We start from the raw sequence: 67,783 nt of genomic DNA, 5'->3' as shown, positions 1-67,783 counted from the left end.
AATCGGAAAGCGCACGTGGCGACCAGTTCAAAAGTTGAGCATCCTTTAGTTACGCCTCCTCATTTAGAAGAATTTTTTTTACAAATACATCGTAATTGAAATTCGAACAACAAGTACCTGAATAACAAATACCATGATTAATGATAGTCGCCAATCAATCACTAAATACACTTACTATCGATAATTCTAATTTCACGTAAATAGCGATGGAATTGAAGTGTTTAGTGTCACTGGTTCCGTCACTTCGACAGATTTTTTTTTTCCGTGTTAAATTCAGATTTTTTTTATAGTTTTCTTCCTCTAGTTTTAAAATCCATTTAATCAAATAATTCATTGAAAAAATATGTTTATTTAACTGTCACAAAAAATATTGAAAAAAATAAAATCAATTTAATTATTGTTGATCCGGCGGTGAGAATAGGAGACCCCCGTTCCGGGGAGTCAATGCCACGTGGAAGTCAAAAGGTTAAATGGCCGACCGGACAAAAGTGGACCGACCGGCCGACCGGGGTCTAAACGGAAGCAAAGACACCCCAGCGGGGAGCCGGGGTTCCGACGCTCCTGTTGAACAGAGTCGTATGGCCGAGCGGGTAGCCCGCTCGGCCGAAGGCATAAAGTAGCAACACAGCGAACAGTCCACACAACATAAGACCGGTCGGACGCAAGGGGACTGCCGACCGGTCGGACGCTTTGCATAGGGTAAAAAGAGAAAAGGACAAGGGAACATCTTCTGACAGCGGGTATATTCGACGGGAAGGTCATACGCAAAATCTTATGACAGAGGGTTTCGCTGTCCCATCATAGAGGTGCTCGGACTGTAGCAGTATGGTGTCAAGTAAGCTTTTCTGACAAGCCCATACGGAGGTATGGGCTGAGGACACGTATTCGCCTCGGTATGTGTGCGTGAGCCCCTTCCCAACTCTATATAAGGAGCCTCACACTTCGCCGGAGGTACGCATTCTCGGAGATTGAGAGCCACTTCTTTGTTGTCCACTTGCCTGACTTGAGCGTCGGAGGGTCGTCGCCGGGAACCTCTTCCCGGCCCGACTTCTTTGCAGGTTCACCGGAGCGCCGTACGACCTGTCGGAGATCTACGTCAGCAACAAGGAGAGCGCCACGTGCCTAGCGTCTGTTGATTCAGCGATTCGGACAGGATCAATTTGGCGCCGTCTGTGGGAACACTCCTGCATCCGATCGGAAGCAATGGACGAAGCTGGACGACCGCACTCGGTGATGCTATCCACAGAGGAGCTCGACGCTCTGATCGAAACCAGAGCAACCAAGCTAGTGGAACAACAAAGGCAGAAGTTGCAAGCCGAGCGGATGGAGCAGCAAGCGACGCCCGCATCGGGAGGCCGAGCGGAAGCACCCGCGGCCACGGTTCCGTTTCCTCGGGCCCTATTCCGCACGCCTCCTGAAGCCGCAGTAGTTAATCGGGATCGAGGATCTTCATCAGACGAAGTGCCGGTACGAGACAGTAGAAAGGGCAAGGCCCCCCGAGCGGGCGCCTCCCCCGAGCGGGCGCCTCCCCCGAGCGGGTCAACCGTCAATTTTCGGTGGCCATCCTGCGGGACCCTCTGCCAAAGCACTACGTGCCCCCGTCGATCGGTGATTACAACGGAACCACCGACCCGGATGATCATTTGGGAAAGTTCGACAACACAGCCACCCTTCATCAATACACAGATGGAGTAAAGTGCCGGGTATTCCTTACCACTCTCGGGATCGGCGCAACGGTGGTTTCGAAGGCTGCCGGACGGATCCATCACAAGTTTCAAGGACTTCCGCACGACCTTCCTCCACCATTTTGCAAGCAGTCGGCGTTATCAGAAAACTAGCGTCAGCCTATTTGCCATCAAGCAAGAGCCCAGGGTGTAACGCCCCGGCTCGGGCGGGCCCCACCCGAACCGAACCAGGAACGTTACCTAAATTTCCCATCGGGTTGACGACTAGATCCACAGACCACCGGAGGTCCTTTCAGCGTGCTTTGTTCTCACTCGCACACACCCTGGAAAACTTCCCAGGAGGTCACCCATCCTCAGATTTCTCCAAGCCAAGCACGCTTAACTTTGGAGTTCTTTGAGTTTGGGCTTCCGAAAAGGAAGGTGCACCTTGGTGATATGGATAGTACCATCTAACCTTTTAAGTCATACTTAACCAGAATCTCAGAACCGGGGTATTACAATCACCCCCACTTAAAGACACAACGTCCTCGTTGTGTAACCACAAATCACACCACAAACAAATCCCAGAATCTCCCTTGCTAGGTGGTGCCCTGGGTGCTCCTACCACAGGCGCACTCACGGTCGTAAGGTCGCTCTGATACCATCTGTAACGTCCCGGCTCGGGCGGGCCCCACCCGAACCGAACCGGGAACGTTACCTAAATTGCCCATCGGGTTGACGACTAGCTCCACAGACCACCGGAGGTCCTTTCAGCGTGCTTTGTCCTCACTCGCACACACCCTGGAAAACTTCCCAGGAGGTCACCCATCCTCAGATTTCTCCAAGCCAAGCACGCTTAACTTTGGAGTTCTTTGAGTTTGGGCTTCCGAAAAGGAAGGTGCACCTTGGTGATATGGATAGTACCATCTAACCTTTTAAGTCATACTTAACCAGAATCTCAGAACCGGGGTATTACACAGGGAGCCGCTCAGAGCTTATATCCAACGGTTCAACCGAGTGACCATGGATATTCCAACGGCCACCTCAGAAACGATGATGAATGCGTTTACATAGGGCCTCGTGGACGGGGACTTCTTCCGCTCACTCATTCGGAAGCCGCCCCGAGACTACGATCATATGCTACACCGGGCTAATGAATATATCAATGTGGAGGAAGCCCAGGCGACCCGGAGGAAGGAAGCTCCAACCGAGCGTCCACCACCTGCCGAGCGAAAGCCGCACACTGCTCATCAGCCGCCCAGAGGACCGCGAGCTGAAGCAGCCCGTCCCCAGCAACATGCAAGAGCCCACACCATTTAAGAAGTATCTGCCGAGCGGCCCAAACCTAAGAAGAAGGTATGGACCCCAATGTTTTGCTCATTTCACCGGACAGACACCCATAATACTAGAGATTGCTGGAGCCTTCCCCTGATTGCCCACCCCGTGCCCCGGGGTGGTCACCGTCGATCGCCATCGTCCGACAGGCGACAACGCCCTCGTGAAGGCGATCGGATGCTATCCGACAGGCGGCAGAGACAGACGCCCGAGCGGCATCATACTCCGAGGTGTGAGGACAATCCCTGAAGGTCTAGGGAGCAGCCTAGGTCGTCCGCTCGGGAAGAAGAAAATAGAAGCAACACTTCCTGAGCCGAAATCAACATCATTGCTGGGGGGCCGACCGGAGGCGACTCTAACAGAGCAAGGAAGGCGAGCGTCAGACAGTTTCAGATCCATGCGGTCGGTTGCAGCCAAGAACGGGTGAGCGCCCCCGAAATCAGTTTCGGGCCCAGGGACTTGGAGGGAGTTGAAGTGCCACATGACGATGCTCTCCTCATCAAAGCGGTAATAGCCAACTACACTATTCATCGCGTTTTCATTGATACAGGAAGTTCGGTCAATATTATATTCAAAAAGGCCTTCGACCAACTACAAATTGATCGAGCCGAGCTGCTGCCCATGACAACCCCCCTCTATGGGTTTACGGGCAATGAAGTTCTTCCGGTCGGACAGGTCCGACTGGCTATTTCGCTGGGAGAGGAGCCGCTCAGAAGGACGCAGACTGCAAACTTCGTCGTGGTCGACTCTCCCTCAGCATACACGTAATCTTGGGGCGACCGGCGCTAAGCGAGTTCCGAGCGGCCGTCTCCACCTTCCACCAGAAAATCAAGTTCCCAGTGGAAGATAAAGTGGGAGAAGTACGAGGAGACCAGCTGGCAGCTCGACGATGCTACGTCGAGATGGTCCGAGCTGAAGCTAATGCCGCCCGGAAGATGTCACGGATCGAGGTGAACGCTATAACCGAAAAACCTCCCTCTTTGGTTTATGAAGAAAAAGAGGAAGTGCAGATTCACCCGACCCGATCGGAGGCCACCACATTCATTGCGGCCGATCTGGAGGCGAGCCAGAAAAAGGAAGTAATCAAATGTCTCCAGAAAAACTGTGATGTCTTCGTTTGCTCGACACATGAGCTGTCCGGGATTTCGCCAAGTATAGCGCAGCACGAGCTCCATGTCCGACCGGACGCTAGGCCGGTGAAGCAAAGGAAGAAGGACTTCAACGCCGAACAAAATGCCATAATCCGAGCAGAGGTCGAGAATCTCCTGGAGGCCGGCCATATACGCGAGGTTCAGTTCCCGAGCTGGCTGGCGAACGTAGTACTAGTCTCTAAGCCGGGCAACAAGTGGAGAGTTTGCATCGATTTCCGGGATCTCAACAAAGCATGCCCAAAGGATTTTTATCCTTTACCCCGGATCGATCAACTGGTGGACTCCACAGCCGGCTGCGAGTTGATATGCATGCTCGACGCCTATCAGGGATACCATCAAGTGCCGCTCGCCCGAGAAGATCAAGAGAAAGTTAGCTTCGTTACAGCCGATGACACGTACTGCTACAAAGTGATTCCGTTTGGACTGAAAAACGCGGGAGAAACTTACCAACGCTTGATGAACAAAGTGTTCAGGGAGCAGATCGGACGAAATTTGGAAGTATACGTGGATGATATTCTCATCAAGTCCGTCCGAGCGGCCGATCTCTTTAAAGACATGGAGGAGACTTTCCGAACGCTGAGGAAGTATGGAGTTACACTGAACCCTCAAAAGTGTCTGTTCGGAGCAAAAGGCGGGCGTTTCTTGGGCTACATAGTGACCGAGCGGGGCATTGAGGCAAATCCCAGCAAGGTGAAAGCATTACAAGATATGCCGCCCCCAAGAAATCTGAGGGAAGTCCAACGCTTGACCGGTCGGATAACAGCATTGTCCAGGTTCATCTCGAAGACCGCCGACCGGAGTCTCCCGTTTTTCAAAATCTTGCGCAAGTCTACCAAATTTCATTGGGATGAAGAGTGCGATCGGGCGTTCGAAGAACTGAAGGCATATATGAACTCTCTGCCTATACTAGCCAAGCCAGTTGTGGGGGAGCCACTCTGTATTTACTTATTTTCAACTGAGCAAGCAGTAGGCTCGACATTAGTGAGGGCGAGCGGAGAAGAACCCGTGTATTTCTTAAGTCATATTTTAAAGGACGCAAAATCTCGCTACACCGGGCTCGCAACATAAGATCGGTCGGACACAAGGGGACTGCCGACCGGTCGGACGCTTTGCATAGGGTAAAAAGAGAAAAGGACAAGGGAACATCTTCTGACAGCGGGTATGTTCGACGGGAAGGCCATACGCAAAATCTTATGACAGAGGGTTTCGCTGTCCCATCATAGAGGTGCTCGGACTGAAGCAGTATGGTGTCAGGTAAGCTTTTCTGACAAGCCCATACGGAGGTATGGGCTGAGGACACGTATTCGCCTCGGTATGTGTGCGTGAGCCCCTTCCCAGCTCTATATAAGGAGCCTCACACTTCGCCGGAGGTACGCATTCTCGGAGATTGAGAGTCACTTCTTTGTTGTCCACTTGCCTGACTTGAGCGTCGGAGGGTCGTCGCCGGGAACCCCTTCCCGGCCCGACTTCTTTGCAGGTTCGCCGGAGCCTCGTTCGACCGGTCGGAGATCTATGTCAGCAACAAAGAGAGCGCTACATGCCCAGCGTCCGTTGATTCAGCGATTCGGATAGGATCAATTGTCAAAAGGATTAAGGGTACGTTATATTAACAAATATTTTATTCTATTTTAATTATTATCAAATGAATATGTCATAACATAATAAAAGATATGCCATTCCATGTAATTTTAATTAAATTGATGAAACATATTTTAATATAATAATGTATGTGTAATAATTTTAATTAACTTAAGTCGGTTTTATGTTATAGTAGCTAGTAGCTAATAAAATAATATTGAAATAAAGATGTTTTTTAGATGAAAAGTATATTAGAATGTTGTTTTATTTTTTTTAAAAGGAAATAATCTTTTGATGAAAATATAATAATAATTTTTTTATTGCAAGGGGTTAAAAATTTTGATCAAAATTGGCATTAGTAATTTTAATCAAACCATCACATGTTATGTTTAATAATTTTGATAAAATATAGTGATCCTGTCCGAAAGCTGAATCAACGGACGCTGGGCACGTGACGCTCTCCAAGCGGCTGATGTAGATCTGCTGACTATCCGCCCGGACCTTCGGTGGACTTGCACAGAAGTCGGGCCGAGAAGGGGTTCCCGGCGACGACCCTCGGACGCTCAAGTCAGGCAAAGCTCAACAAGCAAGTGGCTCCAAGAATCGTAGAATGCATACCTCCCGCGAAGGGTGAGGGCCTTTATATAGGGCTGTGGAGGAGCGAGTGCACACATACCGAGGTATATACGTGTCCTTTCCCATACCATAGTGTGGGCTTATCAGAGGAGCTTACCTGACACCATACTGCTACAGTTTGAGCACGTCTCTGATGGGACAGCGGATCCTTCTGTCATAAGATTTGGAGTATGGCCAGATTATAGAGCATGCCCGCTGTCAGATGTCCTTTTCCACTTACTTCCTGCCGGGCGTCCGGCCGGCCAGCACACGCCTTGCGTCCGGCCGGTCACATAGCGTGGTCTACTTGGGAGATTTTCGGTAAGGTGCTATGTGGAGACCGTTAGCAGTATGCCACCTTATGTCTTCGGCCGAACGTGTCATCCGCTCGGCCTTACAATCCTATTCCATGAGCGCCGGAACCCCGACTCCTGCCGGGGCGCCTTTTGTCATCTGTTAGTCACCGGTCGGCCGGCCGGACGGTCGGCCCATCCTTCTCCGGTCGACCCATCCTTCTTCTATCGACCACCTGATCCTTTGACTTCCTCGTGGCGTTGCCTCTCCAGAACGGGGGTCTCTTGTTCTTATCGCCGGATCATATAGTTTAATAGGAGTGATTTTAAATAAATTAGAATAATTTTAATTAAGAATTTAAAAATATTTTAATATAGCAATACTTCAATGATTATTTTCACTAAATTATAATAAATTTAAGCTAAATTCCTAATTCTCAAACACGAAATAAGAATATTTAAGTAAAAAAATTATATATATATATATATATATATTATGTTTTAATTTTAGGTTTTGTGATTTTTTATTTTCTAAAATTTAAATTTTTTGTTTATAAACTATAATAGAGTTTATTTTTTTTTCAATATCCTTTTTTTTTTAAAGAATTCTTAAGTAGAGCTTTGGGCAAATTTGATAAAAAAAAGGACGAAAAAGGAAAAAATCGCAATAAAGAGGGCGTCCGTCAAGCTGGATGCAGAGGTTTGCTCTCTGCTGCGCTTCTTCCGAACGGCCTCTCCCCGCCGCCGGGATCTTCGTCTCCGATCCCAACCGAGTTCCTTCCGGCGCCTGCTCATCCTCGGCTCGCACCGGCGTTCCCCGAACTCTCTCCTGGCATCCTCTCTCCCAACCCTTAATTTGGACAACCCTACTGATCCACTACCCTTTCATTTTCGTTGCTCCGGTGAAAGAGCGGGACTTCGTCCCTTCCTTACCACACTCGCCACCACGCTAACTCCTCTTCCATCTGCCTGCATCACTTCGTTCACCTTTCCTCTCCGGTCCTGTAAAGCCGTAGGGCTTCCGTCGTCGACGCACCTTCGCGATCACTACCTGCTGCCCGTCGCCCTAACTCCACTCCCAGTTGCAAACGTAGATCCACGTTCTCCCGATCCTTAACAGGAACCCATTGTTGATTGCTCAGTTAGGTATTGCATTTTTCATCGTTATGGCGCTTTAATTTTTCTTTTCTTTTACTTATGTAGGGTCATTACGGATATGCATTTTTTTTTAAATTTATACAAGCATACAAGTGCTTTAAATTGCTAACAGAACCATAGAGTTAATATTGATTGACTTAGAATTTGCGTCTGGAGAAGCAGAGGAAGATGGCAGATGAAAGCTATTTGAAGACCTGGGTCTCAGACAAGCTAATTTCTCTGATAGGTTACTCCAAAAGTGTTGCTGTACAATATGTTATTAGATTATGTAAGTATGAAACCTCCGTTCAAACCTCCGTTCCTATTTCGTCAGAAAGGCATTATGTTTCTTCTTTCATGCGTTGGTAGCCAAGGAGTCATCTTCTCCTGCTGATCTTGTGCGTAAGCTTGTGGAGTTTGGTTTTTCTTCATCAACAGAAACCCGTTCTTTTGCCGATGATATGTATGCCAAGGTTCCACATAAGCAAGCTGGTCCTAGTGTAAGTTCTCAGAAAAATTTCCAAGCAAGTTGATGTATATTTCTTTGATGCTATATTTTCATTTGTTTGTTTGTTTGATTTTTTTTTTCTTTTTCCATTCTCCACAATCTCCTCTCAATTTTTTTATGGCATCCAATCTTTAGTGCACATCAGAAATTGATTTTACTTGGATCGATAGGTTATAAATGTTAGCCAGCATTTAACAGTGATATTCAATCAATTCCAGACTCATTGGTGTATACAATGCCACACTGGCTGGCAACCTAACGCGCAACCCCCGCCCTTTTTCATTCGGGCTTGGGACCAACATTGGTGTGGCTGAAATGCCACCAATACTTGATCCTATTTAATTTGATTGAAACTATATGAACTCATAGGGAGTCTATTTTTCAAAGTGAGTGGCAAATGGAGAAACCTTGAGTTTTGCAGCGACACCGCTTCATGATATTATCATGTAGTTTCATTGTGAATTTTCTCTTATGTTGAAGTTGCTAGATTAATTTAGATGATTATGTTTTGTGAACCTCGGGTGATCAACAACATAATTCTTGGGAGTTGAGATTACATTTGCAATGAGTTGAGATAACATGAGAAATGCCAGCCTTTTGATGAACTGAACTTGTGCTTCTAAAGAAACAATGTAGGGTTGAACACAAGACTGACTTTGCTTTTGTTTTTTTGACCTATATATATATATATATATATATATATATATTCTATTTGTTTCTTTTAACTGGTTTTGATCATTATGGGCGGGATTCATTATCATTGGGTACCATGAATAATATTACTTAGCCGACTCCACTTAGTGGGATAAAAACGTGGTTGTTCTTGTGTGAAATTAGTGGATTCATGGTCAGTTCCTCACACAAAACAAAAAAGAAAAAATGGTTAATGATACTATCAACCAATCAATCATGACTTTTTAAATTAAGATCCGGTGGTCCATGTAACTAAATCTCCAAGTTGAAATAATAATATTTCTAAATTAAAAAAATGGAATCGTTAGAACCATCTCATTATTTGTTTTTAACTGACTAGTAAAGTTTTTGTAGATCCATATGAATATATTCTTAAAAATATACAACTGCTCATTAATTTGATTGCTTATATATGTTTGTTCCAGAACTATCAGAGGGCTGAGAAAGAAGCATCTCAATATGCAAAGAAGCAAAGGGCTTACAAACTTCTGGATGATGATGATGATGGTGACACAGGGACGATAACACCAGCTACTGTATCTTCTGAGGGAAAGTTGGATTCTCGTCAAAAGCAATTTAGAAAGAAGAGGAAGATTGATGATGATGAAGATAATGAGGTATAACCTTCTTGTTTTCTTTTATCGATTTCTGTTCATGTTGTAAACTTCAAGGTTCTTGCCTCGTCCAATGGCTTCTTACTTTACATTGGACTTAATGTTGGAGTGCAGGATAGACATGAGGGACACGTCCAACATGTTCAAAACCAGACATCAAAAATCGACGAAGATGATGATGATGTAAGTTTTCTTTTGAGAAAGTAGTTAATAGTAATTTGTTTTAGAAACTTTTTATGACTTCATATCTGACAGGGGTATTCTTTTATTTAGTAAGTGGCTATCAATCTGGCACATGTATTAGATAGAAATTTTTAGGTTTTTCTTGTGTTGTTTTGCCAAATTGTTTAGGTTCAATAGTTTCATTATAGCTTTATTATATTGAAATTGATTGGTTAATCACATGTTTTATGGCTTGAACCCTTAGGAAAGTGATCATTATGTTTATATAATGCACCATCACACTTGTCCATGTGGGATGAATGAGCATGGAGCCTCCTACGTTCAACATGTCCCTTCACGCTCGTTGTGAGTTGGCTATGGGTCTGTTTTTTAAATTTGAGATCGATAGGATTTGAACCTTAGACCTCCTACTGTACGTTTAGACCTCCAGTTTTGATATCATATTTTGATAACATGTTGAAATTGATTGTTTTACATCTCATCTAGTCAAGTTGGTAGAAAAGAGATCAATATATTTATATAATGGACTGCCACACTTGTCCATCTGAACCAATGAGCATGGTGTTGGCGCAGCGGGGCTGGCAAGAGGGGAGGGGTGAATTGCCTGAAAAATAAGAAATACTCTCCTCGTTCTTTCAAATCTAAAAATGCAATAATAAAATAATAAAATGACAGAAAATAGAGAAAAGACTCAAGAGATTGACTTGGTTACAACCTAGGTGGTTGTTAATCCAAGGCGGTTGAAAAGCTCAGAAACAATCTCCTTCTCTGAAGGCGGAGAAGCCTTTTACATACTAAGAAAGCTTAAACGTTGCTAGGAATTGAATACTAGAGTTGATTGATTATTTCCCAGCTCCAGGGGCCATTATATAGCTTCTGGAAATTCTATCTCGAGTGTTGAGGGTGCCTTCAAAGGGATAAGCGGATAAAGTTTTTTCCGCTTGCCAACGGCCAATTTGGCCAGGTCGAGGGCGCCTTTAAAGGCATTGAGGGCGTCTTCAATGTTGTTGAGGGCGCCCTCAATCTGATGAGGGCGGAGGCGCCTCTAACAACTGTTGAGGGCGCCTCCAGCTGCTTTTCCAGCATTTCTTCATCTTCATTTTAGCTTCCGAAGTCCCGATTGCTTGCGTAATTGCGGCCAACTGAAATAGGGCTCACCCGAACCCAATTTTCGTCCTTCTCCTCGAGCAGGCTTTCGCCCCGGCTTCTCGTCCCTCGAACGTTGCGCATGTTCTTCTCGTCCATCGGTGTACTCTTCCGCAGCTCTTTCGTCCTTCGGACGCACCGAGCCTGTTGACGCCCATACCGTGCCGTCCTTCTCACTAGCCGCGTCTTCCGCTCGACTTCCTGCGCTCTTAAGCTCCTGCACACTTAGACACAGGGGTCAATAACAAACATGACCTAACCTAACTTGGTTGATCACATCAAAACAACCACAGAGATTAACAATCTCCTCCTTTTTGATGTGCATCAACCTAAGTTCAAGTTATGGTAAAAACAGACAAGTAATAAATGCAAATAAAACATTTAAGCATAAATTTGCAATATAAGTAATTACAACATTAAAATTGAAAAAAATCTATCAGTAAAAATAATTAACTCCCCCAAGTTTTAAAAACATTTTTCAGTTTAATTGAACATTTTTAAAACAATTTAAAAAAATGAAACTTTCTAATAATTGACAAGAATTTAAAATATTAAATTTATTTTAATGTTTTATCAGTTTGTCAATTAAATATTCAATTCGATAATCGACTTCCAGGCCGTGGTGAGGCACTAGGCCTTCTTGGTTATTGGATTATTAGCCACTTTTAGACAAAACCTTTTAAGGAATATAAACATTTAGGGGTACATAATTTTTGAAAATCTTTCTAAGTTGTCCCTGATGTTGTTTAATATACCAACTTAACTTTCCATAAACTCTAAGTTTTGATTTTTGAAAGTTGTTAGGTTTTAAGCATGGATCAGTTTTCAGATTTTGATTTTGCATTTTCAAATTATCATTTTCTGTTTGTAAATTATCTAACAGTATTTTTAAATCAGCAATTTTTTTTTTTTCTGATTTTACTAAGTCTTTTGTAAGAACTTTGATAAAATGAAAAGACTGTTTCGGGTTTAGAGTACGTACTTCACTTACCTCTATTTCTGATACTCCCCCTTCATCGCAGCTTTCTTCTGATGATTCTCCCTCTTTATCTATGCTCATCTCTGAGCTGGTTTCTTCTTCAATTTGATGGTTGGCCATCAGTACTAATCCCGAGAAGGCTTCGACTTCATATTCGGAGGACGACGAATCTGACCATATGACCTTCAGGGTATTGTACTTGGAGGATGTTGGCTTGTACTTTCCTTTCTCCTTTTCGTTGTTCTTTTTCTTTATTTTTGGGTAGTCATCTTTGATGTGCCCTTCTTCATTGCAATTATAATAACGGACCGTCCTTTTGTTGCGTTGATGCTTTCTCGACTGCGATCTAAATTTATTAGTCTTAATAAACTTATTGAACTTTCTTACTAATAGCACCGCTTTAGTTTCATCGATCGACGCTTCGGAGTCGGGATCGGCCATCGCAACTTGTAGGGCAACATTGAGATTTGACTTCTCTATTTGTTTAGGTTCTGCAATTCGAGATTCGTGAAGTTCGAAAATAGAAAATAAGTTTTCTAGCGTATTTACCTCAAAGTTCTTAGAGATGTAGTATGCATCTACTAAGGATGTCCATTCTGACATTCTCGGGAAGGCGTTGAGCGCATACCAGATCGAATCTCGGTTTGTTACTGATTCTCCGAGGTTATTCAGTTGAGTTATTAGTTCTTTGATTCTCGCTTGGAGTTGCGCTACCTTCTCTCCATTGTTCATCCGAAGATTTGTAAGCTGAGTCCGGAGGATGTCCCGCCTTGCTAACTTCGCTTCTGAAGTACCTTCGTGGAGCTCCAGGAACTTCTCTCAGAGATCTTTGGTGGAGTCGTAGCTGCCGATTCGATTGGCCTCTTGGGGTGGAAGAGCGCTGAGCAGATGGAATTTTGCTTTGCCGTTCGCCACGAAGTCGGTTCGCTCCTTCTTCATCCATTGGTACTCTTCTTTATCTTTTGGAATTACAAAATCGTATTTCATTGTTAATAAAATGTCGAAATTCGTTTTAAAAAATCTCCATTCGACGCTTCCATGTAGCGAAGTCTCCGTTGAATTTCGGGGGGTGAATACTTGCACCGGCCATCGTCTTGATCTTTGTTGCTTCAGACGGCGGTTAGTCCTTCTGAGGCTGTTGGGCTCTGATATTAGTTGGCGCACCGGCTTGCAAGGGGGGAGGGGTGAATTGCCTGAAAAATAAGAAATACCCTCCTCGTTCTTTCAACTCTAAAAATGCAACAGTAAAATAATAAAATGACAAAAAATAGAGAAAAGACTCAAGAGATTGACTTGGTTATAACTTAGGTGGTTGTTAATCCAAGGCGGTTGAAAAACTCAGAAATATTCTCCTTCTCTGAAGGCGGAGAAGCCTTTTACACACTAAGAAAGCTCAAACGTTGTTAGGAATTGAATACTAGAGTTGATTGATTATTTCTTAGCTCCAGTGGCCATTATATAGCTCTTGGAAATTCTATCTCGAGTGTTGAGGGCGCCTTCAAAGGGATTGAGGGCGCCTCCAAGGGGATAAGCGGATAAAGTTTTATCCGCTTGCCAACGACCAATTTGGCTAGGTCGAGGGCGCCCTCAAGGGCATTGAGGGTGCCCTCAATGTTTTTTAGGGCACCCTCAATGCTGTTGAGGGCACTCTCAATCTGATGAGGGCGGAGGCGCCTCTAACGACTATTGAGGGGCGCCTCCAACTACTTTTCCAGTATTTCTTCATCTTCACTTTAGCTTCCGAAGTCCTGATTGCTTGGGTGATTCGGCCAACCGAAATAGGGCTCACCCGAACCCAATTTCCGGCCTTCTCCTCGAGCAGGCTTCCGCCCCGCTTCTCGTCCCTCGAACGTCGCGCACGTTCTTCTCGTCCACCGGTGTACTCTTCCGCAGCTCTTTCGTCCTTCGAACGCACTGCGCCCGTCGGCTCCCATCTCTTGCCGTCCTTCTCGCTAGTTGCGTCTTCCGCTCGACTTTCTGTGCTCCTAAACTCCTGCACACTTAGACACAGGGATCAATAACAAACAGGACCTAACCTAACTTGGTTGATCACATCAGAACAACCATAGGGATTAACACATAGAGCCTCCTACCTTCAACAAATTATTATCAGGATTGTGTTATGATGCCAATTTGAGTCCTACAATTTTTGTAAAGACATGTATTTATAGTCTTCCTATTATTTTAACCTATCTTATCTTTCTAATTTCTTTCTATTTTCTTCCCTTTCTCTGAAAATCTTATTTTGATGTAAAGTTTTGGGACACTTTGGAACTTAATTAAGAATCACCAAAAGTGCTAGTGCATCCTTTTCAAGTCATGCTTTCATTTTGGTATGGTACTTGTATTATTATTTAATACTCAAAGGTCTGAAATGAATTCTGGCAAAAACTAACACGATAGTGGTTGATTATTTACACTACAAACTGAAATTGTTAGACGGATTCAGTTTTAGTGCAAAGTAGATACCGGTTGGTTGTCTTGGGCAAAAATCAAAAGGGCGCCCTAGATTATCACAATGTTCAAAAGGGTGCCCCTTTTATAATAAAAGTCAAAATAATGCTCTGCGATATTTCTCTTTCGAAAATACACTTATTCCAGCGTTGTTGTAGCAACTACAGAGTACTTGCTACTACATGTTAAAATAAACTGATCTAACAACAGTTTTATGTGATTTTGTCCATGTTGAAGTGATTTTGATCAAATTTAAGCAATTTTAACCAAATTGGTAAAATGTTTTTTACATAGAAGTAAGGTTTAAAATCTCGAATGGTGACAAAATTTCGGTCTTTGATTGGAACAATACTGTTTTAGAATCGTGTCGATGTTTCGACGCATGGTGTCAATAATGGATTGAAATTGAAAAAGGAAGGAGATGAAACATAAGAAGAGAACCTTGTCTTTCTTGAGCATGGTTTTAAATCTTATACCATATCAGTAAAACAATCGTAACATATCATTTCGGGAAATTACTTAAACTCTATACCACTTAGCACACATAATGTCTCATTCCTTTGTTTCATCTTCTTTAACCTCCAATCTGCCATTGATATCATTATCATGTATTGAAGCATTGTCATGATATTGGAATAACATCTTTCCGGTCAAAAACCAAAACTACAGCACAACTCGAAATTTTGACCCTTGATGCCAAGTGGTATTGAGTTTTGATGATTTACCGAATCGATTTTGACCATTTCATTTGGCATAGTCCGAGATTTCAAATCATGTATAGAAGTGCTCTATGTATAGTATTTTTGACCAATTTGGACTGAAAAGAAAAATGATTTACTTTAACACGTTTAACTGCTTGACTGTAGATATCGATGGAATAAGAGTATTTTCGGAATGAGAAATATGTTGGGGCGTTGTTTTGATTTTTTTGAAAAAGGGATGCCTTTTTTATGAAAAAAGATAATTAGGGACGTCCTTTTGATTTTTGCCCTTTTGACTCTGTAGACTGGTATTTACTACAGGGAGTTAGGATTGTGATCAAATTTAAAAGGCCTATCCATACATTAGATATCATGAAATTAGACTGGGATCCATTTCCTATTTAGGTCTTTTGGGATGCATTTCCTTTAATCAATTCGGATTCATTTTTTATATAACCCAGTCTCATGTTCTTGATAGCATTATTTTGAGTTGGCTTGAATCTAGTTGCTTCTGTATATTTTCTTGGTCTTTCTTTCTTGTTATTCTTATCTTGTTTTCATTTTGGTCTAGAAAAGAATTATTAGTATTTTTGAAGTCTGTTTCATCTGTGCTGACCAAACTGGAACGAGATATGAAACCATTATTTAATACTTTTGCTCTGCCTGTTATCTTGATAATAATTTTGAGAGTTTGTCGCATGACTTTGGTTTTGTACATCTATTCTCATTTTCTCCTTGATAATTTTATTTTGAATTGGTTGGTTCCTTTTTTTCTTGTGCTATTTCTGTTGCAGTCACTTTGGTATTTTTGAACATTGATTGTTGTTGGATTAGTTTTTTCCCTTGTCATCAATGTATATTTTTCAGATCAATTTGGCTGAGAATGCTTAGTCTAATATTATAAATTTTATTCTGAAATTATTTATCTGTTTAGCTTCACTTTCATGCAATCTTCTATTGGTTCTTTCTAATTTTTATACAAGATGGGTATTTATGTCCAAAGTGCTAACAATGATGTGTGGTTTTCTCTCACCTTTATAATTTTTCCTACAATGTGTCCTTTGTTGATTATGTAATCAGTGTGATAGCAAGATTCAATTATTTTTCTTTCTTAAATTCAACACTCTAACTGTGCAGTCAGAAGAAGAGAGGAGGCGAGATCAAGAAGAAAGAGCACAATTAGAGAGGAATATCAGAGAGCGAGATGCAGCTGGGACACGAAAGGTAAGGAAACTTATGCCATCTTTGTATTCCCCTAAGTTTGCAGATTGGAATTGAATGATTTTTTAAGCTACTCCTTTCTGTGCACTCTTATGAAGTTATAATTCATAATTCTGGGTCTTTACTTTGCCAATAAAATCAATGGCATCTCCTGATTTTCTTTGTTGCTAATCAAACATTTTTGTACTACAAGCTTCTAATGCTTTGAAAGACAAATTTCCTATCTTTGCTTTCAACTTGGGGAAAATTACGATCAAAGAGGCTGACTTGAATCTGGAGGGTAAAATGAGAACACCCCTTACATCTAAACCCTTTTTTACCATTAGTAAGAACCTTTTCAGTTGCTTATAAAAAAGTAAGTCTTGTTGAACTTCAATATCTACGAGATTATTAGATAACTGACAATTGGCACATACATTTTCTCCTGTTGCTTCTCATGGGTTTTGTTTGTCAAACTAAGGATTTGGCTCAAAATTGCCCAATTTTTGTCCTAGAATTTATCTGAATTTCGAATAACCCTATAGTAGGTTTCCATAATAAGGCTCAGTCGAATGAATTGATGAAGTCTATACCTTTTTTAGTTCTAACAAGTCCCCCCTTGGCATGAAGGTCCACTTAGAATTTTCTTTTACTTATTTTGTTTGTCTGGACCTGTTTAATTGGTTTGATAAATTTTTGTATTGGAAAAATATATTGTGTTCTCATAAGTTTGAATGTATTGGATGAATCTTGTTTCAATAAGAAATGCAGCTTTTATTTGCAGCAAGCCAATATGAATATCAACATATATGCATTCCCCGTGCCTTTTTTTTACAATGGAACTGGAAATAGTTGAATGGTTGACTTTCCCTCATTCTTTTATCAAATTATATAATTTTATAGTCTCAATATATTATATGTGGCATATACTTAAATTGGCCAGATACCGGAAAGTGTGCTTGTGTTCAGTAACTTAATTTGTTTGAGTTCCTGGAGAAAAGAACTGACTAATCTGATTTGTAAATTCTATTTTGTATCTTCTTCGAATCTACATCTATAGTTTAGTAAACTTATTTTATTATTCCATAAACACATAATGTCTCCTTCAATTATCTATCCTTACGTGTCTTGTGGTTATCCGTTTGTATTAGTAGAATTAATTTACTTAATCATTCAGTTAAATTCTAGTTCATTAATTTATTTCTCAGAGCTAGCACCTTTTATCTTCCTCCAAAATCTGCAAATTACATTTTTCATTTTAATTTCTCTTTAATGGTCTCTTTGTATTTCCTTTTAAAATAGTTAATGGAGCCAAAATTGACAAAGGAGGAGAAAGGTATGATCATTTGCCCTTCATTAGTTCAGTTTTTCTTTAAATGATTCTTACTTAACTATTACCATTTCATTACAGAGGAACAAATTCGGAGGTCAAAGGCTCTTGAGGATAATGATACTTTGGAATTAAGGTTCTTATACTTGCACTTAAAATGCATCCAGCAAAGTTTTTACATCATTACATTTTATCATTTTACTATTAATAATATGGTGGGTCTGGTTGATGCAAGAATTTTTAATTTTTTCAATCTTTAGAATTAGTTGAAAATATTTGTCCTTCCTTTCCACTAAACGAACTATACATAGCTTACAAAGATTTATCTTAGTTGACTTGTGAATGTGAAGGTAATATGAAAAGAGAAGGTAGGATTCCTAATAACGACAACCATGTGAGTTTATCAAAGTGGTTATGTACCTGCAAAACTTTGGAAAAGGCAAGAGGGAAATTATTAGTTGCAGTAATTTCCAGTGTCAGATTATATAAGTTTTAGCACTTGCTGGTGCTGATTGATCTTCACATTAAACTGTAATTTTGCTTCTCATAACAGGAAAGTTTCGAGGCAAGTATATTTACAGAAAAGGAGGGACCAGAAGCTCTTGGAACTCAAGTATGCTAGAGAAGATGCATCTTACTTGCCTTTGTCTTTCTTAAACTTCATTTTCTCTTCATTCTGACCACGGGTGCACTTTGCTTATTTATGTCTATATGACATTTGATGTGATAAGAGGATTCTGAATCTATTTGATTTGATTGCAATCCTAGGGATGAGATTGTTGATCATGAATATATATTTGAGGGTGTTAAACTGACTGAAGCAGAAGAAAGACAACACAGGTAATTATGATTAACTTTTTCTCTTTTTCCAGAGTTGAAAACTGTACATTCTCCATTAATTTCATTTACTATAGTTAACTTTTTTGTCCTTGTGCAAAATGTAGCTATGAAGAGTACCATGTGTGTCTGTCACTTTGCAGTGTTCCCAAGAATTACCAATTCTTGGAATTGCTGATTATTATTTTTCTATTGTTAGCTTCTTTATTGCCCTAGTAGGATAAGACTTGGTTGTTGTTGTAGCTTCTTAATTGCCAATTTCCAATAACTTTACTGCTTCTTGGCCCTTGATACTTGGTTTCTTCATCTTCTATGCATGTCAGACAACTTGAACTATATGAGTGCCTGATATTTGTGTCTGACTTTGACTAACATAGTTCTTAGCTTGACTGGACCTTTCAAACACTTCCTGGATTCCAATTTGTTTTTATGCGCTTGTATAACAAATGAGGAACAACATTGAACCTTTCAGTTTCAAGGACAAATAAAATATGGGCTTTCAAACCCTTCCTGGATTCCATTGTATTGGCACATGTATAACAAATGAGGAACACCATTGCATCTTTTAGTTGGGGGAGAAATAAAATGTGATGTTCATCATAATATACCATCTGAATTATGAATTTTAGATTTCCATAATTATGCATTGCAAATTTTCATTTTAGTGTAGACTACAGTTTGTTCTCATCATGTAATTCGTCATTTTTTGGGATAAGTATAAATGAACATTATATAATGCCACGAAGTGTGCTACTTATTTGATCAGTGTACATGATATTCTGCATAGCAATCTCTCAATATGAAACAACATGTTCTTGTGATAGATGGAAACATATACATCAATCGATATAGATGGATATGATATTTTTTAACTCCAGACTGAATTTATGCATTTGAGGAAAGAGAGAGATCAGTTATGATGTGCCTCATAAGGAATATGATGAATTGCCACAGAAGACAAAATCCACTATACCCAAGGCACCATGATATAAACCTCATGAGAAATTCTTACCTAGTAAAGTTTGATTTGTATGCTCCAGTTAATATCTCTCTGCTTTGGGAATTCCTTTCTCAATTTTTATTTAACATCTCAAGAGAAGTAACTGATTAGCAGTATAAGTTTACACTTTATGCTGTCTGTCCTGTTAAGAAAACTTGTGTTTCAAGCACATGTGACAATTATTGTAAAGTCCTTGAACTCTTAAGCACAGAGGAAAGGACACTCTATTTCACTGTTGGAATAGCTAAAATAAACTTTCAGTATATATAAAAAAAGGCAGGTTTATCTTCTAATGATTGAAGATTTTTTGGGATTCTATCTGAATACGACCCAACAATCTATGCTAATGGTAATATATCAATATACCTGCTTTCGACTCTATGAAATTTTACTTAATTAATCCTTCCAGTTAGTTTTTGCAATCTACCTTCTACCTAGAGACTTATCTAGGCTTCTCAAATATATTATTTTATCAATCATTTCTTATTCATTTAATTACGTGCTTAAATTTATTTCGAAATTTAATTTTCTGTTACATCCTATTTGCCTTTTAAGGTTCAAAAAACAAATTTATGAACTCGCATCAGAGCACATAGAGGATGTGGATGACATCAATGAGGTAATGAAGCAACAACTACTGACTGTTTTTTATGCCTGTCCTTGTCCCTTAAAATTTACTTTTTTTATTCACTTTAATTGTTTTTCACTAGTTCCATGTCCACGACCCTTTCTTGATATTCAAATCTAGAATGCTATGTTTTTCCACTATGGTTTACATTCATTCTGTAGTAATGTTTTGTGCTAGTGCAATCATTTAATTTTAACATAACTAGGATTGCATTACCTTACTAAGATTTGAGCTCGTACAATTCAGCAGCACGAGAAGCATAGCATTGGAGCAACATGCTACTTCTTAGATGTGTTTCTAGCCATTTTGAGCAATAATTCATTCTGATTCTTTAGGGCATGGATTTTACTGCATAAATTAAATTTTGGTACATTCATTATGAGACTTCATTGTTATCCGAAAAGTCATTTATGGTTGCGTATTTAAAGGCCAAAGTTAGTTCCTATTGCAGAGTTCAAGAGGTATTTTTATATATAGTGATAAGTTTTAATTTCTTTTTTTGTTTCTAAATTCAGTTGTCTTAGCCACAAAATTAAACACCATAGTAAACTACATCTTGCCTCTGTACTTTACAAATATGACCGAACACGATATGCTGTCTTGCCTCTATACTTTACAAATATGCTGACCTGTTTTAAAGGCCCTAGAGGCTATCACATTGATAAAATTTGAAGACTAGTTGATTGTCTTTGCAGCATGTTTCATTGTTTCTTGCCAATCATAATGCAGTATAGGATGCCTGAGGCATATGACCAAGAAGGAGGTGTAAATCAAGAGAAAAGATTTGCTGCAGCTATCCATAGATACAGGTATGATAGTTTGTGCACAGATATCATTTTTCATTTGGACTTTCTTAGTTGAACTCATCTTTAACCTTCTCACCATTTTTATTTCATTGCTGTAATACTCTATTCATATGTGCATTTTTTATTTTTTTGTTGGCTAGAGATCCTGGTGCTGGAGATAAGATGGACCCTTTTGCTGAACAGGAAGCATGGGAAAACTATCAAAGTGGTACGGAGATATTTTTTTGTTTGAACCAACTTGTTCTGTTTATCCTTTAGTTGTAGTACTAAAGTCAAGTTCCAATGTTGGTTATGCAGGGAAGGGAACTTTAAAATATGGTTCGAGGAACAAGCAAGCTCCTGCTGACTATGAGTAAGTCATTTCTTTATTTCTTGTATTTGTTTCTACAACTGTGAAATTCTAATTTGCTTTCCCGCCAATGCTTGGTACGTCAATGCTGATTGCCATGTACTTGTAGCCAGATACTATTATCATCTTTCATTTGATGATTGTTAGACACAGTCAAGTTACTTCTACTTCTTGTTCAGGTTTGTCTTAGAAGATGGTATTGACTTCATCAAGGAGTCCATTATGGATGGAGTCAATGTATGTGACAGAACAAACATTCTTCTTATACAATTATTGTGAGATATCTGTCTGGTTCTAGATATTCCTTTATTTGATAATTTAATATAAATATATTGACAGTTTGAAGATGAAATGTCTTCTGAGAAACCTGATGATTCAACTGCAAAGAATGCATTGCAAAAACTTCAAGTATGTTATCTTTTGAGGATATATTTGGCATTTATATACTTCATTTTTCCTATTTGTTGAATGAAGATCTTTTATTTTTTCCTAAATCCTTAACTAATTATCTTTATTTCATTGTTTAAACTGCTTGTTTCTTCATGCTTTTTTTGCCAGGAAGAGAGACAGACTCTGCCAATTTACCCTTATAGGGATGAATTGCTCCAAGCTATTCATGACCATCAGGTTTTTAAGTCTATTTAAATATATTAATTCTGTTTTCCGCTGGCTTTTTTGTTTTTTAGACAGAAGATGTCCATTGAGGTTTCAAACTTGAAGTACCATTATGCTTTTTTAATTAAAAAAAAACTGTAAAGACAAGTATATGATGGTTTTTGTTAAACAATTCTGGTTATCTTTTGTGTTATAGTTTGGAAACTTCTTGACCATGTGTCCTTTTCTTATCCAATTTGGAAGTTATGGTGCAAGGAATTTATTAATTCATTTATCTGCTTTATTTTTCTTGTGGTCATAGAAAAACTAGAACATGGGAAGCTATTTATCTGGAGAGACAAATGTATGCTCTCAAATCTGTCTGATTTTCATGTCTTGCAATGATGTTAAATGATTTGTTATATTTGAGCCTGCAGACTTGTTAATTATATAATTTCATGTGTTAGTTCTTCAGTCACAAGAAATTTATTTTAAATATTCATCCATCTTCTTTTATTTTACTCTTGCTACATGTTTCATCTCTCTCTTTTTGTCTAATGAAAACAACTTTTTTTGGCGAGATGCATTTGTTATTTGTTTGCAACTAGTTTCTTCTATGCCTATTACATTGTATTTTTGTAAAGTAGCGGATTCACCATCATTGCCTCCTGTTGTGACATCATTTTGATTTCTATTTAATAGGTCATGGTCATTGTTGGAGAAACAGGTTCCGGTAAAACAACTCAAATACCACAGTATTTACATGAGGCGGGATATACAAAACACGGATTGGTAAATGGATAAACCTTCTTTATTGCCAAGTTACTCTTGTTATATTGTATTAGCTCTATATACATTTAAAATACACATGCAATTTGTGTCTTTTTCGTTTCATTTGCCGAAGTTTTTTAATATTTCTTATTTAGTTTCCTATTTTGCATCTCATTGTCTATTTTGACTTAGGTTATTTCACATATTAAAATTTGTTTGTTTCAGTCGACATGAGTGAAAGTTACCGCTTCATCTACAATTGAAACTGTCACTGCCTTGGCACAAAGGGATTGTCTGTATCAGCCAAACCCTAGCGGTACCAATTGATACTAACCCCGTCTCAATGGGTTATTGGCTTGGACAAGGCTTCATTGGGAACAATAGAAGTGTTGAGTTAAAAATTTAAAAATTATATTAATTAATTAATTAATTATAATATTAATGTAACATATAGTTATATTGATAATGATGCTATGGTATAGTGATAAGCACACCTTGGGGCTCCCCATGTACCCAGGGTTTAAAACTCAGGAAGCGCAAGAAATTCGCCTCCCGCATTTGAACCATTGGGACCGTTGGACCATTGTGCGGACTTCCACTTGCGCTTTCGGATTTATCCTAGTGGCCCGTGAGAAACTTCCATGGAGCCGGGCTGGACCGGTCACGACTTCCACTTGCGCTTCCGGATTTATCCTAGTGGCCCGTGGGAAACTTCCGTGGAGCCGGGCTGGACCGGTCACCTCTAGGACTAGTTGGATCATAAGACCTACATAGTTGGATTAATAATAATAATAATAATAATAATAATGAATGTAATCCAAAATCATTACCAGTTAAGTTAGATTAATATTGACTTGTGCTGAAGTGTGTTGAACTGCCTCTAGGTCAGAAACTCTATTATGAAAGCAGTGGTTCTATAATGACAACTAGATTTCCTTGCCGGAAAAATGAACTTCCTTAATTCTGTTTCAGAATTAGATATGAAACTGATAGCATTATCTTTGTAATTGGTTTTTAAAATCTTTTAGCAAACGGGCCTTTTGAGCTGTGCGGTTTAGTATTTCTTCCTTTTCTGCATGAGCATGTGAACTTGTACTATTCCATGGAGAGGCATGCAAGGAGAGGATGCTGGAAATTGGAAATTCAATGTTGGTTATCGATGGACTTTGACTCTTTTCCCTGTTTAACCTAATTACGTTGTTAGCACACTTGCATGTGACCACTGACTTTGTATGTCATATTATTATCTTTGCTATTCCTGGAGGTGAATGCTGGAAGTTGGAATCTCGGTTGCTGATGATGAAGTTTAGCCCATTTTTCCCTAATAATGTTGTTGGCATACTTGCATGTGATAATTGTTGGCATGTCATAATACTTGGATCTTTCTATTCTAGGTTGGATGTCACTAGTATAGTTTTTGTAGTCTTGGTTATTGTAGTTAATACTTCTTCCATCCTAATGATATTCTACTTCCCTTTCACTTGATTTAGGTTGGTTGTACTCAGCCACGGCGTGTTGCAGCCATGAGTGTGGCTGCAAGGGTTTCTCAGGAGATGGGGGTCAAACTTGGGCATGAGGTCTGTTTACTTTTCCATTTCCCCATATTCTTTACAACTTGCATGTGTATTTTTAGGTTGACCTAAATGCTGCAGTGTTTTTTAGGGTCCCCATAGTTGATTCTTTTTTTCCTTTGATCTGAATGTATAGGTTGGATATTCAATTCGATTTGAAGATTGTACATCAGAAAAGACTATTCTCAAATATATGACTGATGGAATGTTGCTCAGGGAATTCCTTAGTGAACCTGACTTGGCTAGCTACAGGTATGTTATAGAAAATTTAATTCAGATAAGTTCTTTCTTTTTGTTGTTCATTCAGGGTTGTGATTGTCCTTTATTTTTTGTGTGTCAAACACAGTGTTATAATGGTTGATGAGGCGCATGAGCGAACTCTGTCAACAGACATCTTGTTTGGATTGGTAAAGGTAAGTAGTCTGTGGGACGTTATGTGTTCTTTGTTTTTCTTTATAAGCTGTCTTAAGCATAAGTAATATGTTATCTTACAGGATATAACTCGTTTCCGCAAAGATCTTAAGCTCCTTATATCAAGTGCAACACTGGATGCTGAAAAATTCAGTGATTACTTTGATTCTGCCCCAATTTTCAAGATACCAGGAAGACGATTTCCTGTAACAATAAATTTCACAAAAGCACCAGAAGCTGATTATATAGATGCTGCCATTGTCACAGTACTTCAGATACATGTGACTCAACCCCCTGGGGATATTCTTGTATTTCTTACAGGTCAGGAGGAAATTGAAACGATTGATGAAATACTTAAGCACAGGACAAGGGGTTTAGGTACAAAGATAGCAGAACTAATAATATGCCCCATTTATGCAAACCTTCCTACTGAGCTCCAGGCAAAAATATTTGAACCTACTCCAGATGGTGCTCGTAAAGTTGTGTTGGCTACTAACATTGCAGAAACGTCCCTTACAATTGATGGCATAAAGTATGTCGTGGATCCTGGATTTTGTAAAATAAAATCATACAATCCACGAACTGGTATGGAATCATTGTTAATAAATCCAATCTCAAAAGCATCAGCGATGCAAAGGGCTGGAAGATCTGGACGTACTGGCCCTGGAATGTGTTTCCGTCTTTACACTGCATATAATTTTCAGCATGATCTGGATGATAACACTGTACCAGAAATTCAAAGAACAAACCTTGCTAATGTTGTACTGACACTGAAAAGTCTGGGGATCAATGATTTGGTAAATTTTGACTTCATGGATCCTCCACCCTCAGAGGCATTGCTAAAGGCCCTTGAACAACTTTATGCTCTCAATGCATTAAACAGCCTTGGTGAATTGACTAAGACTGGAAGGAGGATGGCAGAGTTTCCACTAGATCCCATGCTATCGAAAACGATTGTTGCTTCAGAGAAGTACAAGTGCTCTGAAGAGGCTATAACTATTGCCTCAATGCTTTCTATTGGTAATTCAATATTTTATCGTCCGAAGGACAAACAAGTGCATGCTGATAATGCTAGGATGAATTTTCATACTGGGAATGTTGGGGATCATATTGCCTTGCTTAATGTACTATACAACCACATGTTCTGTCTTAAATATTTTGGTTAATTTATTTCTATGCTTAAAAAAAAATTCAATTTTCTTGTTTTAGGTTTACAATTCTTGGAAGGAAACTAACTACTCAACCCAGTGGTGCTATGAGAACTATATTCAGGTATAAAAGTTGTTTTTAATTTTTTTTTCCCTTGTCTTGAACATTTCCTATTTGTCTTTTGGATTGCACTTGGATGTGTTAAGCTCAAATATTGAATTTGTTTCTATAATAAATGTTGACCTCCATGTCAGGATTCTATTAGTTTTGCACTATGATGCCAATATTATTGTCACATGTCATTTATCATTTATTTAGATGGTAAATCAAATCAATCATTTATTTGAGATCTTGAGCCACTAGCCTGATTTCTCTAGTACTCATCCTGACCAACTCTTCCTACCTTGTTCCCGTCACTCAAGCAAACACTTAGTTGCCAGCTTTTTTCACAACCATAATACCACCGGCAGCACTTTATTTAAAATTATCTTTGGAATATGACACCACGGTGAACAAAGTCCATGATGATCTGCAGTTTCTGGAAATTGTCTTAATGTGTAGATTATTGAAAACTCATCTTTGGAATATGACAAATCACAATGAACAAAATACACAATGGTTTGCAGTTTCTGAAAATTTTCTCTTGAGAAGTTATTAACTGAGATTAAAACTGGCAATCGGTGGTGTTTTCTTGGAGCAAAATTTATTATTTGCTTTTCTGTTTTGATTGCTTAATTGGATCTATTGTCTCAGTGAAATATAAATTATCCACTGTTCTTGCACAATTTCTGTACTAAACAACCTTCCACTAGTTCTAACTTGACCAAAGTTATCCAGGATCTTCAATCCTTGAAATTTTTAATATTCGTGTCAGTTTTCTTTCTTATTGTCATTTTTCCCCCCATCAGGTCCGTAGTATGAAGCGGGCAAGGGATATCAGAGATCAATTGGAAGGTCTCTTAGAAAGGGTTGAGATTGAACCAACTTCAAACCTGAGCGACCTAGATGCAGTGAAGAAGGCCATAACTTCAGGTATGGCATATTGTTGTATTTCCATTTTTCTTCTTATTCTATTATGTGACCTAATTTATTGTTCTTGCAGGATTCTTCCACCATTCAGCAAAACTGCAAAAAACTGGTGCGTACAAAACAGTCAAAAATCCTCAAACGGTGCATATTCATCCAAGCTCTGGTCTCGCAGAGGCAAGTTAACTCTTGAAATGATGTAACTACAACTGAGTTTAGATTGTTAAAGAAGTTTTTAAATATATGACTTGCAAGAAATTTTGAATTCCCTTACTATATCTGTGAGATATTTTGGGTTCATCCTAATATTTTAACTCATTAAACTCACCACAGCCAAATAAATTTAAAGATGTTCCTCGGTAATAAAAGGCTACCTTTTATGTTGGATAATCTGATATTTTATTTTCACTTATTTTTTAGGTGCTACCACGCTGGGTCATTTACCATGAACTTGTACTTACAACGAAAGAGTATATGCGACAGGTACCACTTTTTCCACTAGATACTTGATGGATATGGTACATATAATGTCAACATTTTCGTGCAGGTCACAGAATTGAAACCGGATTGGTTGATAGAAATTGCTCCGCATTATTATCAGATGAAGGATGTTGAAGATGGTACTATACTTATTCTTAGTTCTCTTTTGCGTTATTATTCAAATACTCATTTATCATTGTATTTTCTTCGATAAGCTGTTGAAATAAGATCTATTGTGGCAGCCTCAACAACGAAAATGCCTCGTGGAAAAGGGCTAGCAGCAGATTAAATACTAGGTGGCTGAGCCATGGAAGATGTTCATCTGAGAGGGAAACACCAGCTTCTTTTCTGCAGATGGTTTCCCTTAAACTTGGCATGCTGTCCTTTATTGCAAGAGAAGAAGAGTAATCCCTCTCCTTCATACCGAGTTTGTGTACATACAGATGCAAAAATTTGTCTGATAAGTCACCACTATGCAGAAGATAGAATATTATGTAGAAGTTGAGGCATGTAATTAATATTGATCATGTTGAGCTCTGATTTCATAGATTATAGCTAACTTGGAGCTAGTGTTTAGGGATTGACAAATTTTGGTAGTATTTACTGCTGTAGATTGTTCGTTTTTTTTTTTTTTTTTTTTTGTATTTTAAAGGTTCGATGAGCAGTCTGTAACAAGTTATGCAATCAAAGCTATGGTTTACTGTTGACTAGTTGCAAAAGTTGGCGGTGCTATACTGGAGCATGCATATACAGGTCAGCTACATAGCTCTTTTCTCAATCATTTTGAGTTCTATGTTACATTATCTTCTCTCTTTTGTGTATTTTGGGCTATCGATAGATTGTTGTTTTTCTGGTTGATATTTATTGCCGTAGTGTTCCCAAGGTTATAGAGGCTTTAGCGTAACACAATACCTGTTTCAATCATGTTCCGATGAATTTAACACAGCATCGAAGTGAATCTTTCCAAGACAATGAGAACTTTTGGTAATTACTATGCCATACTCATCTTTATTTGATTAGGACGACTGGTAGTTACAAAGGTGAGTTGAAGGAGGTTTCAACCTCAAAGCTTCACATTCATCAACGTCCGTATCGAATCCATAGGAATCACCTAACTCCACCATTAGGAGAGAGTAAATTAGTAAATCGAAATTAGCTAATATAGGAAAAGGTAACTTCTCGATCTTTGCCGAGATTTGATTCTAGTTTAATTTTATAAATCTGTCATGTGATAACTAATTTGACTGTGTCTTGAGACAATAATTTCCAAACTAGAGCAAGTAATTGAAATTGCTTTACCTTTTATTGGTTTAGCTTTACGTACGAGAAAAATAATAGACAAGGTTCAAATTGTTGAAAAATTGAGTAACTTTACAACCAGAAACCGTATCAACCAACTCAACCTGTAACAAGGAGGACACATTTCTAGAGCTTCGAAAAGCCTCAATTCCACTTCAACCTGTGATTGCTGAGGTAGAAACCGGGAACTTTAACATAGAAATATATAGAGCTCCGCTAGCTATATAAATATTGAGAGAGAAAGAGTGTGGCTGAATGGCCGGGATGCTCAGAAGTGATCTGGACATCCTAAGTGCATTCGCTTTGGGGCGTGTTTGAATTACTTCCGGATGCCTTGACCACTCAGTCACGGATGATTGGCACGGACATGCGGTCAGGGAGCCAATCAAAACCCATATATGAGAATGATATGGTGCTTACCTCCGGTACCCGACTGAGTGAGCGGGGTGTTCAAAAATGATCCGGGCGTCGAAAAGTGTACTTAGTCATCCATAGAGTCACGCATGGGATATGTTGCGCATCTCACTTCCACGACTGTGTTGTGCGCAATTGAGTGAGTCAGGGTCTTCAGAAGTGATTCGAGCGCCCTGACTCTAAGTCGCATAGCAAAAGTGGGCACGAGATGATGTGTAGTATATCAATTCTCTCTCTCACAAAATAAGCCTACATTATGAAAAAAAGGACTTTCAAAATTACTGACCTGAAGAAGTGTGCTAATACCGATTGCGGTCTTCATCCTTCCATCTTCTCCCTCTCCAGCTTCAGTAACTCCGAAGTGGAGAGGATAAATCCCATACATCTCTGCAACAAGCAACCTATAAACTTGAATCATGATAACCGGATTACTTGCTTTCATTGAGAAGGAGAAATTATGGAAGTCTAGCTTCCGTCATATGCTGGCAAATTCAAAGGCCGATTCAACCTCTTGCAACAAAAAAAAAAAAAATTGTCTTTCCCAATGTTCGATGTGTAGCTTAGGAACAAGAATACTGACCATTCCTCTTGGAGAATTTGCATAGAAGCTCATGATATGATCTTAAAGATTTCTACGGAGAGAATTTGCATAGAAGCTCATGATATGATCTTTAAGACTTCCATGGTTTGTCCCAATTCGAATTGCTTGCATTTCTCAACCAATGGATTGAAGACCAGACCAGGAAGATGAACATATGATGAACTGACAAGTGCACTATGCCATATAGAATATGTGGACTATAAAAGAAATATTTCGATTCAGTGATCATCTCTGAAGGATTTTGACAAAAAATTCATAAGTTTCAACTTTGAATCGGATTCAAGTGGCAAATTTTCTGAACCTGTTCCATATGCTCAAGCTCTTTTTGATTTTCATCATCAATATCCTCTAACTGCTCAAACTGGTCTCCCCTATCAGCTGCAAAGAAAGGGCTTCAGTATTGATCAAAAGTTAACACTAATTTTCTTCTTCAAAGTAAAAAGTAGTTATTATAGTATAATAACTGACCAAAATTTCCAGGATTGACTCAAATCTTGTCCAATTGCCTAAAGTTTCTCTTCAACTTCGTCTAGAAAAAGGATATCGAAATGGAAAAGGATACATAGATCTATTACTCCAATGTAGCTATTTCTTTCTCTCATTTGAGCCCAAACATTTGATGGCCAAAGGGCACAGTGAGATTGTATCCTAGAATTTGAAATATGGTAAAAGAAAGAAGGAAATAAAGCTACCGTCAGCAAGGGCACCTACAAACTTTAGGGATGGAAAACCAAGAGGAACATGCATTGTAGAAAAGTAAAACTAAGAGGAACATTACAATCAAATAGCAAACTGCATAATGGGATCTCAAAAAGTTCAAACATTTCTTTATAGATCTCTAATGGAATCCCAAACTCAAGTTTATTTAAAAGAGTGGGAAGTATCGAAACTCTAGAACCCCTAGACCCTACCGAAACTCTCCAGTATGTAAGTAGCGCTCAATTGCAAAATTGACGATCCTGATGATTATCGTTCCAATTGCATACGGATAGTTAAGGTTGATATTGTTTATCTTCTCACCCTCTATCCTTTTCCCCAACTACTTCTGGATCAGCTCCGACTTCCTCAGCATATGAAAGTTTAGAACTTCTAAGTATTTGATTTTTTTCGTTAGTTTTTTGGACAAAAAAAAATCTGAAAATTCAGCTCCTACAAATACAGCTAGGGGTGGTATACTAAAATTTATACTGCATATCGTATATTATATCAAAATATTCGGTATACAATAAAATCATAATAATACATTATTGAATTTTTGGTATACCGTTTAGGGTAAAATTTCAAACATTTTAAGAAAATGTTATACCGTTACTAATATCGAAAATTTTGATATTTTTTTCCCATCCTTAAATAGAGCATGTTAAGTAACAGTATCAGCCATCTTCTACATGACCTCAAGTTTCTAGAGATAAACCCTGACTAATTAGGTAACTTCTTGGTTATCTTGGAAGAACATCATCAATCGGTCAAGTGCGGATATAATTTGGGAGCGAGAGTTTAAGGTTGAGGTCAGGATGTATGCAAAATTTATCAGTTGAGAAGTGATTAGTGAAATCTTTTGAAATCTTTTAAGATCATCATCTTTAAGTCGGCTTAAACAAATCGAGTTTAGTGATTAGTGATTAGTGATGAACTTAGTAATTAGTGGTAAACTTAGTGATTAGTACTGAATCTGCTAAGTAAGATGATCATCATCTTTAAGTCATCTTAAACGAATTAAATTGTATGCATTAAGTTTATTAACAAATAGAATTTATTTCTCATATATTATTATTTTTTACTTATTACTACAAATATTTATAAATTTCTATAATATATATTTATAAAATTTATTCAAGTGCTTAAACTTATTTATTTAATATTTCTTTTATTATTGAATAAATATAAATAATGTTCAACTTCAGTTAGATCAAAATAAATTTAAAGATAAAAACAAAAAACAAAAACCCAAGTAATAAGAAAATATTCATGACATAAGCAATTCTTTCCGCAGCTTCGACGCTGGAAATGGATAGGGACGCCATATACTGTTCTATTGGTGGCGACGGTAGTAGTGGTTGATTGTCGACGGTGAAAAGCTAGGCCTCGACCTCCTTCAGCTGGATTGTCTCCTACTACTCTATATCTGTCAGAAGAAAGACCAGCAGTCGTGTGGACCAAGATTGGTCGATCAAATTAAGTTAAGTGGCATGTGGATGAGATCACGAGAAGACGAGAGGGCAAGAGGTGGCTGACAGAATCTATTGAGCTTTAGACTTTCCCAAGGAATTGAATGTGGCGGGCGTGGAATAATAATAATAATAATAATAATAATAATAATAATTATTATTATTATTATTATTATTATTATTATTATTGTTGATGATAGAGAATCTATTAAGTTTTAAAGTTTGCTAAATGAAGTTTGAAGTAATAGACATACCAACTGAAAAAGTTGTAAACTGTAGTAGTTGGTGATCATGGTAAGAATTATGTTAACCATCAAATTAAACTGTAGTAAACTATATCAATCGAAACAACAATACAATCTAACAATATCATTGTACATGATGATCATTGCATTATTTGGTCACTCTCAGTGGATGTGAAATGCATATAGAAAGCAGTATATCCATGTGCCAAGATCAGTACCCTTCATTTATCACCAAATAGCCTTCTAATTTTGGTTGAGTTTTCATAATAGTAGTTGACTCTCTTCAGTTTCAGAAGTTAAGAATACAATAAATATTAGCTAAATTAAGTTAAAAGATTTGATATTAGCCCTTCGTGGCTGTTAATCTTTATTACTAATTTTCTTCCCTATTATATGCAATGCCATTTCTCCCTGAATCAATAAATTGAAGATTAATTTTAGGGGGGTAAATGAATCAAACTGCTTATTAGTTATTCGAAACTCAATTCGATAGAAGTTCGTTTGAGTTCATTTAATGAGTCTCGTAAGATAAATAAATCAAGTTCAAGTTTCACAATATTCGACTCGTTAGCTCATGAACATATTTATCAAGTTTATGAATCAACTTTTAAATAAAAAAAAAAATTTTAATATTCAATTTATAGATTTTACATTCTACTTATAAAACATATAGATTAATATATTACATTTATTTATTAAACTAAAATTATAAATTTTAATAAGAATATTATAATTTTCTCTAAATATATAATTTAATTTTTAATAAATATTTAAATTTATAATTTATATTTATTATGTTCATTTAGACTCGATAAAAATTTGAATATGCTCGTGAATCATAAATATATTCATTAAATAAAATTCAAATTCGACTCAATTATAAATGAGCTAAATTCGAATATTCAAAAGTTTGGCTCTGCCTAATTACATCCCTAATTAATTTGCAATAGCTAGGTTTTCTTATTTGAATTCTCAAATGTGTGTGCCAAATTTTAAACTGATTTGTATGCTTCAGCAAGGAAGGAGATGATCATCGACCGCTCCTCCTCCAGTACCATCTCAACGGCCAGCTTCATCATCCACAAAGGAGTGCTTGCCACGTCAAGGTTTAACGGCCCCACGTATTTTTAAAAAGTTTCCACGTTACTCGACGCTGTTTTGTGGCTTGGGTTGCACAGCAGATCCTTACGAAGAAGTATTTTTTACTTTCCAATGGGACGAAAACAATTGCACGGTAAATAGTTTAAAGGGGTAAAAGGGAAAATGACACTGTCTGTCTTCTACATTTCTCTGCCTTTTCCAGCGTTTTTAAAAGAAACCCCTCAAATTTGTACAATATTATTATTTCCTGCCCTCGTCGTCGGCGTTGTCCGCCTCCTCCGCCCTCTCCTCCTTCCATGTGAAGATTAGGGTTAGCGCCGTGAGAGACCTCGATCTCTCTCTCTCTCTCTCTCTAAGGTCACAGAGGGCAAAACCGATGAGACGCCGGAGATCCCACGCTGCAACACTTGTATCCTCGCTCCTGTTCCTCCTCTTGGTAGCGATCTCCTGTTCCGCGGACCGAAGCGGTACGGAGGCGGGTCCTAGCGGGGTGGAGAGGTCCGCCTTGCTGCAGTTCAAGAGTTTCGTTACTTCCGACCCCGCTAGGTTGCTCGGGGCATGGGGCTCCGAGGCCAACCACTGCTCTTGGCCTGGCGTCGCGTGCGATGGACGGTCACGGGTCGTCTCCCTTAATATATCTGCGAAAGACAGCTCCTCTAAGCTCCCCTGCTCCCGGTCCGGCCTCTACCGTCGCAGCTGCGGCGATCTCGGCCGTAGGATGGTTGGGACACTTAGCTTGGTCCTGCGGAATCTGTCAGAGCTCAGGGTGCTGTCGTTTCCGTTTCATGACTTTCATGGCGAGATTCCGGGTGTTCTCTGGGAATTGAAGAGGCTGGAAGTGCTTGATCTTGAGGGAAACTCGCTTTCCGGTGGTTTACCCTCACGGTTCCCCCGCCGGTTGCGCGTGCTAAATTTGGCTTCCAATTTGGTCAAAGGTCAGATCCCTTCTTCCCTCTCGAGATGCGCGGATTTAGAAGTCCTAGACCTATCCGGCAACCAAGTCAACGGAACAATCCCGAAATTTCTTGGTGATTTCTCCAAGCTTAGAGAGCTCTATCTTTCTTTTAATCGGCTTAGTGGTCCGATTCCTGTTGAGCTAGGATATGGGTGCCGGAGTCTGCAAATTCTGGACTTGTCCGGAAACTTGTTTACGGAAGGCATTCCCTCCAATTTAGGAAATTGTTCTGAGCTGCTAGTTCTAATGCTGTTTTCCAACCTTCTTGAGGGTTTTATACCTCCTGAACTTGGGCGACTGAAAAAGCTTCAGGTTTTGGACGTCTCGAGGAACAGTCTGAGTGGAAATGTACCTGCTGAGTTAGGAAACTGCTTAGAATTGTCTGTCATTATTCTTCTGAATCAATATGATCCGATGCCAGATGAGGAAGGCACGGGCTCTGTTGATATTGATGAATTCAATTGTTTTCAAGGAAGACTCGCTGAAAATATCACAGCTCTACCAAAGCTTAGGGTGCTTTGGGCTCCAAGGGCAACATTTGAAGGGACAATTCCTAAGAATTGGGGACTCTGTGAGAATCTTGAGATGGTTAATTTATGCCAGAATCAATTTCAAGGACATATACCACAGGCATTTGCCCAATGCAAAAGGCTTAGATTTCTAAATTTGAGTTCAAACAGTTTGACTGGTTGGCTTGATGATGAACTTCCCGTGCCATGCATGGATGTCTTTGATGTCAGTGTGAATCAGTTGTCTTCCTCCATCCCTAGGTTTACCAACACAGAATGCCCTTCATCTAAGGTCACACCAGATGAATTGTCCTCTTCTTATATTTCATTATTTGCTTACAACTGTCTTAAAGGTCTGAAATGGCCTCTTGCTGAACCTGGTGGCGAATTGATTATATATCACAATTTTGCAAAGAATAATTTTACAGGCACTTTGTCTTCTTTACCATTGGCCACCGGTAGGTTCCAGAACAATACTGTCTATGTATTTCTTGCTAATGGGAATCATCTTTTTGGATCACTGAATGCTATTATATTGGAGAAGTGCAGCAGGGTGAGTCATTTGGTGATTGACTTGAGCAATAATATGATATCTGGAAGATTTACATCAGAAGCAGGCATGACATGCCGGTCTCTTGTGGTGTTGGATGTTGCTAGTAATCAGATATCGGGAACCATTCCTGCAAATTTTGGGTTGTTAAGTAATCTTGTTTGTCTGAATTTGAGTTGGAATCAACTACAGGGTGAGATACCTGCAGGAATCACACAGTTAAAAAGGTTAAAGTATCTCTCGTTGGCCGGTAACAATTTCAGTGGTCACATTCCTCCTGACATAATTAAATTGCAAGATCTTCAGGTTTTGGATCTGTCTTCAAATTCCCTTGCTGGTTATATTCCTACTGTTTTTGTGAAGTTGAGAAATCTCACTGCCCTGTTACTTAATAACAACAAGCTTTCTGGGGCAATTCCTTCAGCTTTTGCCAACTTTGCGTCACTTTCGAAATTCAATGTTTCTTTCAATAATTTGTCTGCATCATGGCCTCTTAATGCCAGTACACTGAAATGTGATAGTGTCTTTGGAAACCCTTTGCTGCAATCTTGTCCTGCATATTCTCTCTCTGCTCCTTCATCTGATATGCAAAGAAGTAGCCAGAGTCCACAGTCATATATGGACTCAGTGTCAGCAAGCTCATCCAATGATACCAGAGGCAACAGTGGCTTTAGTTCTATTGAAATTGCCTCAATTGCATCAGCAGCAGCCATAGTTTCAGTCCTCTTAGCTCTGATTGTCCTGTATATTTACACAAGAAAGTGCGCTCCAAGGGCTAGGTCCTCTGTTAGGTCTTCTGGAAGAAAGGAAGTGACTGTCTTTGTTGAGATTGGGGTTCCATTGACTTACGAGAGTGTTGCACGAGCAACTGGTGGTTTTAATGCAAGTAACTGCATTGGAAGTGGAGGTTTTGGGGCCACATACAAGGCTGAGATTTCACCAGGGGTTCTAGTGGCTATCAAGAGACTCGCAGTAGGAAGATTTCAAGGTGTTCAACAATTCCACGCAGAGATAAAGACTCTTGGAAGATTGCGACATTCTAATCTTGTGACGCTAATAGGTTACCATCTTAGTGACTCTGAGATGTTTCTGATTTACAATTACCTTCCAGGTGGTAATTTGGAGAGATTTATACAAGAAAGGTCGAGCAGACCTGTAAATTGGAGAATGCTTCACAAGATTGCTTTAGACATTGCCAATGCTCTTAATTATTTACATGACCAATGCGTGCCCCGTATCCTTCATCGGGATGTTAAACCAAGCAATATATTGTTGGACAATGAATTTAATGCTTATCTTTCAGATTTTGGATTGGCAAGGCTTCTAGGAAATTCTGAGACCCATGCAACTACTGGTGTGGCTGGAACTTTTGGGTATGTTGCTCCTGAATATGCCATGACATGTCGTGTTTCTGATAAAGCAGACGTATATAGCTACGGTGTGGTGCTCTTGGAGCTAATTTCAGATAAGAAAGCACTGGATCCTTCCTTCTCTCCATATGGGAATGGTTTCAACATTGTAACTTGGGCATCCATGTTATTGCAAAAAGGCCGGGCCCGTGAGTTCTTCACCGATGGGCTCTGGGATGTGGCTCCCCATGATGATTTGGTGGAAACCTTGCACTTGGGTATCAAGTGTACTGTCGATTCACTCTCTATTAGGCCCTCAATGAAGCAAGTTGTTCAACGATTAAGGGAACTCCAACCTTCACATTTTGGGCGTGGTTAATTTATTCATCTTGAGTGGTACAATACATTATTCTTCATTACAGTTACGTATCATGTTGATCTGAAAATGTTAGTTTTATTCATCCATGTTGTACTTGCAAGACACTGTAAACCCATAGATGTTTTTCCCTTTTATGTACCTCTCCACCAGGAAGCTCAGGCAGAATATGCTAGTGACTTTAGTAATCAAATCTAAAAATAGTATTACAAGAAATCTGTATGCTGCGACTTATTAGTATTACAATAAAGCTTTAACAACTTGTGCATTCTGAATCTTAATAGGCAAATGAATATTTATACACCAATTGAAACCTTGAGATGTGCTTGAGATAAAAAAGCCTATCAAGAGCATACAGTCACTAGATAGAAAATTAGGTTCTTTTATCTTACACTTATTTGGTTCATATGCACTTTTACTTTGGCTTGATAGACTCGTTTGCACTGACCTTAACCAGAATTTTTTCAATAACTACAACTTCTTGTTTCTTTCTAATCCTTAAAGTATTTAACAACAGGTAAAGTGATACTTATTTGCCTGCCATTCCAATGAACTGAGCTGTCCCAAGGATGGAATACCTGAGAGTTTTCGCCACCTGAGCTTCATGATAAGCTGACTGGTATAAGCAGTATCCTTTGGAATTCTTACCGAGAAGGATCCATCTGAAAGGTTTGTTTCCAAATCTCTTTTGCCTAATAATGATGGCAGATCTTGATACTGTTAACATTTTATGATTATTTAATTCAATTGTTAACTTCTGATATATCTTATCACCATTTATCCAACTAGCTTGTTGCAAAATATGTTGGTTGACTTTGTAACTTACCGCAGGGGCATATCTTGCAAACAAAATTTACATAAGAGCCACAATGATAAGCACCATGATATCTAAACATGCTGCAATATTGGATATCATTATATGCACCATATTTTTTATGGCAACTGAAGCGCTCTAGTATGTAGCAATGATTGTTTTTTTTTCAACTATAAAATTTCCGTTCTCTTAATTCTATAAACCAATTTAGGTTTGAACTATGAATATTTGCTGCAGCATGCTACCAAGCTCAGATCACTTTAGCTATGGCTCAGATCCAATCTTTTAGTATAGATTTGGACAAGGGTACAGGTTTTATCAATTGAATAGTTTTCTGTTATTTTTGATGTAACTTCAAGTCTGACAATTTTCTAATGGGGTTCCGTTGTATGTGTGGGATGACAGAAGGGTTTCCAGTAAGTTGCTTATTACTGTTATTGTGCATTTTTGATGTTTTTTGCCAACTGAATGTTGCAATATATGGTATTGTTCTGGTGTTACAGCATAATTGAAGTGTTGGAGAGCCCCTGGATTTTTGATGTGTGAATAAGAAATACCTACCTCAGTGAGTGAAAGGCAATGCTATTGCTGATTATCAGTTCATATGGAGAGACCCATGGTTGCTCCAATACACTCATGAGAACCTGTGCTCTTATCTGGGACAGGTAGGTACAAAACTATTTGTTTGGCTACGTTTATAAAAATTCTGGATCCGTTTTGTGGCTTGAACCATCTATTTTCTTTTGCACTCAGTTACTCGATTTGTTTTCAATACACCCATGGAATGACTTTAAACCGGATATTCTACGATTAAACATGTGGAAAAGGTGCAAAACCCATATAAAACCAACAGTGATTGTGTGATAAACTCATGACAAACCTTTAGTTGGTAGTTTTTCGATACCGATCCTGGAAACTAGAATGAACACCGATGCTTCTCTGGTAACACATATGCCATTTAAAGCTAAATTGTCTAGAGATATGGATGACTTCGTTGTTTCTTCCTGCAGAAGATCTGGGAGGGTTCACAATGGAAATGATATGGCCTTTTTTGTGCAATATTTCTCTTGCGGATGACAACTAGGAACTTATTGTGAACACTCTAGACATAATTCATGAAGAATATAAAGTCGTCGTTTCTTTTATCATTTTTTGTTTGTTCTTCTGTAAGTAGTTCTGCATCTTGTGAGAATTTAGCGAGGACCCAAGCAGAAGAAACCTTGAATCTTCATAGTGCTGTAACATTTGCTAATGCCAACTTGGTTTCAGTGGAGAGCAAAGGCCACTCATCTAAGTAATATGGCTCTCACTAGGATATGTTGTGTGATGACACCAACTGCAGAAGCTGGAGAAGGTCCCTAAAGGGTTCCAATCTAGTTAATCCAAGAACAAGTGAAGCAGAAGAAAAGTCTAGTTGGAGAAGATTGACATTCTGATTGGTTGGAAGGGAGAAGTGCAGGGGAATTCTTATGGGATTATTATTATAAGAACTCGTGATTTTGAAAAAAATTTAAGTTAGCCAGAATTCTCTCACGAGATTGAATGTTTCCTGTGTATCAGGATCCTTTTTAATAATTTGCTAAATTCATAAAGGTATTAAAAAATGAAGGATATGCTTTAATTTTTTAGAAAGTTTGTTCTTCATATATGATAGGTTTTACATCTCCATACGATTAACAAAGGGATGAGTCATGTAATTAGTCCTAATAGCTGGACAAATACAATTTGATGGCAATATATAATAAGTTGTACTTTAATGTCTTCACATTTCAAAATCATATATTAGCTTTTGTGATGGTATCTCTTAATTTTATATTATCTTTAATGACATTGTTTATTCACAATTCTGAAACATGAATTTTCTTATTGGGATCACAAGGGCTGATCTCTAATTGATTAACACACTGTTGCACTGTTTGCTACAATCAATTTTCCTAAAAGGATCATTGATGTAGAAACATTAAATTGCTAATTTGCAATCTTAAATCTGTTTTTGAAGATTTGAATTTGGTGCTCCTAGAATATGATATCACCCCCACCTTTACTTGTTGATCCATCATGAAACTTGTCTCTCATCATAGAGAAAAATACAAGAATATAAAGAAAGAAAGAGCAATACAATGGGGTTTAGACCCAAGTCTATTTCATAGAAATAAGGTAAGCCTCTACAAGTAAATAATGAAATGCTCTTTTAATGTCAAATTTTCGCATTAAAAAAATGTTAAACATCACAAAAAATAACCAACATTTTTGAGTGATGAACTGCCTTGAAACCAACATTTTTTTAGTTAAATTACTACACATATCTCAAGTTGTAAATATATTATTAGTTCCATTGACGCACATGATGTATGATGCTTCAACATACTTATTCCACTTGTTAACTTGCATAATCTTATCAATAGATTGATTATGGCACAACAGCTTTGCATCTACCACTCTTCATGGCTTCTGCTTGCCTTTGTTTGAAAACCTCATGTGTCTTCCTTATTAACAACCTCATCAATCAAATCTTTGAGTATTAACATCTCAATCTCTAATATTGCGGCTTGCGACTCTTTGCAGGTATCAGTCTCACGCTCCATTAGCTGGAGCAAATCTTCACTTGACATCAAGTTGTCATCACCTTCACTGAGGCTCTCAGCTTTGAGATGATCAATGTCAGAGCACAAAACTTTTTGCAATTGACGTCTGCTGGGGAACATTCCTTTCATCCATTGAACCAATACCTTGGGGCAAACATGTAACGACGATGCATCTAACTCCAACTTACGTAGTAGAAGCTCATTCACTACATCAAACACCAGCTTGCGGTTGAGTTTCTCGGTATCTGACTTGAACTGGTTGCTACTTTTATTAACGGCCTCTGGTTCGACAAGGTAGCCAATCAGGATTTATCAGATGGCCTGAAGGATGAAGCTGGTTGGCCATTGTGTTAATTTGTCTCAATGTTAGATCTCTCATCAGAAGACCTGATGCCTAGAGTATTTCAGCCACATACTGGTGATCCATAGCCACTGATCACTTGCTGGAGGTTTAGCAACACCAGAGCTTAGATTGCTCAGCTTCTGGATTTGGTGTTTGATGTTAGTGAGCTTCTTGGGATGGTGGAACAAAGAGCTCGATTTAAGCAATGGGTCACAAGGAGTGGTGACACTAAGTGAGGCTTCAATTTTATCATTTGGAAATTTAATAGAAAATACTATCATTATTTGCTTCATGCTGGTGCCTAATCTGATAAATAATAATTGTATTGAGATTCAGACTACCATTTTCTCGTCATGTTTTGCTGAGTATAGTGCACAAAAGTATGCATTTAGTAATGCAAGAAAAAAATGTCCATGCATGGGGGAATGTTTGAGAACACCAGGTAAAAACTTGAAATCCGGAAGAAAAGGATAGATTCCCTCACTTCATTGGCTGATACATTAAATTAACTTACCATTTCTAATATGGACAAGTAATGTATATAAGCAAAGATGCCCATGTAACCCTGGCCTTCAAGTGAATCTGAAGATATTCTCACAGAAGGAAGATCGTCCCCATAAACTGAATCATCTAGAATAGATGTTGGCCTTGGTTGCTTGGAAATAGCAATTTTTGGATACATGGCTAACATGTCTTCTTTTGCATTATGTGATTTTTTTTTCTGGAAAAAATGTATGCAATATGATCAGTGCTTCAGTGAATGCAATTGGCAAGAACAATAAGTTAAACTTGATGTTCAAAATATTTATATTTCTTACTAGTTAATTTAAATATTATTTAGGCAAGGACATACCTTCTGGTTTGAGACTGAAGAAGCACTTTTAGATGCCCTACCAGATGAACTTTGGCTACAGTTGGGGCTTCTTGCTTCTAGATCAATCTGTGATGCCAAACTAATACATGTAACGGTCCTGAAACATATTTTGTCAAAATGGTGTTTCTGACTTCTTGCTTCACTACTGATGTCACTCGGTTTCTCATCATTCTGTTTTGCTTGAGCTGGTTTATGTCTAAGAGAGCGTCTTGGTGACACTGACTCTGAAGAATTTATAATAGAAGCCTGTTATTCAACTCACAAGATGAAACTGGAGGACAAGATCTATTTTCTATTACAAGTTTTTTCTGTTGTAATCTTGGACTGACAGAAGTCGATGCCTTAACTGAATTTTCATGGTCTTCTCGAGGTGACTTCGGAAGCCTACCAGCCATCTGAGATATCTTTGAATGACTTGTGTGCATCTCATTTTCTTCTGTTGTGCATTTGGTTCTGCCCTTGGTAGTTGGGTCCAACATGACAAAAATAAAAAGGCCCTTTAATCTACAATGTTGCAAAAGCCAATGACTCTTGAGTTTACCTCATATGACTACACAGGGAAAAATTAATTAGTATTAACAAACTCAAGTGTATTAGTCTGGTCCATGAAATTTAATTCAAGCCTTATAAAAAGGGGAAAAGAAAAGGTAAATTTCTATGCTCTTGTAAAATTTTCAATCTTTTTCCATTAACATTAAGGCCCTTACTGCTGCACTTAAATAAAGTTCTTCAATATAATCCATATGATCGAGTAGAAACTATGATTCACGTGTTAAGCATAACAAACAAACAAATTTAAGTCTTAGGTAAAATATTACGCGATTCAAATATTTCTTTAGAATTTATCTTAGCATAGAATACCCACCTCTGTATAGTTAAACTCAAAACCAATGCAAGAGAATTTTGATATCGTAACTCTTCAGAAGACATTTATCTGTTAAAAAAATTTGTATTAGCTAGTATGGAAAATTAATTACCTCCTATTTTTCCTATTTTAATTCTAGGAATCAAGGAGATTGGTACACAAAAGTAACAATATAAATCATTATTATTCAGTAAACCTAACAATAGTAACATATTTGTAAAATGATAAACATCACTATTTTTCCTTTTAGTGATCACTTTATTATGTGGTGTTCCTACTACCTGGGACATTTTATTATGTGGTGGTTATTATCATCCTGGAGGTGTGCTTGAGGAATTGGTTGCCTTTCATCAAGAAAATACTTGATAATTGCTGGAGATGGCTAGGAGCAAAAAACTTTTCTGTGCTTATTTTCGTAGGGCTTTGGGGTGAATGCTTATCATGTTGTTCAATTGTATAAAAGATTTTGCCTCTTGCAACATCAGTATTTTTGTCAATTTTTAATCTAGCACAACAATGCTCTGATGCACATCTTAAGAAACTAGAAGGGGGTAGCGTAGCTTTACCACTCCTTGTAGTATCCGCTGCTCGATGGGAAAGATGTGCGACTTACTGCCTACAGGGGAAGAGGCGTTTACAATAGCGTCGGCTGTCCTAAACACCTCAAGTCGCAGCCAAATGTAGAGATGAGAAATTGAATTAAGGGCTCAATGTTAGGGATGTAAATGAACCAAACAGTTCGCGAGCTATTCGGAGCTCGATTCGGTAAAAAGCTCGTTCGAGTTCGTTCGTTTATCTTATCGAACCGAGCTCGAGCTCGATTTCGAGCTCGACAATTTTATCAAGCCGAGCTCGAGCTTAAGGATATTTGGCTCATGAGCTCGCGAACATGTTCGTTTATAGACTCGCGGGCAAAAAAAAAACGATCCTTAAACCGAATCAAAAAATGAGCTCTAAAATGAGCCAAAAAAACGAGCCTTAAAATGAGCTTTAAAATGAGTTAAAAAATGAGCTCTAAAACGAACAAAAACGAGTTCTAAACGAGCCCGAGCTCGCTTAACGAGTTAGGCTCGTTAACTTTGATAATCGAACTAATAATGAGCCGAGCTTGAACTGTTCACGAGCTTGATAATTCTAAAACGAGCCGAGCTCGAGTCTTGTGATAAAATCTCGATTCGAGCTCGGCGGAACATAACTTAAATGAGCCGAGCTCGAGCCTAATACTGTTCGGCTCGGTTCGGCTCGTTTACATCCCTATACTCAATGTAGATAGAAGCTAGGGTAATCCTTATGAAGACTCACCTTGCTGCTAACCCGGCGAAGGAAAGGATTGGCTATTGGTCGCACAACCGAACAACCCTAAGCAATAGAAACGACATAATTGGAAGAGTGGCGGAGGAGGCTAGGTGCGGACGGTGAAGGAGTTTTCGCGAAGGAGTTTAGTGGAGTTAGGGTTGTAAATGAACCAAGTGTTTTTGACCAATCATGGTGTTCAACTTGGTAAGAGTTTGCTTATGTTCGTTTAATATACATAAGATTAATTAAACAAACAAACTTGAACAACTCGTTAAACTAAACAAGCAAGTTTGAACACATATGTGTTTAGCTCGTTAACGTTTGTGAACAATATTCGTGAACAATATTCACAAACTATATTCATTAATAAAACTTTTTTTAATATGTTAAATAAATAATAAAATAAAATAAAATAAACAAAATAAGTTTGAATTATCAAGCTCAATAATCAATCAAACAACTAAAAGTTTAAACAATCAAACAAACTTAAATTGAGAGCTCGATAACATCTAAACGAACCAAGCTCAAGCCAATCTTGAACCAAACTCAAGTCAAGTTTGAATTGAGAACTCGATAATATCTAAACGAACGAAACTCAAATCAAGCTTGAATTGAGAGCTCGATAACATCTAAATGAACGAAGCTCAAGTCAAACTTCAAACAAGCTCAAACTTATAACAAATAAATCGAGTCAAGCTTGAACAATTATTTCAAAAGTTTGGTTCATTTTAAGCTGGCTCGGTTGCCTTATCAAAGAACCTTGAACACTCCAAAGCTCGGCTCAACTCATCTATAACCATATGTGGAGTTCATTGCTATAGATATTCACAAATTTTCGTTGTTTGGAAAATATTTTCTACCAAAAAAAACCAACAATAAACAATAATTATTTGAAAAAATATTATCTTTAATAAGAAATATAAAATATAGACAATGATTTCCACTAAAAGTGTGGTAAAAAAATAATACTTTTTTAAAAAATAGTCTTTTAAATGTTATATAATCCTAATTTTCTTGTAATGTAAGAACGTTATAGCTACTACAACTTTCATATTTTAAATTTTATAAATTTACATACTTAAGCAATTTTTTTAATTAATTTATCAAAATTTAAATATTTTCATGATTATTGTGACTTTTGTTAGAGTGTATACTAAAAGTCTAGTTTTTGGTATAAACATTTATCTAGAAATAAGAATCACATTGGTCAAATGTCTACATTTATGATAAATGTAGTTGTTCAATTAATTTATATTGTAGATAACATGGTGTGTGGTGTCACACACAGAAGATTGTGTTATCGGTTCCTTATAAATTATAAATAGTAGCTCACGACCAAGATGGAAAGGAACAAACCATTGGAAGGTCGTAGTGTAATTAGGTATTAGTTCATCTTAACTATATAATTACACTAGTACACTTAGAGTGTATTGAGTAGGATCATTTGAGGTCGTTCCTTTTATACTGACTTTATGAAGGAACAAAGACCTCAGTTATTATGGAAGTGTGTGCTCTTAATCCTAATATAATAACAAGCACATATATTTGATATTTATTTCTTTAATTTATCAATGGGTGAGATTTAGTTCGATAAATCAATAAGCCCGATAAGTTGGGAAATGATATCACTTATAGTGTGTGTTGTTGATTATAAAAGGAAACTGTGTCCTAGTGATCTAGGTTGAGAATGCCCCCAAGAGGAGCTCAAAAGGATTGTCATGTTAAACCCTGCAGGTGGACTTAGTCCGACATGACGATGAAGTTGAGTGGTACTACTCTTGGAGCTAGATATTAATTAAGTGAGTTGTCAGTAACTTACTTAATTAGTGGACATTTGTTATCTTAAACACAGGGAGACTAACACACTCATAATAAGAAGGAGCCCAAAAATGTAATTTGGGATTGGTGCGGTAGTTCAATAATAGTTCTCTAGTGGAATGAATTATTATTGATAAAATTAAGTTGTGTGTTCGGGGCGAACACGGGATGCTTAATTTTATCGGGAGACCAAAACCAATTCCTCCTCTCGGTCCCTATCGTAGCCTCTTAATTATAGAGTACTATACCCACCTATACCCACCTTCTTACCCATCCTATAAGGGCCGGCCAAGCTAGCTTGGAGACCAAGCTAGGGCTGGCCATGGCTTGGTTCATGGGTGAATTCATGTGGTCGGCCCTAGCTTGAACTCAAGCTTAGGTGGCCGACCCTATTAAAATAAAAAGGAATTTTAATTTTAAAATTTTTCTTATGTGGATAACATGATTTAAAAGAGAGTTTAAAATTTAAATCTTTCCTTTTATAAGATTCTACAAAAGATTAAGAGAAGAGCTAAATCTCTTTCCTTATTTGTAGATTAAAAGGTTGATTTTAATTTTGGTAAAAACTTTCCTTTTAATCATGTTCATGATTTAAAAGAGAGTTTAAAAATTAAATATCTCTTTTATAAAGCTTCTACAAAGATTAAGAAAAGATTAGATATCTTTCCTTATTTGTAGATTGGAAGAGATTTTAATTTTTAAAGATAACTTTCTTTTTATCCACATGTTTAAAAGAAATATTTTAATTTATAAAATTTTCTTTTTATTGACCATCATGAAGGGAAAAATTATTAGAGAAATTTTTTATAAAATTTCCGGAAACAAATTAGGAAAGTTTTAATTCTTGATTGAATTAAATTTCCTTTGCTTGGTTTAAAGTGGCCGGCCACATTGTTGATGAAAAAAAATTATTTTTAATTAAATAAATTTTCCTTATCAATGGCAAAAGAATTAAGGAAATTTTTATTTAAATTTCCTTATTTGCCAAGGCCAAGGATTATAAAAGAGAGGGTAGAGGTGCCTTCATGGTGAACAACTCTATTATTTTCTCTCTCTTTTTCTTCCTTGGTGTGGCCGGCCATCCTCTCCTCCTTTCTTCTCTTTGATGGCCGAACCTCATCCTTCTTGTGGAGACTCATATGGTGGCCGGATCAAGTTTAGAGAAGAAGAAGAAGAAGGAGAGAAAGAAAGCTTTGTTTCTAGCATCCCTTGGAGCATGGTGGTGGTGGCCGAACCTCTTCATCCTAGGAGAAGTTTTGATGGCCGAAACTTGTAAGGAAGAAGAAGGTGCTTGGTGGTTCTCATCTCGGAAGATCGTTGCCCACACAACGTCCGAGGTTAGAAGAGGAATACGGTAGAAGATCAAGAGGTTTTTCTAAAAGGTATAACTAGTATTTTTCTTTCCGCATCATACTAGTTATTTTTGGAAATAATACTAAATACAAGAGGCATACGATTCTAGAGTTTCGAATTTGTTTTCGATATAGTGTTCTTTTGTTTTTCTTTTCCTTGTGATTTGATTGTTCTTTTCGGTTAACCTAAAGTTATTTTAGGAAATTAAATATTAGCTTTCCATAAAAGGTTTTGTCTAGTCGGTGGTGGTTGCTCCCATATCCAAGAAGGCCATGTGCCTCGCCACGTCAGTACTGGGAACCAATTATGGAAATTAATATTTAATGGAATTAATAACTTAAGGTGACTTGGGTCGAACGTGTTAAGTTCCGCAGGAGATCCAAGTCAAAACCTAAAAGAACAAATAGATTAAGTTTTGGATCAAACGTGTTAAGTTCCGCAGGCGATCCAAAATTTAATTTAAAAGAACACATGGTAGCTAGGAAAAGGTTCAGACCTTTGTACAAAATTTTTGTACAGTGGAACCTCTAGGTTTTCTGAGTAGCAACCAACAACTTTAAGGGTGCGTTTGGTTGGGGGTTATCCTTGATAATCTTGGTTATCCATCCAAGGTTATCAACAAAAACTCTGTTTGGTTTAGGTAATCGATGATTTCCGAATAATGTTCCATACCCGACACGCCAGCAAATGGGGCATGCAACCAGGAATCAAAAAACCTCGAAAAACTTAGGTTTTTCTTGATTCCGTGGTTATCGAATTTTTTTTTTTACCCAAAATACCCTCGGATAAAAGAAAAATGTGAAAAAAAAATAAAATGTAAAGGAAAAAAATGAAAAATATAAAAAATAAAAAAAAACATTAAAAAATAAATAAATCATTAAAAATAATAAAAATATAAAAATGGTAAAAAAACTTTTAAAATATAGGAAAAACATTAAAAAATTAAAAAAATACAAAAAAAACATTAAAAATTTTAAAAACACAAAAAAACATAAAAATAAAAAAAATAGGAAAAACGTAAAAAATTTAAAAAAGTAAAAAATAATAGTAAATGTTAAAAAAACATTAAAAAATAAAAAAAATAAAAATAAACTTAAAAAGATTAAAAATTAAAAACAAAATAAAAAAATAAAAATATATATAAAAATAAAAAAACATGAAAATATAGTAAAATATAATAGAGTTTAAATAATAATAATAATAATAATAATAATATTATTATTATTATTATTATTATTATTATTATTATTATTATTATTATTATTATTATGTATAGTTGGTTTTGTAACTAAATTAAGTTATTCATTAATAAGGGTAATCTAGTAAAATACTAAACTAGGTAATTCATTAAAACCTTCAAACAAACATGCTTTTGTTGCATTACCTAGATTGAACCAAATAATATTTGATTATGACCTTGGTTATGTGATTATCTGGTAATCACATAATTAAGGTTATGCATGATAACTTGAACCAAACGTACCTTAATTGTACACCAGAACTTCCCAGAATAAGAATATTGTAGTATCTATCAAATTATAGCTGCTACAATGTGTTAAACTTTAAATTCTAGGACGAGTCTAAGTAGAGAGTTAAAAGATAGTAAAATATGGGTCCGTATATATAGATAAATAGTCACATGCAAGTGAAGTGAGGTGAGACGACATTTAGAGAGTTGATGGACGAAGATGCTGAAGGGCGATGTGAGGGAGCTCGAAGGAGGAGAGTTCGAAATGTTTACTTTTTGAGAGAGAAAGGAGATGCCAAGAGTTTGAACTGTTTCAATTTTTGAGAGGGAAAGGAGAGGACGAAGGAAGGGTTTAGGATTTTTTTAATGTTTGATGAAGCAGTGCTACAGATAAAAAAATTGGCATAAGATGCCACAGTTGACGATGATGACAGCGCAGTCATATCATGAGCAGCTGGACGAAATGGTCAGCGTTCTTAGATTTCATCTGGAACTAATCGTTACATCGTAGGACAACACAAAATTTCTTTGAATAAACAATAGGACAATAAGGGACAATACCAAGCTTGATACTCTAATATGTTAAAATTATGACTTTAAAATAATCTAATATGATTCTTTTTTTAATTTAAAATAATAATTTCTTATAATTATAATTATAACATACTTGTAAGAGTATCTTAAAAAATATCCACGAGAAGATATTACAATTTAGAATTAACAAATTTAAAAGGAAAATAAAATAATTTATACTTATTCATTATTTTTTTATAAATCTATATGAAATATTATTTAATTTATTTTCATATTTGGTATTGTTGGATATTGGGGCCTTAATGGACCAATACGATTTTGTAGAAAAATCGGAATACCATCAATAGATAAAAGTCGTAATTGACTTCAAAATTGAAATCTACGTTTCGAGTAGATAAATTTAGACTATTAATTTGCTCAAGACCGATTAAAGGTGAATGAGAAATTAATTGTTTAAAGCTGGTCCAAATAAACATTAATTATTCATTAATGATATATATAAGGAAATGCATGAGAGAATAGTCTCACATCAGAAATTTTCGATGTGCATTCTTTGCTTATTAATGATGCTGTGTTAATGGAATTAACTCAGAAAAAGACCAGGTGCTCTCTTCTCAGGGGCGAGCAGGTGCTCGCACCTGTGAGCCCACCACCCTCCACGTGCGCAATGCGCGCTTTGTAGGCGCACTTTGCACTTCGCACCGTTGATTGGGCAAACGGATGACAACTCTTGATCAAAGAGGTGTGATGGATCGCTTGTGATGCGATATAGAGTGTTGGATCGCGAAGAGTCACGATCTGACCGCTTGGGATGAGACTTGATCTGAAGCGTCAGATCGAATGGATCAGTAGATCCAGATCCGATGGCTGATGACAATAGGCGAGATCCGCTTGGGATGAGACTTGATTTGAAGTGTCAGATCGAATGGATCAGTAGATCCAGATCCGATGGTTGATGACAATAGGCGAGATCTGAGGGTCACAACTCTTCAGATCTGATGGATGAGATTAAAGTGGGATATGTGAACGGTTATAACTCTTCAGAATGGACGATCCAGATCGATCCAGCCCAAAGAACACATCCTCTCACCCAAAAAGACATTCAACCTCGAAATATCAATCGAATCATCGAATTCATCTATTCTACTCTCTCTTGAGCATTCATCTCATCTTGTGCATTTAAGAGTCCAAAAAGCCTACGAGAAGGTTCGCTGATCTTGGAATTCGGAGTGCTACTATTCCGAGACGTTCGTCGTTGTATCTTGGGAACGAATTGCTGCTATCCATTAGCACCGTAGCGGAGCAATATCATTTATGGAGATAGTGTTGAACCATAGCCACCGTAGCGGAGCAATATCATTTATGGAGATAGTGTTGAACACTAGCCTCGACGATCAGTATCAGTTTGCGCACTCCGGGAGATACTACATCCAACAGTCGTAAATGATAATCTGCAAACTGATATGGCTACTTCCAACGACGTTCCGGCCGCCATTCCGCCAACATCAATTCCGCACGGAGAAAAGCCGGAGAAATTCAGCCGAGCCGACTTCAAAAGATGGCAGTAGAAAATGTTGTTTTATCTAACGACGCTAAACCTTATACGGTTTTTGTAGGAAAACCCGCCAGCCGCTACGGAAGGTAGTAATGCTGCTTGCGATGCGTGGTCACACGGAGATTTCTTGTGTCGCAACTATATTCTCAACGCCTTGGACAACACGCTGTATAACGTGTATTGTTCATTGGAGACGACGAAATCTTTGTGGGAATCACTTGAGAAAAATACAAGACCGAAAATGCCGGATTGAACAAATTCATCGTTGGTCGGTTTCTGGATTTCAAGATGGTGGACTCTAAGAGCATCTCAGCTCAAGTTCAAGATATGCAATTAATACTGCATGATCTGGACGCCGAAGGAATAAAGCTGAACGAGTCATTCGCAGTAGCTGCGGTAATTGAGAAGTTCCCTCCGTCATGGAAGGACTTCAAGAATTACCTCAAGCACAAGCAAAAAGAGATGGGACTGGAAGACCTGATCCTGAGGCTACGAATAGATGAGGATAATCGAAAATTATCCGACTCTAGAGGAACCAAGCGGACTATTGACGAAATGTCCAACCTGGTCGAGCTAAACTCCAAAAAGCCAAAGCAGTTCAAGAAGAAGGCTCAAGCAAAGAAGTTCAAGGGCTCTTGCTACAACTGTGGAAAGTCAGGACACATGTCAAAGGACTGCAGACACCCGAAGAAACCAACCAAGGGACCAAAAGATGCTGCAAACCACGTCGTAACCTCTCTTGAGGACTTGGATCTCACTGCGGTCGTGTTTGAATCCAATACAGTGGAGGATAACCCGAAGCAGTGGTGGATCGATACTGGAGCAACTCGTCATATCTGTTCAGATAAGGTGATGTTCTCCAAGTATACTCCGATAAATGGAAGGAAGCTCTATATGGGCAATTCCACGACATCTCTGATCGTCGGACTCGGAAAAGTTGTTCTAAAGATGACGTCTGGAAAGAAGCTAACTCTGATTGATGTGCTCCATGTTCCCGACATCAGAAAGAACCTAGTTTCTGGATCGGCATTTGTTAAGGCCGGGTTTAGACTAGTGTTCCAGTCCAACAACTTTGTCTTTACGAAGAATGGTGTCTTCGTAGGAAAGGGGTACTTAGAACAAAATCTATTCAAAATGATTGGAATGACTGTACTCCGAAAATTTGATGGTAATAAAATAATTGCTTCCAGCTATGTGGTTGAGTGTTTCAATTTGTGCCATGATCGACTCGGACATGTGCATAATAATACTTTGAAACGTCTCGTCAAACTAAATTTATTACCGAACGTCAATGTTGACAAAACACACAAATGTGAAGTGTGTGTGGAAGCTAAAATAACGAAACTACCTTTTCATTCGGTGGAAAGGTCAACGACTCCTCTAGAGTTAATACATAGTGATCTATGTGACTTGAAATTTGTGCAAACTAGAGGAGGTAAAAAATATTTCATCGATGACTGCATGAGGTTCTGTTATGTCTTTCTTTAAAGAAGTAAAGACGAAGCCTTAGAGACATTCAGAACTTATAAAACAGAAGTTGAAAATCAACTTGACAAACGAATTAAAATAATTCGTAATGATAGAGGTGGAGAATATGGTGCACCGTTTGATAAATTTTGTTCAGATTCTGGCATTATCCATCAAACAACGCCGCCTTACTCACCTCAATCGAATGGTGTTGTTGAACGTAAAAATCGAACACTAAAAGAGATGATGAATGCCTTGTTGATAAATTCAGGCTTACCTCAAAACTTGTGAGGGGAAGCAATATTATCGGCAAATCATATTCTCAACAAAATCCCTCATAAGAAAAGTGATAAAACTCCATACGAACTATGGAAAGGTCGCAAGCCATCGTACAAATACTTGAAAGTGTGGGGGTGCTTGGCAAAGGTCAAAGTACCTAAACCAAATCAAGTAAAGATCAGACATAAAACCTTCAATGCGGTATTTGTCGGATATGCCCATAATAGTAGTGAATATCGTTTCCTAGTTCACAAATCAGACATTCCTGATATTCATGTGGGAACTGTAGGACCGTTGGGCCGGCTAGGAGGGGGTTGTTGGATATCCTGCTAACACAAAAGAAAAACAAACCCTCCTCGAACTCTTTAAGCTAACACTTGCATAAATAAACTAAGCGGTAAATTAAAAGCATAAAGAAAAAGCGAGGCACAAAAGGTTTACTTGGTTACAACCGATGTGGTTGTTAATCCAAGGAAGATTAAGCTCAATAAAACTCCTTCAGGCGGAGAAACCTCTTACAATGTTGAAGCGCAGAAAATAGAAGCTTAGACTAAAAGAGAGCGTGCAAGCACTGAATTTACAATCAGTGAGTTCGTTGAAAAGCTTCTGGACCAAGGCTATATTTATATCCTTGGTCGGGCCGCCTCGAAGGGTTCCGGGCGCCCTGGGGGGATAAAACTTATCCCCCAACGTTCAGATCGAGTCAAAACTCGATCTGGTCAATTTTACTGCTCAAGGCGCCCCGGAGGGCTCCAGGCGCCCCGGAGCCCAAAGTCAACAGTTGTTGACTTTTTCGTCCGGGACTTCTTCTCTGGTTCAGTCCCGCCTCGGTCCGGTTCTTCTCCTACGGATCCACTCGCTTGGGTGATCTCTGCCAACCGGAAAAGGGCTCACCCAAACTCAACTTCCGGTCTTCTCGAGCAGCCTTCCACTTCGGCTTCTCGTCCCTCGGAATCACTGCGTGTTTCCTTCTCGTCCACCAACGTACTCATCCGCAGTCTTCGTCCCTCGGTCGCACCGCGTGCCGACCTTCTCGCTAGCTGCATCTCTTGCTCCCCGAGCAATCTTCCGCTCCGGCTTTCGTCCCTCGGAACCATCGCACACTTCCTTCTCGTCCACCGGGGTACTCTTCCGCAGTGCCTCGTCCCTCGGACGCACCGCGTGCGGTCCTTCTCGCTAGCTGCGTCTTCCGCTCGAGTACCTGTGCTCCTAAGCTCCTGCACACTTAGACACAAGGTTAAAACAACGCAGGACCTAACTTAACTTGTTGATCACACCAAAACAACCTTGGGGTTCCAACAGTCTCCCCCTTTTTGGTGTGATCAACCCAAGTTAAGCTAGGGTTATAAATAGACATAGAATAAAAATAATTTATTGCAATAACATGCAACATGATAGAAAAAATTGAATTTCAAAATTTTCAAATTTTAATTTTCAATTTTCTACCTCCCCCTAGACTTATACTTTCCCTTCTCCCCCTTTGATCACAATAAAAATGGGGTTTCAAGAAAAACAATCTAAGGGTTTGACACTTAGAAAAATTATAGAAATCTATTTCAATGTTTTTCTGAGAAAAAATATTTCCAAGTTAAAGAAAAAAAAATTTCTATGTCAAAGAATGACTTTTGAAAAATTTCTAAGTTTTCACCAAAAATAAATCTTTCTAAGCCCAAAAATTTATGCAAGAAAATTTAAGAAAATTGATAGCATAAAAAAAAATTTCTATGCATTTATTTATTTATTTTATACTGATACTTATATCAACAAGTTTTAAATTTTCATTTCAATTTTTCATAACTTCTCAAATTATACCTTTTCAAATTTAAAGCCACAGATATTAAACATGCAATAATTTGTATCATGTTAATTTCTATTATTTTTTGAATTGCAACTTCACAAAAATATTCAAATAGCATAGATTCTAACTTGATAAAATTTTTCGACAATATAAAAAATTCTTTCGGCAATGTGCAAAATTCGTTCGAAAGAATGCAAGAATTTTTTAACAACAAAGATTCTAATTTACAGGAATCTATTAACAGATTTCTTAATCCGAAACACCTTTTTGGTGACTCAATTTTTAAATCGTAAAATTCTTTCGAGAGAGAAATTTGTAATTCGAAAAATTCTTCTAATTTGCATAATTCTTTTGTCAAAATATTTTTAAATTTGCAAATTTCTTTTGATAATATTTCTAATTTGCAAGACAAATTTGACAATTGATTTTCTAATTCAAAAAACTTTTTCGGTAATTCAATTTTTAAATCGCAAAAATCTTCAGGCAATTTTTCTATTGAATTAACCGGTTGTTCAGAAGGTAGAGACCATACCTTACTTACCTCGTTGGCCGTTGGTTCTCCCCCTGTTGAATTAATTTCTTCCAAAGATTCTCCCCCTTCATCGATCTCGGGATGTACTTCGGCTGTTGGGGTTGTCTCGGTAATTTCTTCCGTCTCGGATTTTTCTGATGATGGCTCGATGTCTATTGAGAGGACGGCTTCAATCGGTTCTTCGTAGAGTTTTAAGAACTTTTCCCAAAGTTCTTTTGCACTGTTATATTCGCCAACTCTATCAAAGTCTTCATTTGGTATTGCGGTTAAAATGTGAAACTCTGCCCGACCATTTGCCATTGACTCGTCACGTTGCTTTTTGTTCCATAGGCGTAGATCGAGTTTTTCTCCATTCGTTGTCTTTGGTGCTTCATAACCTATTTTCATTATTAGAGAAATACCAATATCAGAGTTAAGAAATACCGTCATTTGTTGCTTCCAAGAAGCAAGCTCCCCCTCGAATGTTGGTGGGTAGTCGCTAGCTCCGGCCATTGTTTTGTTGCTTCAGACGGCGGTTAGTCCTTCTGAGGCGTACTCGGCTCTGATACCACTTGTAGGACCGTTGGGCCGGCTAGGAGGGAGTTGTTGGATATCCTGCTAACACAAAAGAAAAACAAACCCTCCTCGAACTCTTTAAGCTAACACTTGCATAAATAAACTAAGCGGTAAATTAAAAGCATAAAGAAAAAGCGAGGCACAAAAGGTTTACTTTGTTACAACCGATGTGGTTGTTAATCCAAGGAAGATTAAGCTCAATAAAACTCCTTCAGGCGGAGAAGCCTCTTACAATGTTGAAGCGCAGAAAATAGAAGCTTAGACTAAAAGAGAGCGTGCAAACACTGGATTTACAATCAGTGAGTTCATTGAAAAGCTTCTGGACCAAGGCTATATTTATATTCTTGGTCGGGGCACCTGGAAGGGTTCCGGGCGCCCTGGGGGGATAAAACTTATCCCCCAACGTTCAGATCGAGTCAAAACTCGATCTGGTCAATTTTACTGCTCAGGGCGCCCCGGACTGCTCCGGGCGCCCCGGAGCCCAAAGTCAACAGTTGTTGACTTTTTCATCCGAGACTTCTTCTCTGGTTCAGTCCCGCCTCGGTCCGGTTCTTCTCCTCCGGATCCGCTCGCTTGGGTGATCTCTGCCAACCGGAAAAGGGCTCACCCGAACCCAACTTCCGGTCTTCTCGAGCAGTCTTCCGCTTCGGCTTCTCATCCCTCGGAATCGCTGCGTGTTTCCTTCTCGTCCACCAGCGTACTCATCCGCAATCTTCGTCCCTCGGTCGCACCGCGTGCCGACCTTCTCGCTAGCTGCATCTCTTTCTCCTCGAGCAATCTTCCGCTCCGTCTTTCGTCCCTCGGAACCATCGCACGCTTCCTTCTCGTCCACCGGGGTACTCTTCCGCAGCGCCTCGTCCCTCGGACGCACCGCGTGCCGTCCTTCTCGATAGCTACGTCTTCCGCTCGAGTACCTGTGCTCCTAAGCTCCTGCACACTTAGACACAAGGTTAAAACAACGCAGGACCTAACTTAACTTGTTGATCACACCAAAACAACCTTGGGGTTCCAGCATGAACAACCATAGAATCTCGGAATGCGATATTGTTTGAAAACGAATTCCCAAATAAGAAGGAAAACATTGAAAATGATAACAACGGAAGTTCAAACGAAAATGACGTTACCGAACTTAGCTGTTATAAAAGGACTATTGATGATCAAAGTGAAGGGTCACGTCGTAGCAAACGGGCTAGAACTGAGAAATCGTTCAGGCCAGATTTTATGATTTTCATGTCGGAAATGGACCTAAGAACATTAAGTGAAGCTCTCTATAGTCCCGATGCTCCAATGTGGAAAGAAGCTGTCAACAGTGAAATCGAATCCATCATGAATAATCATACTTGGGAATTAGTAGACCTTCCTTCTGGTAATAAACCATTAGGTTGTAAGTGGATACTAAAACGCAAGTATAAAGCTGATCGATCAATTAACAAGTATAAGGCCAGACTTGTAGCCAAGGGGTACAAGCAAGAGGAAGGCCTTGATTACTTCGATACCTACTCACCGGTGACAAGGATTACGTCCATACGAGTGCTAATAGCCATTGCAGCACTGTATGACCTTGAAATACATCAAATGGATGTTAAAACTGCGTTCTTAAATGGTGAGTTGGAAGAAGAAATTTATATGGAGCAACCCGAGGGGTTCGTGGCTCCAAGAAATGAGAAAAAGGTGTGTCGACTTGTTAAGTCATTATACGGACTTAAGCAAGCGCCTAAACAATGACACGAAAAATTTGACAAAGTAATGCTGTCAAACAAATTCAGAATAAATGAATGTGACAAATGCATTTATGTCAAAGACACACCTAAAGGTTATGTAATCATCTGTCTATATGTAGACGACATGCCAATAATGAGCAGCAATCATGATATAATCATGACTACAAAGAAAATGTTGACAAAAAATTTCGATATGAAAGATATGGGTCAAGCGGATGTTATATTGGGAATTAAAATTCTCAGGACATCAGAAGGGATAGTTCTGACACAATCCCATTATGTAGAGTCAGTATTGAAAAGCTTCAATGCGTACGATCTCTCTACAGTAAAAACACCTATGGATCTAAGTCAACACTTAGTGAAAAACCATGGTGAGACCTTATCGCAGTTGGAATATTCTCGGATAATAGGGAGTTTGATGTATCTCACAAACTGCACACGTCCGTATATTACCTGTGCGGTCAACAAGCTGAGTCGTTTTACGAGTGATCCAAACGACACCCATTGGAAATCATTGATGCGAGTTCTAAGATATTTGAAATATACTATGAACTATGGATTAAATTGTGGAAAATATCCCGCTGTGATGGAGGGATATTGTGATGCTAATTGGATATCACATACAAAAGACTCCAAATCCACTAGTGGATATGTTTTCACGATCGGTGGGGAAGTAGTATCTTGGAGATCCACTAAGCAGACGTGCATTGCTCGGTCAACTATGGAATCCGAGTTTATAGTACTAGACAAAGCAGCTGAGGAAGCTGAATGGCTGCAGAATTTCTTGGAAGATATTCCGAGCTGGACGAAACCTGTGACTGCCGTACTGATCCACTGTGATAGTCAATCGGCAATTAGAATGGCACAGAGTAATATGTACAATGGGAAGTCACAACATATACGTCGTAGACATAATACCATTAGGTAGTTGATCTCGAATGGAGTGATTGCAATCAACTATGTTAAGTCCAAAGATAATTTGGCAGATTTTCTTACGAAAGGGTTGAGTCGAGATCAAGTATACTGCTCATCAAGAGGAATGAGATTAAAAATCTACAACTAAAAAAACGACTGTAGCGGTAACCCAACTTTGTTGACTGGAGATCCCAAGATCTTAGTTCAATGGGACAACGAAGTTACAGAAGTTGTGTTACAGCACATGAGATATTTTATCTCTATCCCAATCCTAGGATGAATTTGTGTTGTCCTACCTCATGTAGTGAGGTAAAGCTTATGCTTTTAGTGACTTCTATACCTTATAAGGTGGAGTATGGTAGGATACTCCTGATAGAAGTGTCACCTATATGAGTGTGAAGACAGACCACTTCAATGAAACACTCATGAATCCAAGATGGTGTCCATGGCCGAAACGGAACCAACCATGAGAACCTAAAGTAGGTGAGATAGGTCTCTGTGTGGGTGTTATTGTCTTAGTATACACCAACAGCTGAGCAGCTCAAAACATCACGTTCATTGCCCAGCCTAGTATACTCGATAGCATTCTACTACGGAAGGTTCAAAGCCACAAGCTACCTCTCCCGATGCAGTGACTTATCGATTAGACTCTTGTAAAGTGTCAGCATGCATACATGCATTGCATTAATTTCCATTCATGTGGGGGATTGTTGGATATTGGGGCCTTAATGGACCAATACGATTTTGTGGAAAAATCGGAATGTCATCAATAGATAAAAGTCGTAATTGACTTCAAAATTGAAATCTACGTTTCGAGTAGATAGATTTAGACTATTAATTTGCTCAAAATCGATTAAAGGTGAATGAGAAATTAATTGTTTAAAGTCAGTCCATATAAACATTAATTATTCATTAATGATATATATAAGGAAATGCATGGGAGAATAGTCCCACATCGGAAATTTTCGATGTGCATTCTTTGCTTATTAATGATGCTGTGTTAATGGAGTTAACTCAGAAAAAGACCAGGTGCTATCTTCTCAGGGGTGAGTAGGTACTCGCACTTGTGAGCCCGCCACCCGCCACGTGTGCAATGGGCGCTTTGTAGGCGCACTTTGAGCATCCATCTCATCTTGTGCATTTAAGAGTCCAAAAAGCCTACGAGAAGGTTCGCTGGTCTCGGAATTCGGAGTGCTACGATTCTGAAACGTTCGTCGTTGTATCTTGGGAACGAATTGTTGTTATCCGTTAGCACCGTAACGGAGCAATATCATCGATCAGTATCAATTTGCGCACTCCGGAAGATACTACATCCAACATTTTCTTAAATTTGTATTCTCATGACAAATCTATGAAACGGATTTTTTATCTCAAATTTAAATTAAATTTTAAATAGATTTTTTTTACAAAACTCATAGGACCTCAACTTTACTTTATAATCTGTTTTTCTAATTTATATACAATTTCATCTCAAATTAATTTTAAATTGTATCTTAAATTGCTTTTAAACTATTATATTTTATAAATGGATTATCAATTATATAATAAATCTATCACTAATTTATATAAAACTGAAACGAATTTAGTTTCTTTTAAAAAGATCTGTCTCTAATTTATATAAATTTAAAATTAATTTTTTTTTCCTATGTCTTAATTTTCCATTATATTTTAAATAAAATTTTAAACATAAATTATATGTTTTCAAATTATCTTATTTTTTGCACCTAATTTTAACACTATTTTTATTTTTTTAAAAACAAATAACATTATATATATAGAGAGAGAATTGTTATGCTACGGATCCTATTTTACGGATTGTTGACGACTAAAATCCACGTAATTTTTTTTTTATTTTTTTAATACCGTTTCATATTTTTCGTTCGCCACAGTATTCGATCTCGTGTTCTCGCCGCAATGCTCACCGCGCGCCCGCCACCCGCCCGGCCGCCAACCACCTACCCACCGCCGGTGGCCTCCGACCGCCTGGACCCACCCACACTATAGCCCAGAGGGTGAACCCGTCGGGGGATCGCGGCATGGATTCCTGCTGCCGCCGCTTGCCCACCGCCGAGCTGAGAGGAAGTCTCGGCGGCGAGGGGATTTAGTTGCGCCGGATTCCGGCCACGATTACGTCGGAATCCAGCCGCGATCTCGCCGGAATCTAGCACGATCGCGTTCGGTCGTGACACGTCCGGAATCTGACCGCGATCGCGCCAGATTCAGGACACGATTGCGACCGAACGCGGTCGCACCAGATTCCGGTTAGATCGCGACCGGATTCCGGCTCAATCGCGGCCGGATTTCGGCTCCATCGCGGCCGGATTCCGGCTCCATCGCGGCCGGAATCCGGTCTCTGCCAGGCCCCAGCCGATTTGCGGCTTGATTTCAACTAGAATCTGGCCGAAATCCGGCCGCGATCTGGCCACCATGTTAGCGGTCGCAATCACGGCCAGATTTCGGTTGGGATTCTGGCTGCCGGCGGGTGGCCGACAGGTGGGCGGCCGGAGGCGAGGAGGCGGGGCAACTGTTTGGTGCCGGCCGGCTAGCCAAAGGCGATGCTGGCACGATTGGCACACGATGAACAAAGAGGAGAACGAGGATAGTAAAAAAAATATAAAAAATAAATAAAAATCCAAATTTTATGGGTCGCGGATGAGTCCGCGTGCACGTGTCCGTATATATATATATATATATATATTTTAACTTTCTATCCCTATAATTTAGACTTCCCAATTCCCAATTAGATTATGGTATTCAAACTAAATTTTTTTAAGATTTTATATCTAAATTCAGATTTCTAATTGGGTTATTGTATTTAAATAAAAAAATTAAAAATAAAATAAATTTAGATAATTTATGGGATATAATAGTATTTTGGAATTTATATTTAAAAATTTTATCTCTAGGATTCAAATTTTCTAATTGGATTATAATGTTCAGTCAAATAAAAAATGAAAAATGAAAAAAATTTAAACATTTAATGGTATAATAATATATTTATGGGATATAATAATATATTTAAGATTTATATTCTAAGAAATATTATATTTATGGGTATAGTAATATATTTAGAATTTATATTTAAAGTTTTTTAAAAATTTTACATCTAGATTAAGATTTTACATCTAGAATTTATATTTCAGTAAAAAAATTTTAAAAAAATAAGACATTTACAGGTATAATAATATGTTTACATAATATAATAATATATTTAAGATTTATATTTAAAGAAATATTATTTTTAAAAAATTTAAAAAAATTTTAAAAAAAATAATAGGAACGCGCGGATATCCTGCGCGCGCACAGTCACCAACTGTGCGACGCGCAGGATATCAGAATTCCGCATATAACTCGATATATATATATATATAGCTATACCGTCAGAATTTTTTATTCTCGGTACTGCTTTTCTTCCCGCTCCGGCTTAGGTTTTCGCTCCAGGTTTGTCGCTGCCGCCGCCGTCCGACCGGTCGCCGCTGCCGCTGTCCCAGCCTCCGTCCGTCTCCGTGAACCCCACCCACCCAACCCTCAGCCGTTAGAAATGGGGCAGCAGAAGACTCAGACGGCAGGGTGTGCGGCGTGCAATCACATGCATCACAGATGTCTGCCGAATTGCATATTCGCGCCGTATTTCCCAGCGACCAGCCCCTCGTTCGGCTACATCAGTCAAGTCTACTCGTGCAACAATATCAAGAAGATTCTACAGAGCGCACCAGTCGAACAGCGCACGAGGAAGGCGGAGTCGTTGGCGTTCGAGGCGGAGGCCCGCTTACGTAACCCTGAGTTTGGATGCGTCGGCTACATTCATCTACTGCAGCAGCATTGGGCTCAGATCGAACGCGACATTCAGGAGATCAACGAGGCTCAATATTCCGCCGTCAGCTATCAGCCACCTCTGGAGCAGCAATATTGGCATCAGATGCCTCAGTTGACGACGATGACAGCGCAGCAGCCAGACGATTTTCCGATTCCACAGATGACTCAGACTATTATGTCGGAGATGCGTCCGCTGCAGCAGCATGACCAGTTGGCCGAGATCGAGGACTTCCTCAACGAGACCTGTTCGGATGATATGATGACAGATGCTGCAGCCCAAGCTTACGAAGCCGATCTTAAGGACCTCCTCAGAGCGATCCCTTCGACACAAGATGATGGGACGACCGACGCCGAGGTCGAAGAATTCGCCGCCGATCTCGAGGAGGACATTCCGCAGATGACTCAGACTATGTCGGAGATGCATCCGCTGCAGCAGCATGACCAGTTGGCCGAGATCGAGGACTTCCTCAGCGAGATCTGTTCGGATGATCTGATGACAGATGCTGCACTCCAAGCTTACGAAGCCGATCTTGAGGACCTCCTCAGAGTGATCCCTTCGACACAAGATGATGGGGTGACCGACGCCGAGGTCGAAGAATTCGCCGCCGATCTCGAGGAGGACCTGACACAAGATGATGGAATGATCGACGCCGAGGTCGAAGAATTCGCCGCAGATCTCGAGGAGGACTTCCTCAACAGCTAGCAAGATTTCCCGCGCGAGTCAGAGCCACACTGAATACATCAACATTTTTTCTTATTATTAGCTAGACCTCAAGATGAACATTAAAAACGTTGTTGTACCTGAGACACATTTGTCAATTAATCAATATAATTAATTACGATTCTTTATTTTTTTTATCCATGTAATTAATGTGGAAGTATCTGTTGAAATAAAGCATTTTTGCTGAACCATCATAAAGGTTAGTGAAAAAATGCATCAACTGCACCAGTCTGCATTGCATTGACGATCACTGAATATTTTGAATTTTGAGCAGTTTTCACATTATCTTCTGCCTTAACATCCATAACCGTCAGATACATCTACAGAAGAAACCCTGCAACAATAATACAATATTGATAAATAAATACGCTCAGTGTAATATATATAATTCACTGTTTTATCAAGTAACTGAGTTTGCACAAGCTCTAGCTTGGGATTTTATGCAAATCAATCAAGGTGTGACTTCAGTAAAATAGCCAACAAATATACAAGCTTTTTCCTTAGAGCAATAAAGAATTGGATGAAAGCCTCTATTAAGCAATATGAATAAGCTATGATTGTACTAGTATGATTGAGAAATCATGTATTTGGAAGCCTTTGAAGCAAACAAAATCAAATGTCTTTCATTAAACAAAATGCTGAACCAGTTCCAATTAAAGGCTAGAGTCTAAATTATTTTCAGTAACGAATTTTTAAAGGTTGTTTTAAGTTCTTAAAAAGAATTTTATATTTGTTAGTCTAAGTTACCTTGTCTTAGCCTTTGGGAAATTAGCCTTTATTTTGGTTTATCAAAGAGGTTCAAATCCCCATGTAATGGGCATTCTTCAATTAATCCAACTATCCTTTCTCTTGTGAATTGTCCCTGGTGGTAAAAAGTGAATACACTCGTCCTTAGTATCTTCATCAATTCTCGTCTCAGAGTAAATATGGAAGAGATAAATTATGGGTAACTACTAGCCTTTTGAATAGTGACTAGCACATAAGGGAGACATTTATCTCGGCTTTACCGAGATTCAAACCCTAGACCTTATGATAATAACAGCTCATGCCCTAGCCACTAGACCCATCCGAAGAAATCTTCTTGTGAATTATTTCTGGTGCTACATTAGATATCCTTGATGTTGTTGATGCACTTAATATCACTTGAGAATTAAATACTAGGAAATGATCCCACATTGCTCCCAAGGCTGATAAGGTAGAAAGTTCTGTTATTGTAACCAAATTAAATGTGACAGGACAAGAAAAGCATCTCTGATGGATCTCTTATTCTTATTTGTTACCAATCCTCTCTCACACCATTGCATTCCTCTTAATAGCTCATAAAATCATGTTTGTGAAATCATCTCTATAAAACTCTTAGCAAATTACCATGAATCTTAAACTCCAACTGAATGGTTCACTCCAAATATTTGCTACTATGAAAGAAAAAAAATTGCTAGTAACACAGCAGTTCAAGGATGAAACTATTGGTTGATAGGATAAATGATATGCAAGTGCATATTACAGGACTTTTATGTAGTCTAATCACTACCAATTTTAAACACCAAATAACTAATCTTTCTTTGATATTAAAATAGCATTTTATTGTTCTCATAATAGAATCAACAACAACAGATCTGACAAACAAACATGTTATTGTTCACATAGTAGAATCATTTGCAATGCAAATTTGACAGGTGAAAACCATTTTCCAATTTCATTGGTGGCATTTAGAGAATAAGAGTTTGATTTTGATGTAAGGAATTTGAAGTACCTAAAATCCACCATGTGCCCCATGACTGTTGGTGCAGCGGGGACCGGTAAGAGGGGGATAAATTGCCTGCAATCAAAATTTATATCCTCCTCAAACTTTCAATTCTAAAATAAAAGCAACACTAATAATTAAAGTAATTAACATAAAAGAAAAGAGAGACGACTCAGCTATTTGACTTGGTTACAACCGAAACAGTTGTTAATCCAAGACGTGGAAAGGCACACTAAAAGAGTCTCCTTCTTTGAAGGCGGAGAAGCTTTTTATACTTTAAAAGTACAGAGTTTGCTTAGAAAAGAATTACAAGTTGATGATTTTCGTCGTCTCATTGTTCTGTTCGAGACCCCTTTATATAGGGGTTCCAAGACTCATCCAGAGCCCCTGATCTTCGGGATCAGGGTTTGACTTCGAGAGGGGGATCAGTCGACCGATCCCCAGGTTCAGTCGACCGAACCTATTTACTTTCCCAGCTTCCCATCTGGATGCAGGCTCTGTGAGGTTCGGTCGACCGATCCTTGTATCCGGTCGACCGATCAACCAACAGTCTCTGCTCAATCTGACCCGATCAAATCGCTTCGATCAAGTCTCTGATTATCTTCGGTTCGGTCGACCGATCAGGGGGTTCGGTCGACCGATCAGGGGGTTCGGTCGACCGATCAGGGGGTTGGGTCGACCGATCAGCCATTGGTTGCTGACGTGGTTGCTGACGTGTCTCCAACGGCTGGCTTCTGATGAAAAGGGGTTCGGTCGATGGAACACTTGTCAAGTCAACTTCCCGGTTGACTTGCTCTGGTTCGGCTTGGTTGGGTGATTTCGGCTATCCGGAATAGGACTCATCCGAACTCAGTTCCCGGCCTTCTCCTCGAGCAGTCTTCCGTCCCGGCTTTATGTCCCTCGAACGCTGCGCACGTTCTTCATGCCCACCGGTGTACTTTTCCGCAGCTCTCTCGTCTTTCGGACGCACCGAGTCCGTCGGCTCCCTTCCCGTGCCGTCCTTCTCGCTAGCTGCGTCTTCCGCCCGACTTCCTGCGCTCCTAAGTTCCTGCACACTTAGATACAGGGATCAGACTAACATGACCTAACCTAAACTTGGTTGATCATATCAAAATAACCACGGTGTCCAATATTGACTACTATATTTCTAACTAAAAGAGCTGGCCTCCGAGATGCATTTGAAGTCGGGTGTCGTCCTTTGGGGTGATTAACCACCTGAGGATCTGAATCTGTATCAGCAAAAACCAGTATCCACATAGCATTATATATCATCTTGCAATGGAGTTGCAGCAGCTTCAGCAACACTATGATGTGAAGTCTCTTGCATGAGCTACATATTCTGACAAGATGAAGTGTTGATCTCATCGTGAAAATTGAACATACCAATTGGAAGAATCTGAAAGATCAAATTGCCTGGATTCAAAAATATGAAAAGGAGTACCCTCTTCGATATGTTCCTAAAGGAAAACAAACTTGCTCACAATACAAGAAAATTGAGTTACATAACAAACATTGGAAAATAAAGGACTTTATGAAAGTAAACATAAACAAGAGCAAGAAGTTGACACAAAAACTACTACAAAATTGACATCGACCATCATGTTGAAGAACAAAAATATAAAATATCAAAGCACAATATACTCATGATGCCCACAATCGAAAATTTGAAGCATCACAAAAATCTACTATTCAAAAATAGGGGAACAAATATATAATACTAACAGATATGCATGGTTTAATAAATTAACTATTTTAAACATGTAACAACGTTAAGCAACCTACCATAAACAAAAGCTGCCAATGCCATTATGACCTACAATGAGACAATTACTCTTCGTACTGTTTTCAGCTCTACTGCAGGTATTACATAATCAAAACTTGGTAGCACAAACTCCTCCAAAGATTTACTGAAAAACCAATGAGATATGACCGTCAAATTATATATAAGCACAAAGTAACTGATATGTCAAAGAAAATCCCTCTTAGAGGTTGATTAGAGTGTACCAAAAATCAATGAGATATAATCAGCCATCGTGTGTATTGTTCGTGATATCTGGAATTAAAAATAATGATGTCAGTATAAAATCGATATACCAGAAATAAAAATCGATTAATTCAATTCTCACATATACATGGAACAAATATATACCGAATACATAAGCAAATATAAAAAATAAATTTTCTTTATTTGAGGAGTCTCAGTTGACTAACACATTGAATTTGTTGACTAACTTATGTGTTCGGACTATTTTACAATCAGAACTAATCTAATTGGATAGGGATATCTTATCTACATTTGTTCTGATTTATTTCTAATCCATTTCAAATCTTGACCCATTTGATAAGTTTGACTTATTTTATCAAATCCGGCCTCTTGGAATGAATCTGGCCTGATTTGATTAACCTTGCACATGTAATCAAATTATCCCAATTAATTTAATTATAAATTATTCTAGTTAAACCAACCAATGATTTAAATCAGATTTAAGTATTATTGAATCAAACTGATTTGATTTGAACCCGAACTGATTTGATGGGATCAAATTGGACCAAGATTTAATTCAATTTCCCTTTTTAATTAAATATGCATTTTGTACATTAATTGTTAATCAATAAATACATTTAATTAAAAAACAAGAATCAAGTTTTTTTTAAAATTCATATAAAAAAAATAACATTTTCAATTTCTCAATTGATGGATGAACAGTAAGAATTGACAAACAAAATGCGAGCTTTCTCGTGACAAATGCGAGATTTCTTGCAGTCAACTTTCATCGGTATTTAAGTGTGATCGCCGACGCTCCTCTGCCATGATTCTACGCCACCGAGGACTGTACGATTCTCATGTAGCCGGGTGGAAATCGTGATTCGGAAAACGATTCTGCCAGAGATAGCTAAAATCGCAACGTTACGATTTCTCCATGCTTTCAAAAATGACTTTGATGCCATTGTTATATATTTGATAGCATGACACAAACAAAGAATAAAATCGACAACAACTTACAGTGACCTCGTTGCGAGAAAAACTTGGTCACCTGTCTTTAAGCGTTTGCCGTCAAAAGAGTGATCATGCAACTGATTCGAAAAACTCTTCTCATAATTCACAAACCAAAATCTCTGTTGTTCCCGAATACTCTTCTCTTTACTCGCTCACGATCACCTCACTCCCACCTTCTCAAGATTTCTTGGACGCATATTTATCATATGAAAGTATCAATTTGCAACCGATATTTTGATGGCTCATTTTATTACAGCATACGTCGAGGAAGCTAGATGAATCAATCATCTCCTCAACGTAAACGTTGCAAAACATGCCCTCTCTCTATTGTCTGGATCTGGGTTATACTGAGAATTATATTTCGAGCAGACTAATGTTGATCCTCTTTCTATGATATGATTATGTGATCATGTATATGAAAACTAGTAAGTTCCTGGGGTCATGATGTTACCATAAAATATTTAAATTGTCATCAGATATCTATTTTTTTTTTTTTTGAAAGATATAATAAAAAATAGTGGACTCTCATAAATTTCTAACCAGTGCACTGTCATATTTACTTTTAATATATTTAACAGAATAGAGATTGCGCGGTTCGTTTGCTTCTCTCACTTCTTTTACTCCCCTTTCTCACTTGCGCGGAATCAGAGGGGCCCCACGCCATCTTCGCCACTCAATCGCGTGTATGGACCAACATCCGACACGCCAGAGATGATGAATCCGACCGAACCGTCCCCATTCGAGAACCCGAGTCGATCGAACCGCTTACTGGGGCTGGTTTTTAATCCTGTATAACTGAAAGCAAACGAGTCCTCGTCTTGATCCGATCCTTCGCAGCCATGGCGACCTTCGCCCTGTCGATTCCGCACGCAGGCCCCCGCAGCTTTTGCCTACGCCCGATTAGAGCTTCCTCTAATGGTTTCTTCTCTGCTCATCATCAACTCGTGCTGGATTTTGGTTTC

At 38.5% G+C, this 67,783-nt stretch overlaps 3 protein-coding genes across 13 annotated transcripts in view; all 3 read left to right on the top strand.

Moving 5' to 3' along the window:
- The first annotated feature begins 7,309 nt into the window (after positions 1 to 7,309).
- LOC121986401 (pre-mRNA-splicing factor ATP-dependent RNA helicase DEAH1-like) lies at positions 7,310 to 27,843 on the top strand. Of its 6 annotated transcripts, none has more exons than XM_042540334.1 (28): positions 7,310 to 7,777; positions 7,957 to 8,062; positions 8,143 to 8,273; positions 9,400 to 9,591; positions 9,703 to 9,771; positions 16,189 to 16,275; positions 17,554 to 17,587; positions 17,663 to 17,717; positions 18,135 to 18,194; positions 18,350 to 18,421; positions 19,974 to 20,037; positions 20,776 to 20,855; positions 20,993 to 21,060; positions 21,150 to 21,204; positions 21,381 to 21,438; positions 21,541 to 21,609; positions 21,760 to 21,828; positions 22,498 to 22,587; positions 24,057 to 24,143; positions 24,274 to 24,389; positions 24,484 to 24,550; positions 24,632 to 25,672; positions 25,758 to 25,820; positions 26,606 to 26,729; positions 26,800 to 26,900; positions 27,144 to 27,206; positions 27,271 to 27,343; positions 27,446 to 27,843. In XM_042540334.1, the coding sequence occupies exons 2-28, from the start codon at positions 7,963 to 7,965 to the stop codon at positions 27,490 to 27,492; spliced, it is 3,135 nt and encodes a 1,044-aa protein (XP_042396268.1). In that variant the 5' UTR covers positions 7,310 to 7,777; positions 7,957 to 7,962; the 3' UTR covers positions 27,493 to 27,843. The 6 variants fall into 6 exon arrangements, with proteins under 6 accessions (XP_042396268.1, XP_042396265.1, XP_042396267.1 ...); XM_042540331.1 differs by having other exon boundaries at positions 7,936 to 8,062; XM_042540333.1 differs by having other exon boundaries at positions 7,310 to 7,782.
- Positions 27,844 to 33,185: 5,342 nt separating this feature from the next.
- On the top strand, positions 33,186 to 40,852 carry LOC121986400 (LRR receptor-like serine/threonine-protein kinase RPK2). 6 transcript variants are annotated; one of them, XM_042540327.1, is made up of 6 exons: positions 33,187 to 36,790; positions 37,288 to 37,439; positions 37,602 to 37,725; positions 37,822 to 38,000; positions 38,088 to 38,249; positions 40,150 to 40,852. In XM_042540327.1, the coding sequence occupies exon 1, from the start codon at positions 33,408 to 33,410 to the stop codon at positions 36,771 to 36,773; it is 3,366 nt and encodes a 1,121-aa protein (XP_042396261.1). In that variant the 5' UTR covers positions 33,187 to 33,407; the 3' UTR covers positions 36,774 to 36,790; positions 37,288 to 37,439; positions 37,602 to 37,725; positions 37,822 to 38,000; positions 38,088 to 38,249; positions 40,150 to 40,852. The 6 variants fall into 6 exon arrangements, with proteins under 6 accessions (XP_042396260.1, XP_042396261.1, XP_042396262.1 ...); XM_042540328.1 differs by having other exon boundaries at positions 37,796 to 38,000; XM_042540329.1 differs by having other exon boundaries at positions 37,602 to 37,890; positions 37,990 to 38,000.
- A 26,764-nt stretch (positions 40,853 to 67,616) lies between these two features.
- The window catches only part of LOC121986399 (sulfiredoxin, chloroplastic/mitochondrial-like), a 2,957-nt gene continuing 2,790 nt past the window's right edge, over positions 67,617 to 67,783 (top strand). The window contains exon 1 of the mRNA XM_042540322.1: positions 67,617 to 67,739. Coding sequence (XP_042396256.1) covers positions 67,661 to 67,739 — 79 coding nt within the window. The 5' untranslated portion in view covers positions 67,617 to 67,660. The remainder of the gene's footprint in view (positions 67,740 to 67,783) is intronic.

The sequence above is a fragment of the Zingiber officinale genome, chromosome 5B (genome assembly GCF_018446385.1).
Source record: "Zingiber officinale cultivar Zhangliang chromosome 5B, Zo_v1.1, whole genome shotgun sequence".
Taxonomy (NCBI): Eukaryota; Viridiplantae; Streptophyta; class Magnoliopsida; order Zingiberales; family Zingiberaceae; genus Zingiber; species Zingiber officinale.
The sequence above is the reverse complement of the archived record's forward strand: the minus strand, read 5'-3'. Positions and strand labels throughout refer to the sequence as shown.

Coding starts and splice junctions, on each gene's coding strand:
- LOC121986401 (XM_042540334.1), top strand. CDS start 7,963: ATGGCAGATGAAAGCTATTTGAAGACCTGGGTCTCAGACAAGCTAATT. Junction 8,274..9,399: donor ATAAGCAAGCTGGTCCTAGT/GTAAGTTCTCAG, acceptor TGTTTGTTCCAG/AACTATCAGAGGGCTGAGAA. Junction 21,061..21,149: donor ATGGGAAAACTATCAAAGTG/GTACGGAGATAT, acceptor TTGGTTATGCAG/GGAAGGGAACTTTAAAATAT.
- LOC121986400 (XM_042540326.1), top strand. CDS start 33,408: ATGAGACGCCGGAGATCCCACGCTGCAACACTTGTATCCTCGCTCCTG.